This window comes from Eleutherodactylus coqui, chromosome 3 (genome assembly GCF_035609145.1).
Source record: "Eleutherodactylus coqui strain aEleCoq1 chromosome 3, aEleCoq1.hap1, whole genome shotgun sequence".
Classification (NCBI taxonomy): domain Eukaryota; kingdom Metazoa; phylum Chordata; class Amphibia; order Anura; family Eleutherodactylidae; genus Eleutherodactylus; species Eleutherodactylus coqui.
The window spans coordinates 220,428,094-220,500,182 of NC_089839.1; the positions used below are offsets into that span (position 1 = coordinate 220,428,094).

Consider the following 72,089-nt stretch of genomic DNA (forward strand, 5'->3'; position numbering starts at 1 on the left):
TTCCACCGTGTGGGCACGTCGCACGGCAGTCGGTGCACTGGCAGATTAAACCGATGTAGCAGGGTGCGCAGGGTGGCAGCGTCCGTGTTGGCCTTGCTGAAATGTGCGCTGACCCGGCGCACCTTGCCGAGGAGGTCTGACAAGTGTGGGTAGCCTTTCAGAAACCGTTGAACCACCAAATTAAAGACGTGGGCCAGGCATGGCACATGCGTGAGGCTGCCGAGCTGCAGAGCCGCCACCAGGTTACGGCCTTTGTCACACACGACCGTGCAACAGTTCGTGGGCCATGTGCCTCTTCTCTCCTAAGCTGAGTAGTTTCAGCGCGGCCTGCTGACGCTTGCCCACCGCTGTGCTGCCGCGCCGCGCGACACCGACTGCTGGCGACAAGTCTTGATTGCGAGGTAGAGGTTGCGTTGGAGGAGGAGGAGGAGGAGGAGGAGGAAGGGTTAGTGGAGGTGGCATACACCGCCGCAGATACCAGCACCGATCTGGGGCCCGCAATTCTGGGTGTGGGTAGTACATGAGCGGTCCCAGGCTCTGACTCGGTCCCAGCCTCCACTAAATTCACCCAATGTGCTGTCAGGGAGATATTGTGGCCCTGCCCGCCTGTGCTTGTCCACGTGTCTGTTGTTAAGTGGACCTTGGCAGTAACCGCGTTGGTGAGGGCGCGTACGATGTTGCGTGAGACGTGGTCATGCAGGGCTGAGACGGCACACCGTGAAAAATAGTGGCGACTGGGGACAGAGTAGCGCGGGGCTGCCGCCGCCATCATGTTTTTGAATGCCTCAGTTTCCACCAGCCTGTAGGGGAGCATCTCCAGGCTGATCAATTTGGCTATGTGGACATTTAAAGCTTGAGTGTGCGGGTGCGTGGCGGCGTATTTGCGCTTTCGCTCCAACGATTCTCTTAGCGACAGCTGGACGCTGCGTTGAGAGACATTGCTGGATGGGGCCAAGGACAGCGGAGGTGAGGGTGTGGGTGCAGGCCAGAAGACGGTCGTGCCTGTGTCATGAGAGGGGGTTGGATCTCAGTGGCAGGTTGGGGCCCAGGGGGAGAGGCAGTGGCGCAAGGTGGAGGCGGTGAACGGCCTTCGTCCCACCTTGTGGGGTGCTTGGCCATCATATGCCTGTGCATGCTGGTGGTGGTGGCTCCCCGGCTGATCTTGGCGCGACAAAGGTTGCACACCACTGTTCGTCGGTCGTCCGCTGTCGCAGTGAAAAACTGCCACACCTTAGAGCACCTTGGCCTCTGCACGGTGGCTTGGCGCGAGGGGGTGCTTTGGGAAACAGCTGGTGGGTTATTCGCTCTTGCCCTGCCTCTACCCCTGGCCACCCCACTGCCTCTTCCAACCTGTCCTGCGGCTGCAATTGCCTCCCCCTCTGAAGACCTGTCCTCAGTTGGCTTATCACACCAGGTGGGGTCAGTCACCTCATCATCCAGCGGCCCTTCCTCCGAATCCTCTGTGCGCTCCTCCCTCGGACTTACTGCCCTCACTACTACCTCACTGATAGACAACTGTGTCTCATCGTCATCGTCCTCCTCACCCACTAAAAGCTCTTGAGACAGTTGCCAGAAGTCCCCAGCCTCATCCCCCGGACCCCTGGGAACTTTCCAAAGGTTGGGCATCGGTCACGACAAACTCCTCCGGTGGGAGAGGAACCATTGCTGCCCAATCTGGGCAGGGGCCCAAGAACAGTTCCTGGGAGTCTGCCTGCTCCTCAGAATGTGTCATTTTCATGGAGTGAGGAGGCTGGGAGGAAGCAGGAGCAGCGGCCAGAGGATTCAGAGTTGCAGCAGTGGACGGTGTAGAAGACTGGGTGGTCGATAGATTGCTGGATGCACTTTCTGCCATCCACAACAGGACCTGCTCACACTGCTCATTTTTTAATAAAGGTCTACGACGTGGACCCAAAAATTGCGATATGAAGCTGGGGACCCCAGAAACTGTCCTCTATCCTACTCCCGCAGCAGCCGGCTGCGATTCACCTGGACCTGGAACTCGTCCAATGCCCACACCCTCACTTGGGACTCCGCATCCTCGACCACGTCCACGTCCTCTGCCCCTACCCCTACCCCTCAGCATGCTGGATTAAGAATCGAGCAGAGACAGAGAGGTGTAAAAATGTTTGTGAATTATTGCCGCGCAGTTGGTGGCTGCCAGCGGTAATATAACACTAAATGAAGCCAGAGATAAATTATAAGGAAGGCTGCACGCAAGCTAGGCTGTGAACTATGCAGTTTGGATGGGCGTGAAGTACCACAGGCCACGCAGGCAAATGCACTGGGTAAGCGTTAGCCGTAAAAAGGAATTTTTTAAAAAATCTCTCTATTTTAATCTGCAATGCAGGCTGAGGCTAGGCAGTGTGTATTGCACTTTCAATCTATGGGCGTCGGGCAGACCGTGAACTTCTGAGACAACACGTATAATAGAGCGTTGTAGAAAATGTGTGGTTTCTTGGCGTACACTTAGAGGCAGACTACAGTGAGGCTACGCGAAGTGCAGACAGAAATATGTTTAAATGAAGGCTGAACGCAGGCTAGGCTGTGAACTATGCAGTTTGGATGGGCGTGAAGTCCCACAGGCCACGCAGGCAAATGCACTGGGTAACCGTTAGCCGTAAAAAGGAATTTTTAAAAAATCTCCTTATTTTACTCTGCAATGCAGGCTGAGGCTAGGCAGTGTGTATTGCACTTTCAATCTATGGGCGGCGGGCAGACTGTGAACATCTGAGACAGCACACGTATAACAGAACGTTGTAGAAAATGTGTGGTTTCTTGGCGTACACTTCGAGGCACAGTGAACTGAGGCGACCCAAAGTGCGGACAGAAAAATGTTTAAACGAAGGCTGCATGCAGGCTAGGCTGTGCAATACAGAGGTACTACAACTCCCAGCAACCACGGAGTTAAATGCACACGGTCGCAGGTTGCCCTAAGAAGAACCGTTGGGGTTCTTGTAGACAGGATTCTACACTACCACTGTCCCTGCCTGACCAATACTGCCCCTATACTCAAGTACAGACTGCAGCCTGAGAATGCTACAGCCTGCACGCCCGATATACATAAATAAAAATTTGTGCAAAAGTGCTCACAGCAGCCACTACAGGTACTACAACTCCCAGCAACCACGGAGTTAAATGCACACGGTCGCAGGTTGCCCTAAGAAGAACCGTTGGGGTTCTTGTAGACAGGATTCTACTCTACCACTGTCCCTGCCTGACCAATGCTGCGCCTATACTCAAGTACAGACTGCAGCCTGAGAACGCTACAGCCTGCACGCCCGATATACATAAAAAAAAAGATTTGTGCAAAACTGCTCACAACAGTAATGCACTAGGTGAGCTGTGGCCCTAAAAAGGGCCGTTGTGGTTCTTGAAGACGCTAACACTGTCCCTATAGCAGCAGAAGCATAAGCAGCACTTTCCCTGATCTCTCTTAGCATATGTCTGTGGCGAGCCGCGGGCGGGGCAGATTTAAATACTCGGGGGTCACTTGATCTCGCCAGCCACTCACTGCAGGGGGGTGGGATAGGGCTGGAACGTCACAGGAAGAAGTTGTAATGCCTTCCCTGTGTTTCTATTGGCCAGAAAAGGGCGCAAATGTCTCAGGGATGGAAATGTAATGAAGTCGAGTGCCGCGTGGTGCTCGTCTCGAGTAACGAGCATCTCGAACACCCTAATGCTCGAACGAGCATCAAGCTCGGACAAGTGCGCTCGCTCATCTCTAATCATGAGTAATTTACAGTAGTGGACATAGATAACAGCACATACAGCATGCGAAAAAATATTCAACTTTTGTATGCAACAAATGCAGAAAGTGCTTGTTCTCTGTAATTGTATGTAATTCTTGCATACTAAACAAAGTAATACATGTAAAGCTACATGAGTCACTCAGCAGCCAGTATCTGTGTATGTACAAATATGAAGTGCATTAGTGTGCAGGGAGTATGGGGTGTACTGCTGGAATAATGTAGGGAATGTATCAACAAAGCAGCCAGATTAGGAAATGTGATAGGTCTGCCTTAAATTATGTCTTTTTTTTTAAAGGCACACTTAAAACTGTTGTTTTTTTATGTTTTACCAGATTGTCCAGGGTAACAAATTCCAGAAAAATGGTGCAGCTTAGGTAAAGTCTTGGAGGCAGAGGTGGAAGGTTGAAATCATGGCGGATGTTAGTCTGGAATCATTAGCAGAACGGGAAATCATTAACAGAACAGAGAGCATTGGTGGGGCAGTAGACAAAGATGAGGGAAGAGGTATAGGGCGACGTAGCACTGTGGAGAGCTTTACGGATCAGATTCATAAGTAGAGTGGATGAACAACCAGTGCATTCATTAGCACAAGGTGGAGGTAGTGCATTACAGTAGACAAGAAGAAAATGGTTCAGGGTAGCAAAAAGGGTTTTTGCTCTGTCCAGTTAAGAAAAGGGTGGATTCAGCAGATGTTTTTGAAGTGCAGGTGAAATGAATGTGCAAGGGTATTGAATATAGGGAATCACAGAAAAATTAGAGTTAAAATATGATCACAAAAAATAAGCATGCTGTTGTGGGGCTCTGGTAGAACCACACACTGAAACGGAAATATCAAGATTAAGTGGATTAATAAAATAGCAGAAACACAGGAAGTTCAGTTTCTGAAAGATAGAGAGAGGGCATGATGGTAGAGACAATGGAAACCATTGGTGTCTTGTAGTAGCGAGATGTCAGCATAGATATAGGAATGAAAAAGAAATCTACTGATAATTTGTCCAATAGGGCTGTGCAGATGGAAACAAGTGAGGACGTAGAATTAAACACTTATCAGGCTGTAAAAAGGTTATAAAACCATATCTAAATAGTTTGGACTCCACCAATCCACAGCCAGACAGATTCTGTACAAATGGCGGAAATTTTAGACCATTATTACCCTCCCCAGGACTGGTTGAGCAACAAAGATCACACCAAGGGCTTATAATAGTCTATGAGATTACAAAGAAACCCTAAGCAACCTCCAAATAACTAGAGGTCTTTGTCATATTAGCTAATGGTAATGTTCCCGACTGCACCATGAACAACAATGGTGTGCATGGCAGGACTGCAAGGAGAAAGCCGCTGCTCTCCAAGAAGAACATTGCTGCTTATCTGCAGTTTGCTAAAGATCACCTAGACAAGCCCGAAGGCTATTGGAACAATGTTTTGTGGACGAGAGGAAAGACAAACACTGCATTACAGCATAAATGCCTCATACCATCTGTGACACATGGTGGTGCTAATATCATGGTTTGGGCCTATTTTGCTGAATCTGGGCCAGGATGGCTAGTCATCACTGATGGAATAATGAATTCTGAATTATATCAGCAAATTCTAATGGAAAATATCAGGATATCAGTCCCTGAGCTAAGCCTTAAGAGAATAGGGGTCAGACATTAACCCAAAGCACACAAATCACTCTACAAAAGAATGGTTAAAGAAGAATAAACTTAACATTTTGGAATGGACCATAATCCTATAGAAAAGTTGTGGAATGACCTGAAGCAAGGAGTTCATGGAAGGAAACCACCAACACGACAGAGCGGAAGCAGTTTTGTACGGACAAATGGCTAAAGCTGATGTACAGGACTAATCAACAATTATTGGAAATATTGCTGTGCAAGAGGGTCACAGCAGATACTGAAAGCAAAGGTTCAACTAATTTTGCCAGTCAGAAACATGTGATATTGAATCATTGTCCTCAACAAATAAATGATCAAGTCTCATATTTCTGATTTACTTCTTTGCTTTGGTTTTCTTTATCAACTTTTAGGACTTGTGTAAAAACATAACTGTAGGTGTCCATTTCCTCTACTCTGTAGAACCTTTCTGTATGGGGGTGTAAAGAGTATAAACATCATAATATAGAAGCCATGATCAATGGGTTTCCAGGCAGTAGAACTCCATTTATAGACGGGCAAAAGCAAATGACAAAGGTATTTACATGCCCTGATTGGTATTCCGGGGGTCCGAAATGGCAACTCTCTGATGAGATTGCCAGTTGGCATGACAGCCTGGGGTCTTCTCAAGACTACCATGGCTGGTTGCCTATCAAGTTTTGCCTGTGGCATGTCTTGATAGACTTGATAGACTACCTGATAGAACATGGTTTAATAACTGGTATTGCATTATACTGCATGAGCAATTGCAAGTTCAAGTCCCTTATTGGGGACAAAACATAATGTAAAACTGAGAATTTTTTTTATTATTAAATAAATAAAAGGAAATAATAGTTAAAATAAACCCTTTCCCCATATTTATAATAAAAGATAAGAAAAAAATTAAGAAAAAGAAAAAAAGCTCTCCCGTGCTATGGGACTCAAGAAACTTACAATAGACCCAGTGGTCCGTAGGTTATATTAAACCAACTTTAATAATGCAACGCGTTTCTGCATTTTTTGTATGCCTTTCTCAAACATAAGATACATTTACAACATTCAAACACAGGTATATATACACACACAAATTAAAATACACTCACATTTGAGATGCTCATGACAGACGACGGTGCGGCGGAAGCGGCCACCTCACAAGATAGGAGGGGTTTTCCATTCAAGTGATCAGAGACTTCACCGATTTTTAGAGTGGAGAGCAATGTGCGTTCCACTTTCTCATTTCATTCATAAAAACTATAGAGCACAACCTGCGCTCCCATTGTGAAATGTAATGATGTCATCTTGTTCTTCTTACCGGATTCCGTACAGCTGTATACAGAAATTTTTTTATATAAATGGACATTTATATAGAAAATAAATATTGTCAATTTGTAAAGGTTATCCATAGCAACATTAAACTTCCTCTTCTGTGTATCCAAACCTGAGGAGGGTATATCACAGTGCATGTGCAAAATTTATAATAAAGTTATAATCATTTTCATCCTGTGAAGACTAGAGATGAGCGAACGTACTCGTCCGAGCTTGATGCTCGGGCGAATATTAGGGTGTTCGAGATGCTCGTTACTCGTAACGAGTACCACGCGATGTTCGAGTTACTTTCACTTTCATCTCTGAGACGTTAGCGCGCTTTTCTGGCCAATTGAAAGACAGGGAAGGCATTACAACTTCCCCCTGTGACATTCCAGCCCTATACCACCCCCCTGCTGTGAGTGGCTCGGGAGATCAGATGTCACCCGAGTATAAAAATCGGCCCCTCCCGCGGCTCGCCTCAGATGCGTTGTGAGTTAGCTGAGGGAAAGTGCTATTGTGTTGGAGCTGCTGTAGGGAGAGTGTTAGGAGTGAGTGTAGGCTTCAAGAACCCCAACGGTCCTTCTTAGAGCCACATCTATCCGTGTGCAGTAGTGTGGAGGCTGCTGTTAGCAGTGTTGCACATTTTTTTTTTCTTCAAAATCGGCCGTGCAGAGCATTGCGCCCTGCAGTAATACTACAGGGACAGAAGTGGTGGTTAGGCAGGGAGAGTGTTAGGAGTGAGTGTAGGCTTCAAGAACCCCAACGGTCCTTCTTAGGGCCACATTTAACCGTGTGCAGTACTGTGCAGGCTGCTGTTAGCAGTGTTGCACATTTTTTTTTTTCAAAATCGGCTGTGCAAAGCATTGCGCCCTGCAGTAATACTACAGGGACAGAATTGTGTAGGCAGAGCCAGAAGACATATATTATTGATTGAATATAGTCAGTGGGCCTTCCCTTTAAAAAAAAAAAAAAGGAAAAATTCTATTTTTCCTGCAGGCTTGCGCCAATTTATTTCCAGGCTGCGAAATCACCGCTCTGCTGCAGTTAATAACACTGCACTTCTGTGACACAAAGCAGGGCCACAGAACACATTTGTTAATTGATTGAATATAGTCAGTGGGCCTTTCCTTTTAAAAAAAAAGGGAAAAATTCTATTTGGCCTGCCTCTGACAGTCCTCAGCGTTCTGGGTACGTGTGTGGTGGGTGGAGAACGTAAAAAAATCATACGCAGCCAGCTAAGTTTAACAGCAGGTTTGCGCCAGTTTATTTCCTGGCTGGGAAATCACCGCTCTGCTGCAGTTAATATAACACTGCAGTTCTGTGACACACAGCAGGGCCACAGAACACACTTGTTAATTGATTGAATATAGTCAGTGGGCCTTTCCTTTTTAAAAAAAGGGAAAAATTCTATTTGGCCTGCAGGCTTGCGCCAATTTATTTCCAGGCTGCGAAATCACCGCTCTGCTGCAGTTAATAACACTGCACTTCTGTGACACACAGCAGGGCCACAGAACACATTAGTTACTTGATTGAATATAGTCAGTGGGCCTTTCCTTTTTAAAAAAAAGGGGGAAAAAATTCTATTTGGCCTGCCTCTGACAGTCCTCAGCGTTCTGGGTACGTGTGTGGTGGGTGGAGAACGTAAAAAAAATCATACGCAGCCAGCTAAGTTTAACAGCAGGCTTGCGCCAATTTATTTCCTGGCTGGGAAATCACCGCTCTGCTGCAGTTAATATAACACTGCAGTTCTGTGACACACAGCAGGGCCACAGAACACATTTGTTATTGATTGAATATAGTCAGTGGGCCTTTCCTTTAAAAAAAAAAGGGAAAAATTCTATTTGGCCTGCAGGCTTGCGCCAATTTATTTCCTGGCTGGGAAATCACTGGTAATACAGCATGCTGAGGGGTAGGGGTAGGCCTAGAGGACGTGGACGCGGCCGAGGACGCGTAGGCCCAAGTGAGGGTGTGGGCACAGGCCGAGCTCCTGATCCAGGTGTATCGCAGCCGACTGCTGCACGATTAGGAGAGAGGCACGTTTCTGGCGTCCCCACATTCATCGCCCAATTAATGGGTCCACGCGGGAGACCTTTATTAGAAAATGAGCAGTGTGAGCAGGTCCTGTCGTGGATGGCAGAAAGTGCTTCGAGCAAGCTATCATCCACCCACACTTCGGCGCCGTCCAGTGCTGCAAATCCGAATCCTCTGGCTGCTGCTCCTCCTTCCTCCCAGCCTCCTCACTCCACTACAATGACACATGCTGAGGAGCGGAAAGACTCCCAGGAACTGTTCTCGGGCCCCTGCTCAGATTGGGCAGCAGTGGTTCCTCTCCCACCAGAGGAGTTTATCGTCACTGATGCCCAACCATTGGAAAGTTCCCGGGGTCCGGGGAATGAGGCTGGGGACTTCCAGCAACTGTCTCAAGACCTTTCAGTGGGTGAGGAGGACGATGACGATGAGACACAGTTGTCTTGCAGTGAGGTAGTAGTAAGGGCAGTAAGTCCGAGGGAGGAGCGCACAGAGGATTCGGAGGAAGAGCAGCTGGACGATGAGGTGACTGACCCCACCTGGTGTGCAACGCCTACTCAGGACAGGTCTTCAGAGGGGGAGGCAAGGGCAGCAGCAGGGCAGGTTGCAAGAGGCAGTGCGGTGTCCAGGGGTAGAGGCAGGGCCAGACCGAATAATCCACCAACTGTTTCCCAAAGCGCACCCTCGCGCCATGCCACCCTGCAGAGGCCGAGGTGCTCTAAGGTCTGGCAGTTTTTCACAGAGACGCCTGACGACCGACGAACAGTGGTGTGCAACCTTTGTCGCGCCAAGATCAGCCGGGGAGCCACCACCAACAGCCTCACCACCACCAGCATGCGCAGACATATGATGGCCAAGCACCCCACAAGGTGGGACGAAGGCCGTTCACCGCCTCCGGTTTGCACCGCTGCCTCTCCCCCTGTGCCCCAACCTGCCACTGAGATCCAACCCCCCTCTCAGGACACAGGCACTACCGTCTCCTGGCCTGCACCCACACCCTCACCTCCGCTGTCCTTGGCCCCATCCACCAATGTCTCGCACCGCACCGTCCAGCCGTCGCTAGCGCAAGTGTTTGAGCGCAAGCGCAAATACGCCGCCACGCACCCGCACGCTCAAGCGTTAACCGTCCACATAGCCAAATTTATCAGCCTTGAGATGCTGCCGTATAGGGTTGTGGAAACGGAGTCCTTCAAAAGTATGATGGCGGCGGCGGCCCCGCGCTACTCAGTTCCCAGTCGCCACTACTTTTCCCGATGTGCCATCCCAGCCCTGCACGACCACGTCTCCCGCAACATTGTACGCGCCCTCACCAACGCGGTTACTGCCACGGTCCACTTAACAACGGACACGTGGACAAGCACAGGCGGGCAGGGCCACTACATCTCCCTGACGGCACATTGGGTGAATTTAGTGGAGGCTGGGACAGAGTCAGAGCCTGCGACCGCTCACGTCCTACCCACCCCCAGAATTGCGATTAATGGGTTTCACCTGCCATCTTGGTTGGGCATGGCCAATTTTTTCTGAGGTACATTAGTACTGTTGCTACACCAATTTTTTGGGGCCCTCACCTACAGTGTAATCATTGTAATTTCTATGTTCTTCGCCTGCACTTCGCCTACAGAAAGGTGTGTGGGGTTGGCCTACACTTTTGCTACATAAATGTAACTGGGGCCTTGTCTATACTGCAGCTACTGAAATGTGAAAGAGACTGTTATCTCCCTAAACTGCTGCAATGGGAATTGTTACTGGGACTTGTCTTGAGTGCTACTATTACTGAAATGGAACTAAGACTGCGCTCCTCCTATACTGCTGCTTCGGAATTGTTACTGGGGCCTGTCTTGAGTGCTACTATTACTGAAATGGAACTAAGACTGCGCTCCCCCTATACTGCTGCTAGTGATATGTTAGTGGGGCCTGTCCCTAATACTACCGCTGAAATGTTAATAATTCTGGGCTCTGCCTATACCGCAGCTAATGGTATGTCACTGGGGTGTGGAAACAGAGGCTTCACAAAGACATGATGGCGGCGAGGCCATTTCCTACCAACGCTGTTACTGTTAAGGTGCATATAACCACGGACACGTGGAGAGGACACATAGTGCCTCCAAAACATCCCCCTCCTCCTCCAACAATGAAAACATTCTTGGCAAATACCTTTGCATTGGTCCGTCTGGCGGCAGTCCAAGAATTTCACCTTTAACGACACAACAAGAGAGCACCACCACCATCCCCCCGCCACGGACCACTTAATCATGGCCACATTCCGAAAACCAACTACATAAAACCGCGCTACTAGGTCCGCAGTCACCACCACATTACCACCAACGAGGTTACTGTTAAGGTGCATATTACCAGTCTGACTGGGGCATGCAGTGTGGGCCAAAGCCCACCTGTATTGTATCTGACGTTAGCTCTGCTGAGTAGGGCACTGCAATGGGATATATTTATGTACCACCGGTGGGTTCCAGGGAGCCACCCATGCTGTAGGTGCACACGAAGTTTAACCTACATCTGTCCACTTGTAAAGAACCCCAGTCAGACTGGGGCATGCAGTGTGGGCCGAAGCCCACCTGTATTGTATCTGACGTTACCTCAGCTGTGTTGGGCAATGCAATAGGATATATTTATGTACCGCCGGTGGCTTCCTGTCACCCACCCATGCTGTAGGTGCACACGTAGTTTAACCTACATCTGTCCACTTGTAAAGAACCCCAGTCAGACTGGGGCATGCAGTGTGGGCCGAAGCCCACCTGCATTAAGCACGACATTACCTCAGCTGTGTTGGGCAATGAAATGGGATATATTTATGTACCGCCGGTGGCTTCCTGGCACCCACCCATGCTGTAGGTGCACACGGAGTTTAACCTACATCTGTCCACTTGTAAAGAACCCCAGTCAGACTGGGGCATGCAGTGTGGGCCGAAGCCCACCTGCATTAACCACGACATTACCTCAGCTGTGATGGGCAATGCAATGGGATACATTTATGTACAGCGGGTGGGTTCCAGGGAGCCACCCATGCTGTGGGTGCACACGGAATTCCCATTGCGGAGTTGTACCTGCCTGTGACTATTTATAAAAAACCGCGGTCTGACTGGGGCATGCAGACACCTTGACAGAATGAATAGTGTGTGGCACATAGGTTCCCCATTGCTATGCCCACGTGTGCAGCTCCAGATGGAGGTGGCACAGGATTGGATTTCTCATTGCTTCTGTACAGCATTGTGGACTATCGGCCCGCCCCTTTTATGGGGGGGGTCGCTGCCTAGCCATGCCAACCCTCTGCAGTGTGTGCCTGCTTTGCCTCTGGCAGACGCACTTATAAATAGACATGAGGGTGGCGTGGCATGAGGGCAGCTGAAGGCTGGGCAGGGACAGTTTGGTGTGCGCTGTGGACACTGGGTCGTGCGGGGGGGGGGGGGATTTGGCAGCATGTAACCCAGGAGAAGTGGCAGCGGAGTGTCATGCAGGCAGTGATTGTGCTTTGTTGGAGGTAGTGTGGTGCTTAGCTAAGGTATGCCATGCTAATGAGGGCTTTTCAGAAGTAAAAGTTGTTGGGGGGGGGGGGCACTCTTGCCGGTATTGTGGCTTAATAGTGGGACCTGTGAACTTGAGATGCAGCCCAACATGTAGCCCCTCGCCTGCCCTATCCGTTGCTGTGTCGTTCCCATCACTTTCTTGAATTGCCCAGATTTTCACACATGAAAACCTTAGCGAGCATCGGCGAAATACAAAAATGCTCCGGTCGCCCATTGACTTCAATGGGGTTCGTTACTCGAAACGAACCCTCGAGCATCGCGATAAATTCGTCCCGAGTAACGAGCACCCGAGCATTTTGGTGCTCGCTCATCTCTAGTGAAGACCCTATAGAATCTTTGACTTTTCTTTTGACATACCCCCAAAATCCTTTTTTTCTTTCATTTAGCCTGTCTTGCAAGCCTCAATTCATCATCAGGTTTAGCTATTCTGACACTTGCACTACAGTTTCTGCAGACCGCATTATATTCTTCTTTGGATATTTTTCCACCTTTCCATTTGATAAACATATTTTTCTTTTCTTTTAGCACTTATTTAAGTTCTGTGGAATTGTAAACCATTGGGCTTTGAGAAGCTCATTGCACAATATTTCTCAACCTTCTTGGACATTTCTGTCCTTAAAGGAGATGTCCCGAGGCAGCAAGTGGGTCTATACACTTCTGTATGGCCATAATAATGCACTTTGTAATGTACATTGTGCATTAATTATGAGCCATACAGAAGTTATAAAAAGTTTTATACTTACCTGCTCCGTTGCTGGCGTCCTCGTCTCCATGGTGCCGACTAATTTTCGCCCTCCGATGGCCAAATTAGCCGCGCTTGCGCAGTCCGGGTCTTCTCCTCTTCTCTATGGGGCTCCGTGTAGCTCCGTGTAGCTCCGCCCCGTCACGTGCCGATTCCAGCCAATCAGGAGGCTGGAATCGGCAATGGACCGCACAGAAGCCCTGCGGTCCATGAAGACAGAGGATCCCGGCGGCCATCTTCAGCAGGTGAGTATGAAGACGCCGGACCGCCGGGATTCAGGTAAGCGCTGTGCTGTTTGTTTTTTTAACCCCTGCATCGGGGTTGTCTCGCGCCGAACGGGGGGGGGGGTTTAAAAAAAAAAAAACCCGTTTCGGCGCGGGACATCTCCTTTAAGAACATTCAGCCATTGGATCCTACCTACCCTCTTTCTGAGTCCATTAAAATCTGCCTTTCTGGAATCCACTCTTTAAGTCTGAGTCTTCTCAGGTATTTTTTTCCTTGTTATCCAAAATTCAAGGATAGCATGATCACGTTCTCCCAAGGTCCCAGCCACCCTTACTTCCTCAGCCTTTTCCTTCATGTTGGTAAGAATTAGGTCCTTGTTTTCTCTTCTACCTTTTGGAAGATAAAGTTGTCAGCAAGAGCAGATAATAATTTGTTGGACCCATTACTTTAGCCTGAGATTCCAAACAAATGTCTGGATAGTTAAAATCTGCCATGATCACTTTGCGATTCTTTTTTGAGAACTTGGCCATCTGATGTAGAAAGAGTTCATCCATATCTTCTGCTTATCCAGGTGGCCTATAGTAAATGCCTACAATGGTGTCCTTTCCATAGTTCTCTCCTTGTATTCTTTCTTTCTGACTTTTTGTATTTGTTCTTCCTTTCTACTTCTAATAGCAATGTTCTCAAATGTCTTCATTAGCTGTATATTTTTGCATGGACTTTAACTTCCCTTCTCATATTGTAATTTAAAGCTCTCCTGATCAGTGTTAAGGCGCCTGACAAACATATGCTTTCCTCTCTTTGTAAGGTGCAACCCTTCTATAGGTAATTCACTGCAGAGTCTAGAAATCCATATATTTGCTGATGGCACCCTTGATGTAGCCAGTTGTTCACCTCTAGAATCCTGTTCCATTTCCTTATTCCATGGCCATCCACTGGGAGGTTGGATGAGAAGACTACCTGTGCTTCTATGTCCTTAACTTTCCTTCCTGCGTCTTCAAAGTCTCTGCAGATAATTGCAAGGTCCTTTTTTCAGTGTCACATCCCTACATGTATTAGTAGGAATGGGTAGTGGTCTGTATGACTGAAAAGTCTTGATAGCCTATTAAAAACATGTTTGATTTGTGCACCTGGAGGAGAACATATCTCTTGTAAAGTTATGTCAGGCCTACAGACAGTGGCCTCTGTTCCTTTCAATAGAGAATCCCAACAAACAGCAATCTCCTTTTTTTCTTCACAACACTTCTTTTTCTCCATCCAATAGCATTCTAAGTGCTTACTAGACTGTTCTTTGTAGGCAAAGTCATTTCTTGATGTACCTCTTCATTATTCTCCTACGTGAGAGCCTGGTATTGGTTCATCAGCAGTATGGGTGCTGGCTGACTCCTGACACTCTTGCTTCTTTGGGCACATTCTTTAATTCCTCCTTCTAAGATGGCCTCTGGATATCCTAGGGGCCGGCTTTTCTGGGTACCTGCAATGGAACCCGGTTATGAGCCGGGGAGCATGGATGTTGTTGGTTGACTCCCATGATTTCTCTTCTGGGCCATACCCCTTTCATTTTACTAGGTATTGCAATTTCCCTCTATGGAGTCTGGAGTCAAAAATTTTGTCTACCATGAACTCCTCCTCCCCTTCATAAAGAAGGTATCAGGAAATAAATTGGAACAACTCATAAATAAAAAAAAAGAAGATGAACTTACTTCTGAGGGAGGTCTCAGTGTCCCCGAGACCCCCCTAAAGAAATTTTGGGTCCAGTAGTAGTATAATAGATGCTTTTAATAAGTCCATAAATATAATAGAACAGTGGTAGGTACAACAAACAGGGTGACAAACTGGTAAGCAAAACGTTTTGGGACTTCAGTGCCTTTTTCTGAAGCATAATTGATTACACTGCAGTACGTAAGGCCCATTTACACAGGACAACTGTCATGCAAATGATGCCCGACACTCGCCCATGTGTTCCCACACTCCCGTGCTGTCACATGGGAGCTACCAGAGCTGGCTGGTTCATGAAGTGGCCAGCAGGGAGGCGGGCAGTGCAGGAGATTTTTCTCCTCTCGCTCCCCCACCCCTTTCCATTGAGATAACACAGCGGCCATTCACCACTGAATGGCCGCTGTTTAAACTGAACGATGAGTGATGAGCTTCATCGCTGATCTTTCATGCTGCATAAATGATGGATGATGAACTTCATTGCTCATCATTCAATTTAAACAGCGTCCGTTCAGTAGTGAACGGCCACTGTGTTATCTCAATGTAGAGGGGCGGGGGAGCAAGAGGAGAGAAATCTCCTGCACTGCTTTTGCTTATCATTTATACTCCAACAGGCCTCTAGGTAACAACACCCCAGGAATGGTCTTCCTCGGATGACATCATTAAACACCGACGGAGTAGCGGTGCCCTCCACCTGTGTTTCAAAGATGCCAAGACGTCCTCGGAGTGACATTAAAACATTAAAAACCCGCCCTCAGGGGTGGGGCATTCACTATATGCTATTGATTGTATAATATTCAGATTTACATCCAATTAATATTTGAAAACGGTATTGGAAAATGTATAAATATAAGGGAGGGTGAGGATAAAAAGACAAGGATAGGGAAAATAAAGAGGTAAAATACATTAAAAGCTTTTCCTCTCAAATTCATGTGGAAAAACCTATAATACTGCATATATATATATATATATATATATATATATATATATATATATATATACACAAATCATATTAAAATAGATATTAAAATGAAAAAAAAAAAAGAAAAAACTATTAATAGTATACATATTAAAAGGACGATAAGGACTCCTGCACACTGACGATTGTGATATCGCTGCATTTTTTTTTAACACAAATGTCAATGGGACTTTCTAATGTTAAAAATGCAAACTTGCGATTTTTGCGCAATGTGTTTTTAACATCAGAAAGTTCCACTGACATTTGTGTAAAAAAAACGCAGCGATATCGCTCTCGCTAGTGTGCAGGGGGCCTAACTCATATGAAGAAGAATCCAATAACCAATATATGTAAGCGCTGCGGAATAAGTTGGCGCTATACAAATAAAGATTATTATTATTATTTATTTATATATGTATGTTATAGTAAATATAGAAAAGTACAAAGACTAATATGTAGAGTAATACCAAAACATATTCTAAAAATACGTGATTTTGAATAAATCAATATTTATAAAACGGAAGCCAAAAAGATTTTTAGGTAATAGGGATATGCATAGTAGAATGTTCGTTTAAAAGACAAAGCATAATGTTGTAACAGCAAAGAGTTAACAGATATACCGGTATGTATAATATAAAAAAAAAAAATTTGAGCAGGGTGAACTAATAAATACAATATATTAAAATATATTATTTAAAAAATGCATGACACATAATATATAGATAATTATGAACTAAGTGCCCAAGAAAAAATATTTAAAATTACAGATACATAAAGGACATGGTAATATAAATATAGAGTGTAAAAAAAATAGGTGTAAAACATTGTTATCAAGCAAACTATAAAAGCCTGGCCCTGCCTCTGCCCTAGTGCAAGATTATTGGGCTTGCTGTCTTTAGTGTAGCTCCTGCTACTACTGCTCCTTTCGATACAATTGCAGAGACATACTGATACTGACCTCTGGCTTGCCTCCTGAAAATGATATCTGCCTCTACCATCTGTACTGCGAACTAAGACATATTCATTTCGACCTCTGGCTTTCCTCCTGACAATAATACCCACCTTGCCTTTTGTACTGTGAACCTGACACCCCCTATTGCTGACTCCTGGCTCTCCCCTGATTACTCTCTGTACCTGCACGGTTATTACACCCGCGGCTACAAACCCTGCACCGGAAACGCTGCACCCGCTATGTTGTAGTTTTCCTCAGGCATTATTACTTCCAGTTTGTCAACCTTACTGGTCAGACTTCTAGTATTACTCATCATAAAGTTTAGAGGTATTTGGGTATTTTTTTAAGGGTATCCCTATTTTATGTTCTGCCAGTTCCAACTGTACTAACTACTCCCTCCACTCCATCCCCACTGTCATTACTTAGTCCCAGGTAATTGTCTACACTATCTTCCCCTCTATCTCTCTGTATCACTGTATGCATCCTGTATATAGTGATATGTACCATGCTGGTGTAACCTGGAGATCTCCTGTATATAATTATATATGTGTAGCTGGTATAACTTATACCTCTCTTATATATATATATATTTATATACAGGAGATACACAGGTTACACCAGCATGGGACATACCACTATATACAGGGGGATATACATCCTGTATATAGTGATATGGACCATGCTGGTGTAACCTGGAGATCTCCTGTATATAATTATTTATGTACAGCTGGTATAGGTTATACCTCTCCTGTATATAATTATATATGTACAGCTGGTATAATCTGGGTATATACTGTATAGATAATCTGCACTAAAATAGAGCACGCCATGATTTTTCCTCCGTGAGTGGAAAACTGCAATTGCTTTCCGCTCGTGTAGAGAAAAAAAAAACGCTTTTCCATAGCATGCTATAGGCGGTACATGCTGTGGAATCTGTAGGCGGATGCCCGCTCCATATTCTGGAATGCAAATCCAGCCGTGTGCAGCCGGACTTAGGCTAAGTTCACACTAGTGAGTCTGATATTGGGACGTGAAACTATGCCCCATATCACACTCGCCAACGTGTGCTGTGCCCATGGATGTGAGGGGTTGTTGTGTTAAAACCAGCTCACATCACATCATCATATTCTCGTGCGATGCAGAGAAAAACAAAACAAAAAATCGCTCCTCTGTATGATCGCATTCAAAACAATGGGACTCATATTCATGTGCGATTTGTACGTCTTGCAACGCACAAATCTCGCACAATTTTTGCGGCCATGTGAAAGCAGCCTAAGACATTACCAACAGGTTTTTACGTAGTCAAGGAAAGGATTCCTGATGAGAAGGCTTACGCCAAGGGGCTCGATCATGTTTGTAAACTAGCACAGTATAAGTACGGGTACAGATGGAGGGGGGGGGGGGGAGCCCAGCTGAACTTTTGCACCTGGGCCCCTTAGCCTTTAGGTACGCCCCTGATCGCTGGCTCACATCGGGTAGGCTGGAGGAGATATCTCTCCTCGCTCTCACCTGCCTTTCTCCATTTACTTAACATAGCGGCATTCAGTAGTGAACGGCTGCGATTTACATTCAGTGATCAGCTCATTGTCCATCACTTATGCAGCATAAGCGATGGACGATGAGCTGATCGCTCAGTATAAATAGCAGCCGTTCAGTTCTGAATGGCCGCTATGTTAAGTCAATGGAGAGGGGCAGGTGAGAGCGAGGAGAGAAATCTCCTCCAGCCTCCCCGCTGTGAGCCAATGATACTACCGCTTATGGAAACACGGATTGGTTCAGAATCAAGAAAGGCAGACGGCAAGGCTACATTCTATCACCAGTCCTTATCAATCTGTATGCAGAAACGATCACGAGGCAATGCAATTGGGACAAATTAGAAATGGGAGTCAAAATCGGTGGCAGAAATGTCAACAACCTCCGATATACAGATGACACCACCCTGCTTGTGGAAGGTGAAAGGGACCTGGAATACCTTATCCAACGAGTGCAAAAGGAAAGCGAACGCATGGGACTGTACCTCAACAGCAAGAAAACGGAAGTCGTGACCGTGGTAGGCAACGGTACAGTGAGCATAAACATCAACAACGAAGAAGTTGAGTTGGTCCAAGTTTTCATCTTCCTTGGATCCAAAATCATTTACAATGGTCAATCTGGAACCGAGATCAAGAGGCGGATTACACTTGGTAGGATTGCAATGCAAGGAATGGAAAAGATCTGGAAAAGCAAGGATATTAGCATGGCAACAAAAACCAGACTGGTCAATGCAATCGTCTTTCCCATAACTACGTATGGTTGTGAATGTTGGATGCTCAGCAAAACAGACAGAAGGAGATGCGTTTGAACTCTGGTGCTGAAGGAGAATGCTACACAAAACTTGGACCACCATGACAGCAAACAAGGTAGTGTTAGACCGCGCCAAACCGAAAATATCACTAGAGGGCATAATCATCAAATAGCAGCTCTCTTTTTTTAGCCACATGATGCTCGCGAACTCCCTGGAAACAGTACTGATGCTTGGCAAGATCAGTAGGAAGAGAAGATCAGGACGACAAAGATGGCTGGCTACAATCAAGACACCACGAACATGTCAATCGCAGAACTGAGAGAAGCCGTGAAAGATAGAAATGCGTGGAGAACATTGTTCCATGGAGTGACCGAAGGTCAGAAATGACTGAACGGATAACCATCATCAAATGACTCCATTCAAAAGATTCTGTCCCGCAACGCACAAATCTTGCACAATTTGAAAGCGGCCTATTGATAAATCCCTCATGCAATAAATGTATATGATTTTCCCCTCTGTCCGCTGTCAGTGATTATTTCCTATTTGTTTTCTTGAGGTGGTCCTGGCATCATTCCCCGAAAGAAACACCTTCATGGCCATCAAGATCGTCAACAAAACAAGAAGCGAACAGCATATCTTAATGAGAGAGCAGCGGATACTCCTGAAGGCCCAAGACTGCCCTTTCATCTGTCACCTGTATGCCGCACAGCAGTCTGCAGACCGAGTCTACTTTATCACAGAGTATCTGCTTGGAGGAAGCCTAGGAGCAATGATTAAAATGTGCGGCAGCTTGAACATCAACCATGTGAGGTGAGTAAATGACTAATCAGGGGTTGGGGGGGGACTGAGGGTGACATGACAGATATGGAAGAGTGGAGGGCGTACAGGCTGCCATAAACAGCGCCTCTTCTCTTCTTGTGGTGACGGACACTTTGGGTGGGTAAGTAGCCCACACTACATACATGAAGGTTAGACACAAGTGTAGGCACAAACACATACATAGACACAAGTACACACACAGATAGGTGTAGATGTCGGCTTTGATCCTGGGACTTGCTCTGATCGCCATATTTGGGGTCAGGAAGGAATTTTTCCAACTTAAGGACAATTGGCTCATACCTCAAGGTGGTTTTTGCCTTCCTCTGGATCAACTCACAGCCTTAAATAGGGTTAGCTTTTATTTATAAGGAAACCGCCACATAAATAATATAATATAAACATAAAGAAACACAAACGTTAGCTGACATCTAGAGATGAGCGAGCACCAAAATGCTCGGGTGCTCGTTACTCGGGACGAAATTTTCGCGATGCTCGAGGGTTAGTTTCGAATAATGAACTCCATTGAAGTCAATGGGCAACCCGAGCATTTTTGTATATCGCCGATGCTCGCTAAGGTTTCCATTTGTGAAAATCTGGGCAATTCAAGAAAGTGATGGGAACGACACAGCAACGGATAGGGCAGGCGAGGGGCTACATGTTGGGCTGCATCTCAAGTTCCCAGGTCCCACTATTAAGCCACAATAGCGGCAAGAGTGGGCCACCCCCCTCCCAACAATTTTTACTTCTGAAAAGCCCTCATTAGCGATGCATACCTTAGCTAAGCAACACACTGCCTCCAACAAAGCACAATCACTGCCTGCATGATACTCCGCTGCCACTTCTCCTGGGTTACATGCTGCCCAAACCCCCCCCCCCCCGCACGACCCACGCACAGCAGAGCCAGGAAAGAATTTTGCACAAGCCTGCTGTAACACTTAGCTGGCTGCGTATGAATTAGGACAACTACCCCCAGCAGAGACGCAGTACACTCAGGACGGTCACAGGCAACCCAAATAGATTTTTTTCCCCAAATTTTTTTGGAAAAGCCCACTGCCTATATAGACTGTATATGTCTTCTGTCCCTGCCTCACCACTACTGGCCCTGGACTATGTAAAATTACTGCAGACTGAGGACGCAATGCTCTGCACGGCCGATATACAAAAAAAAAAGTGCAAAACTGCAAAAAGCAGCCTCAACAGTACTGCACATGGTCAGATGTGGCCCTAAGAAGGACCGTTGGGGTTCTTGAAGCCTAAAATCACTCCTAACGCTCTCCCTATAGCAGCTCCACCATCAGCAGCACTTTCCCTGAGCTATGTCAGAATGCATCTGTGGCGAGCCGCGGGAGGGGCCGATTTATATACTCGGGTGACACCTGATCTTGCCAGCCACTCACTGCAGGGGGGTGGTATAGGGCTTGAACGTCGCAGGGGGAAGTTGTAATGCCTTCCCTGTCTTTCTGTTGGCCAGAAAAGCGTGCTAACGTCTCAGAGATGAAAGTGAAAGTAACTCGAACATCGCGTGGTGCTCGTTTCGAATAACGAGCATCTTGAACACGCTAATACTCGAACGAGTATCAAGCTCGGAGGAGTACGTTCACTCATCTCTACTGACATCACATACACTAGGGAGGTGAGCTGCTGGCGTTTGATCCTGAGATTTATTCTGGTCGCCATATTTGGGATCAGGAAGGAATCAAGGTTCAGTTCAATACACTTTATATTTCACACAAACAATAAATGGTAAGAGATTGATTTAGATTCATGAAAACAATAATTCATTTTAAAAAGTCAGATAGGTCAGATGTCGGCTTTGATCCTGGGATTTGTTCCGATCGCCATATTTGGGGTCAGGAAGGAATTTTTCCCCTTTATACAAGGATAATTGGCTTTTTCCTAAAAGGGTTTTCGCCTTCCTCTGGATCAACTCAGCCTCAAAATTCTTTATAATAAAAAATCTACCATTTCCTACAACTAGTAATAAAATGTTTTTTCTCCATAAATCTTTCTGTCTGTGTCTTTATTTCCATTGAATGTCTTACATAATGTTCTTCCTATGTCACTGGGGATGGTATATCCAAGAAACATAGTGATGGGCGGACACCCATGTAGTTACGCGCTTGCCTTCAACCTTCAGGTCTGTCTTTTTGAGTTCTAAAGCTCCATTTAGACAGGACAAGTGTCGGGCAAACGATATCCGACACTTGTTCCCGCACATACTCGCTCTCGGTTGATGCTGCATCAACGATGGACGATGAGCTGATCGCTCAGTGTAAATAGCAGCCGTTCAGTATTTGAACGGCTGCTATGATAAGTCAATAGAGAGGGGCGGGGGAGCGCGAGGATAGAAATCTCCTCCAGCCTCCTCGCTATGAGCCAGCAATACTAGCTCCCATGCAGCAGGACAGGACAATGGGGGCAAAGGATACGCAGGGGCAAGTGTCAGGCATCATTTTCTGCTTGGGGTGGAAAAATTGCAGCCTGTTCTATTCTTGCTCAGAATCCGCGCAGACAGCTTCTATTGAAGTCAATGGTAGCCATCTGACTGGCAGCCTTTCCGCCATCTCATTACAGAAAGGTCGTGGATTCTGTGTCATCACTTTTTTTTTCAAAAAAAGTATATACTGCGCATGTGCGACATCTCGCCATGCGGACCATCCGCAGTACAGTAAGGGAGAACAAAAAGCAGATACGCGCAGATACTAGCTGGGTGCAGGGGCGGATCCAGCTGCAACCTTCTGCATGCGGAACCCGACCCGACCGTGTGCAGGCGGCCAAACTGCTCCCGTGTTCTCATAACATTACCCATTTGTATTATTCTGCTCTACAATAAATATCGCATATTCTTGTAACTCTGTGCTGCTTTGTACTCTGAATCTGCAACGCGATACTACCTCCCGTGACAACTAAACAGCAGCGATACTCCCCACCAACACGCAGGCAGAGAAATGCTGACTGCTGCCGGCACTTGGACTTGTCATAGTCACTGAACTGTTGCCGGCTGCTATCAGTGTAGCGGTATTAGTGTATCTTGACGCCACCAGAATTACAGGTGGAGCCAAGATACAAGGCTTTTGACAGGGGGTTGACACCCCCTATTACTGATTGGATGTCCTGCACTCCAAGTCCTCGCCCTCACAGGTCCTGTAGCCACTGTGACTTAAGAGCGGTGCTGGGCAGCGGACCAGGGTGTGGAGGAAGGTGAGACTGGTCGGTTTGCACTCTGCAGCACAGCTGCGCTGTCACTGCGCTCCTCCATTGTCGGCTGCCGTGCTGCTACCTCCCTCGCTGTGAGAGCCGACGTGCACAGTAGCAGCACTGGTAATACCGGCGAGGTCAGGACGGCAGCAGGAGAAGCCGCCGAACCAGCGGCATGCTACTAAGCTGCAAAACTGGCAGTGGGGAGCGACTAAGCAGGGCCACCAGCAATCACAGCTGCAGGGTGCGCGCGGCTGGGACACTGCCGCCGGCCACCAGCACAGCAGATGCGGCATAATTGCGGCAGCGATCATCGCAGCATGAGGCGGGAGACTGCAGCCAGGGAGAGGCACAGCAGGGCTGGCATCATATACTCCGGCTACAGTGGCTACAGGACCTGTGCGGCCAAAAATAGGGAACAAAAAAGGACAGCCAATCAGTAACAGGGGGCGTCAACCCCCTGTCAAACTCCTTGTATCTTGGCTCCACCTATACTTCTGGTGGCATCAAGATACACTAATACCCAGTGTAGCTCCACCTGCATTTACAGGGATATAATGCTGCAGTGTAATAGCAGCCTTAGGGCTTAAACAGATGGCGTACGTGCAACTATGCTTATCGCTACGGAGCGCAGTTGTACACAAACCAGTTTTTTTTCTTCAGACCAATTAAACATAAAGATAGTTCTTGTCTCATCTTTCTCATACGTAGTAGTAACGGGCGAAAATACCATCAGTGAAAACAAAACCATTGAAAAATACAGCCGCATAACAGGACAAAATCACGCCCATCTGGTTAAGCCCTTTGGCTACACTCACGCAGGTGGTCTGCGAGGCCCATGGAAATTATTGGGAGGATGGTACCACAATTAGCACGGTCGTTCAGGACGCTGCGGTAATCGTAGTAAAAGGTGGGCGTTGTGGGAGCGGCCTAAGGCTTCTCTCACACCAGTGTTTTTTTCACATGCGTATCAGCCGTGTGGGAGCCACAGCAAGTACACAATGAATGACATACTTGCCTCATACACTATCTTGGCGTGTACGTTTGCGTTATACACGCCAAGAGGAACATTTCTGTAAAGAATCCGCAGTGTTTTATGCCTATTTATGAATTGGATTTCAACTGATGAAATGCAAGGGCTAAAATCTGCAGTAGATCTGCAACAAAAACCATGGCCAAATCCGTACCATATGGGTGTGAATTTGGCCACTTTGGATTTCCAGCGTATTTCCTGTGAGTTTTCCTCTGTGGAAATCCACCAGCAGATCCGCTGTGTATAAAGTCTCCTTAAGGCCCCCTGTCCACGGCTGTTGCAGAATATCGCTAGCAATATTCCGCAGTGGGGGTATGATGGGGAAGAGCCCAGCCACTCCTTTGTCAGGGAAGAGCCGTCAGCCCTATTCACTCAATACATGTTCCTGCACAATGGGTGGCCGGGCTGCTGCTCTGCAAGGACAAACAGTGAAAGGGTACAGAGCTCAACTAGCGCTGCCTCCTCCTCCTTTACTCCTGTGGAACAGTGCGGGTCCCAGAAATCAGACCCCTACTGATCATAGAGATATGCGGTCCCTACGAGATGGGTATGACCCTTTAATACATCAGAGTTCAGCATGTAAGGAGGTGCACACTTGAAAGGGTAAAACCACACGGGCGCATGCGCTAATACGCCTGCCACTATGGATGGTATTAACGCATGAAACTGTTTTATCTTTTTTTTCGGACTATTCAAACCCTGCGCTAGTCTATAGCAATGATGTGTGGGAATCCCAATTATGGAAACAAAACCATTGAGATCCATGGTTTTGTTTCGTCCCATTATGCGGCCGTGATTTTCACATCTGCTTAACGGGACTAAAACACACCCATCTGTTTAAGCCCACGAAACACGGAGAACAGAACCCACTCATTTCATTGGCCTCATTCTCACTTCTTTTTGTTGTGCAAGAAAATAGCCCTGCTCTATCTTGTGTGTGTTTGCGCACCAAAGAGCCCAATGGAAGTCTATGGGAGGTGCGCAAACACAGACATCTGCACGCATGGGTATACGCTAAACGCTGCACATACCCGTGATTACCGGCACCACATTAGGCTAAGAAGCCATTTAAATTAAGGCAGGGCGATTATCCCGCTAATGTGAAGTATTTCTGCAGGTACAAGCACAAAATACACTTGTTCACTGTGGAGGAAAATTGCGCAGGAATGAGCGTATTGTGAAACACCCTCCTCTGTTTAGGCCCCTAGGCTGCGCTCACACGTGCGTAAGATTACTGCATATTACGCGTGCAATGTTTGCGTGTGTGATATGCGGTAAATCACAGGCAGTAAGATACATTGCCTTATGCTGTTTGTCTTACATTCGTGTGTAAGAATTGCGTAATATGTAAGCGCAAAGAAGAATTTAGCATGTTGTATTTTTCCGTGTAATATGTGCGAAAGAAACAAATGTTCTCTCTGGGCACGTTATCAATGTCGCCCATGTGCAATTACATAACGTATAGGTAGAATATATATGCGCGGGAAATTTAAACAAAACAAAAAAACACAGCAGACTGGGCAAGTCAGCGTCCGTGAAAAACACTGTCATACGCAGTACAATATCATAGCCATACACAGCGATAGGCCGGCTCACCGCCAGCACCACAGCGGTAAGACCCTGCATGAGTCACGCCAAGTTTTATGCATACGGTTGTGTGAGCCCAGCCTTAGGCCTTAGTCAGACGGGCGTTTTTTCGCGCGATTTGCGGATCGCATGACGGATGCGCATCCGCAAATCGCGTGACCGATGCGCGCAAGTCGCCCGCAAATCGCCCGAAAATCTGCTCCTAGCCGCGTTTCATTAGAAACGGGCCGGAGCTGTCCAGCGCATTGCATTCAATGGAGACGGCAATAGAGCCGCCTCCATTAAAAGCAATGCGCTGTGGGCGAGCCCGGGATGAATTGTCGATAAGGGCTTAAATATATAAGCCCTTCCCTGCAATTCATCCTAAAATGTGTTAAAATAAAAAAAAATTGTATACTCACCTTCTCCCGGCAGCCGGAGCTCCGCGCGGCCGTCCTGCAGTGGGTGTGAAGGGGGTGTGAGTCAGACTTGCCCCCTGATTGGCTCAGCACTGAGCCAATCAGAGGCATGCCTCACTCACACCCATTCATGAATTCGTGAATGGATGTGAGTCAGACCTGCCCCTGATTGGCTCAGCGCTGAGAGGCAGCAGTCACTCACCCATTCATGAATTCATGAATGGGTGTGTGAGTGAAACTTGCCTCTGATTGGTCAGGGCTGTGACCAATCAGAGGCAGATCATTCAGCAGGCGGGGATTTTAAAGCCCCGCCGGCTGATAGTGCCGAGAAGCAGTTCAGGAGAACTGACAGCGGCCGCGGCTGGACTCCGGCTGCAGCGGAAAGGTGAGTATACATTTTTTTTTAATTTTAACACATTTTAGGATGAATTGCAGGGAAGGGCTTATATATTTAAGCCCTTCCCGACAATTAACCCCGTGCACGCCGGCAGCCCATTGCTTTCAATGGGCAAACATCGTTCTTCTCTGTCACAGCTGTTACAGCTGTGGCAGAAAAAAAATGATTTGTCTTCTATATGTTCTCAATGGGGTCGGCGCTGCTGCCGCCTGCCCCATTGAGCGCATATAGAGAAGAGAACAGGAATCGCAGATCGCAGATAGGTGCGATTTGCGATTTTTTGTTCTAGAATTTATCGGACGAGCGCATAAAAAGCGCTCATGTGTCCGATACCATTGCAAAGCAATGGTTTTATAAAATTTCCGGACGCATGCGCATGCGCAAATCGCGGCTAAAAACGCCCGTCTGACTTAGGCCTTAGGGTATACAGTGTTCCCATGTCAGAGGTTTGTTGGAGACATTTCTCTGACTGTCCTGCTCATCCAGATAAGGTTTGCAGAAATCCAGACACAGGCTGCCGAAACAACCCCATTCGTATATACGGAACTGGTTTTCACCTGCCCTGTGTGAATATACCCTATTACTTCCTACGTCTCTCCTGACTTCAGCCCTTTTATTACTTTTTATGAGTTACTTGTCAAAGGTATAGCAGAAATCTGCCTCTTCCTAGTTCATTTCACAATTATTCATTTTCATTAGTTTTATAGCAATAAGCAGGAAATCTTCCTCTCCGGGATGCTTTATATATCCCCAAAGCTCTTCACAGACACGCCCCGCCCTACATTGCCTCCCTCATCTCATTCCACCACCTATTCTGAGCCCTCCACTCCACTAACAAAATCAGATTAAGTACCCCTTTAACTCGAACCTCCTATTCCCGCCTCTAAGACTTCTCCACAGCAGCACCAGTCTTCTGGAACGCGCTGCCCAAAACTATCCGGCCAATTCCTGACTCAAAAAACTTCAGGCATGCTCTAAAAAAAGCACATCTTCAGGGAAGCATACCATATCCCCTAAACCAAACCTCTCTGTACTCTGCCTAATAACATGCTCCCTGTCCTACTGACTGCAATCCCTGCTAGCCGTAATCAAACATTCCCTGCAGGACTTGACAAAGACCCGTGTAACTAGGGTTGAAACGTTGTTCGTGGGCACAATAAAGACATCTATTTGATATAATTCCCTGGAGTGCTGCTCTTCTCTTTTCCGTTTGGCTGTTATACCCCAGTATCTGTGGTATGTACGCTCCTTGGAGCAGGACCCTCACCCCTACTGTCTCCATCAACTGATTACTTCATGTAACCGTGGTTTTGCTTCTCTTCCCCCTGTCTTATAAGCGCTGTGGAATATGTTGGTGCTATATACACAGTAACATAGTATGTTAGGCTGAATGAAGACAATGTCCATCTAGTTCAACCTTTTTTCAACTCCCCCTTGTTGATCCTGAGGAACGCAAAAAAACCCAATGAGGCAGAAGCCAATTAGCCCATTCCATAATGGCAGTCTGAATAATCCCTGGATCAATCTTTGATAGTTCCTACCTGACTGTAAGACCCGGATCAACAACCCGCTGGTCACCTAATGTCTATATCCTGTAATATCATAGCGCTCTAGAAAGACATCTAGTCCCCTCTTAAACTCCTCTATGGATTCTGCCATCACCACGCCCTCAGGCAGAGAGTTCCACAGTCTCACTGCTCTTACAGTAAAGAACCCCCTTCTGTGTCAGTGATGAAACCTGCTTTCCTCTAGACGTAGAGGATGCCCTCTTGTTACTGTCACAGTCCTGGGTATAAACAGATCATGGGAGAGATCCTTGTATTGTCCCATAATGAATTTATACATAGTTATTGGTCGCCCCTTAGCCGTCTTTTTTTCAGGGTGAATAATCCCAATTTTGAAAGCCTCTCTGGGTATTCTAGTCCTCTCATTCCGTTTATTAATTTAGTTACCCTTCTTTGGACCCCCTCAAGCACTGCAACATCTTTCCTGAGCACCAGTGTCCAGAACTGTACACAGTATTCCATGTGAGGCCTGACAAGTGTCTTATATAGTGGAAGAATAATGTTCTCGCCCCTCGCCCCTATACCTCTTTTAATGCACCCCAAGACTTTATTTGCTTTTGCAGCAGCTGACTGACGGTTGTTCCAGTTAAATCTACAGTCCACTAGTACCCCCGGGTCTTTTTCCATATCACTTTTCCATAGCAGTACCCCATTTAGTGTATATTGGTGACATCAGTTTCTCCTGCTCATGTGCATAACCTTACATTAATTAACATTGAACTTCATTTACCATTTTTCTGCCCAAGCCCAAGGCTATCTAGGTCCTTTTGCAGCCGTGCATTGTCCTCCGTTGTATTAATTATCTTGTATAATTTCGTATCATCTGCAAATATTGGTATTTTACTGTGCAGCCCCTCTATCAGGTCATTGATAAATATATCGAACATGATGGGGCCGAATACTGAACCCTGTGGCACCCCACTAGCGACGGTGGCCCAATCAGAGTACAAACCATTTATTACCACCCTGTGCTTTCTATCTCTGAGCCAGTTCTTAACCCAGATACGCACGATTTTCATCCACATCGAACTGCCTCATTTTATATATCAACCTATTATGCAGCACAGTGTCAAATGCTTTAGAGAAATCCAGATATATGAGATCAATAAACTCTTCCAGGTCCAGTCTACAACTTACTTCATCGTAGAAGCTGATCAAATTGGTCTGACATGATCGACCCCTCATGAACCCATACTGATGAGGAGTTATGCCATTGTTCTCCTTGAGGTATTCTATGATGCTGTCTCTCAGAAACCCCTTGAATATTTTTCCTATTCTTGAAGTGAGACTTACCGGCCTGTAGTTACTAGGCTCCCTTTTGGACTCCTTTTTGCATATTGGAACGACATTGGCAATGCGCCAATCTAGTGTTACAACCCCGGTCTTGATAGTGTCCATAAATATAAGAAATAGCAGGCTAGCTATCAGGAGAGCTGATAGCATGGACCGCACACTGTGTTTCTCCATGGGAGTGCTGATAAGATTGTATTCAGCTGCAGTCCCGCGGGAGAACAAAGGACCTATATGCAGAGAGCAGTTTTGTATCATCTACAAATATTGATATTTTACTGAACCATCTCTCCACAATATCATTAATAAATATATAAAAAAGAATATCGCCCAGTACTTCCTCCTGTGGTACCCCACTAGTAATGGTGACCCAATAAGAGTATGTACCATTTATAACCACCCTCTGCTTTCGATCACTGAGCCAGTTTAACATATTCTTATCCAGACCAAGCATTCTCATTTTATATACTAACCTCTTATGCGGTACAGTATCAAACGTAGAGTTTATCATATGGGTGCTTTAGGATAACAGGATAGGTACTGCAGTGATAGATGGTGTAGGGGTGCGCTACAGAAGATGGCCTGTAGGGGGCAACAGGCAATCAGTCTGATGCCTGAAGTAAGAGGGAAAACACCCACAGGTGTGGTCAGTGCTTAAAAAAAGTGTTGTACCCTGCTGCAAGGGAGACAGTGTCTGGCTGAGAAAGCCAGAGAGAGAGTGCAGGGCTGCCAGGCCCAGTGTGACAGCTCAGTGGAGCTGCAGGGCTGCCAGGCCCTGTGTGTGGCTAAGAAGCCCAGAGGTGGACAGGGAGACGCCCCTCACCTCAACACCAGAGACAGTGTGACAGCTTAGTGGAACTGGGGCTGCCAGGCCCAGTGTGTGGCTAAGAAGACTAGAGGTGGACAGGGAGACGCCCTCACCTCCACACCTAGGAGAGGTGTGTGTATGTCTGGGAGATTCAGGCTGCAGTTAACCGGTGACTCCTGTTGTATGCAGTAGAGAGACATTATGGACCAGGAACTACATGGTTCCAGCAGGACCCCTGAAGTACGCCTGCCCTGCGACTAAGGGTCTAAAGGCACAACAGACTAAGGACCAGCTGCGATCTGGACATCCACAGGTCTGTGCCAATCAAGTGGACTTGTTGTTGCGGTTGCCTTCAATCCTGTGAAGGAGTGTACTGACGGGACTCTAAAAAGGACTGTGAAAGGATGTTTAAAAGAGACTTTTGTTGTTGCAATAATTTATTATTTATCTGGAGACCCAGTCGTTTATGTTGCTGTTAAAGATTGTGTTAATAAAGTGCAAGTAAAGAAGAAAAGTGACCATTTGGCGTGATATGTAACCCCTGTGTTGTCACAATGGGTAATGCCTAGCTGCAGTTAGTTATTATCAGAATTGCCTTTAATATAAATATTTACTACATAAATGTCATAGAGAAGGTAGGATAAATGCTGCAAAGTTGGTTAGTTGAAACATACTCGGAGGGAATAGTATACTGTGACGGTACTGTTGTATTATGTTGCCACCAAGAGTTAGGGATGGAGACATAATATAGCTATGTCGGCGCCCCCATTTTCTGAACACTGTTCTTCCCCATTGCTGTAGCGGCGAGAAAACCCTGCCGCCAACCACACTGTACTTCCCCTTGATTTATCCCTGAGATGCAGACGTTGACGGATAGTCCACTCCACTGGGAGTGTTACTCGCTGCCTGTTAAGCGTGTATGGGCTGTGGAGGAGGAGGATCCTGAAAGTCATCCTCCTAGTGAGGACAATGATGAGTAGCATACTGGGACCCTGGCACACATGGCTGACTTCATGTTAGGCTGCCTTTCCCATGACCCTCGCGTTAGACGCATTCTGGCCAACACGGATTACTGGGTGTACATCCTTCTAGACTCACTGTATAAGGAGAACCTTTCCCCTCTCATTCCTGAAGAGGAAAGGGGTACAAGTGTCATGCAATACCACAGGGCCTGGTGTAAAAAGTGATGCTAAAGTTCCCATCTGACAGCGCTAGCGGCAGAAGACGCAATTCCGAGGGCCAACTAGCAGGGGAGGCGCGGGGATCAGGCAGCATGTCCTGAATGCAGCTATCTTTTTCCAATCTCTTAGGCCCTATGCACACAGACGGATTTGCATTACGGAATCCAAAGCAGGCGTCCACCTACGGATTCTGCAGCAAATACCTGATATAAGCATGCAATGTAAAAGCCGGTTTTCATGTTCATGACCGGAAATCAATTGTGATTTTCCGCTTGTGGGGGGAAAATCTCACCATGCCCTATTCTGAGCCGCATCTTGGGCGGACATTTTCCATTGAAGTCAATGGAAGCCCTGCGACCCGGGGCCCTTCTGCAATCATCATGGGTTCTGCATCATCGCCTAGTGATGGTTTGGCATTATCTATACTGCGCATGTGTGCCAGCTGGCACATCCGCAGCACAAATTAAAAGAATCTAGACAGGTACGCTGGGGTCCCTGGCCCGGGCACAGGGTCTGATTTTGCTGCAGGATCCCAAATGCGGAATCCGACCGGGCCGTGTGCATTCGGCTTTAGGGATCCTTTATTGTTTTCACTACAGTGCTACTAATAAGAGAGACTGTGTCCTGGAATCGCGTACACTCTTTGTAATAAAACAATCCAGCCCTAGAAGTTGTTGTTTTGCTGCAAAATTCGAGACGCAGCTACATCTGGGGCAAATATGCAAATGATTTGAGTTGTGGTGATTAGATGAACAGTCCTGCCACCTGAGGCCTTGAAAGTGGTACCCACCTTGGCCTATAAAAAGGCTCTCGGAGGCTCCTTGTGTGCACTGACCGCTTCTTCTGCTTGTGTAGAGCTTGTTGATCACTAGACTCCTCTATGACGCAGAGAAGAGATTTCGTCCAGTTTACAGAATTTGAGAGGGGCACATTATTGGGATGTGAGAAGCTGGATGGTCATATCAATGAATTACCCGCTCCCTGGGCCGTGCTGACCAGACTGTTAGGAGGTGTTGGAATCAGTAGGTGTGTGATGGCATGCAAACAAGGTGACCGAGCCGAGAATGACCTTAACAGACCACCAGTAGTGAGGATTGTCTGACAAGCTCAAGCAGCTGCAACTGTTTCATTTTCCGCCATCCAGAAACAGGTGGCACCATTGTTACACCCCTGTGTCTGTCGGAACCATTTCCAGGCACTTGGCTGAAGGACATTTGGTCTCACGGCACCCATTACGTGTACGGCCTTTCATTCCCACCCACTGTTGTCGCCATTTGTAGTCGTGTCATGAACGACAAACTGGACTGCTACACAGTGGAACCGGGTCATCTTAAGCGAGAATCCAGGTTTAGTTTTAGCATGGACGACGGCCGTGTTCATGTCTGGAGACCTAGAGATGAGCGCCTCAATCCTACCTTTGCTGTGGAGCGGCACACTGCCCCCAGTGCTGGTGTGGTGGTCTGCGGGGCATCACATACGATAGTCGGTCCCCCCTAGTAGTGCTACAAGGGACAATGACAGCTCAGCAATATGTTCAGGACATCCTGCAGCCACATGTGTTCCTCTCATAGCAGGGCTTCTAAGAGGCATTGTCCAGCAGGATAATGCTCAACCGCACACAAAAGGGGGTCACAGGAATGTCCCCACAATATTGTCACACTTCCGTGGCTGCCCATTCGCCAAATTTATAGAGCATTTATGGGATGATCTGGGATGCCAACTTTGACAGCCTACAAGTTTGCACAATCCAGAGGCTCATTTACAGTAAATGTTGACTGATATGCAACAGGTGACGATAGAAAACTTACATGCCCCCATGTTCACCCGTAGCACATCTTGTATCCAAGCTAGAGGCGGTACAACAGTGTACTAGAGCCTCCATTCCTGCCTGTATCGCATGTTGTATCCAAGCTAGTGTCCAGCTTTATGTCACTTACGGCAATGTCCACTTTATGTCAAACACGGCTATGTCCACTTCATGTCAATCATGTCCATTTTATGTGAATCACGTCTATATCCACTTTATTTCAATCATGTCTATGTCCACTTTATGTCCGTTACGTTTATGTCCAGCTTTATGTCAATCACGGCTATGTCCATTTTATGTGAATCACGTCTATGTCCAGCTTTATCTCAATCATGTCTAACTATATATATAGCAATATGCAGCAGGTTAGATTAGATCCAGGGTGATATCCGATTGCCATATCTGGGGTCAAGAAAGAATTTTTCGCCCTTCAAGCAGTAACTCTCTGGGGGATTTTTCGCCTTCTTCTGGATCTTTGGGTCCAGTGGCTCTCACTTCAGGACAACGATGGACTGTTCATAATGATCGCAGCAAGTTCTGTGGTTTCCTCCGGCCTCACCTGAGAGGCATTGTGATCGTTGCTTATTTTACAAAGGGGCCGGTAATATTTAATTACTTCTTGCTTCTCCAATAAAGACAAATTCCTGAAAAATCCATTGCAGTGTTTGTTTTTTGTCTGGATTTCTTCTGTACAGTCACCATGATGAGAGCGATCGCTGCCACTCAATCCTTCAGAGCTAGAGCCGGGCTGAGCTGCTGGTTCTGTATATAATAAAGTGTATCATCTCCCACACACACGGCCACACCGGCTGGGAGACAGGAACTATAGGGGGTCCATATACAGAGAACATATGACTCCACCTATAGCGACATCAGCTTCTGTCTCAGGGCACATTACAAGTTCCTGGAATAAGCCCCGCCCCCATCCCGCCTCTCATTGAAAATAGTGCAGGGGGGTGGAGAGTGGGTGGAGAGGAGCCAGAGAGGGGGCAATACCCAGCCAATATACGGTCGTCTGAATGCACCCGTATATAGTATTTTTAGAAGAATACATTTTAGTCAGCTGCATTTTACATAAGGGGAAGGGAAGGGGAGGCAAAAGTTAGTAGCTCCATCCCATGTGCATAAAAACATAAGAAATAGCAGAAAAGCCAATAATATACCTTCACACGACCAGATGCGCTTTTACGTTCGCCCGTACGTTCCGTATAATAGCATGAAGATTTGTCGTGATTGAGTCCCTTGTGTATAGGCAAAAAAATAGGCATAAGCGTTGAAAACCAACGATCGGGAGAAATCCTTGGAATGACAATTAATGCTTAACTATGGCCAGAGTCTTTTCTTCCCAGCGTTGTACACAGAGTAACTCCCCCTCCCTTTTTTCCTGCTTCCATAGAAGTCTATGGGAGCTTGCTGCATATTTCAGCAAAAGATAGGGCAAGACCTGTTTTTTTTTACGTGGTGTATAAAACCAGTGACCGAACACGGTCGAGTATGTGCTGTTTTTCCCGATGCGATTATTTTATGCGTCAAAAAATTGTTCATCTGAATGTAGCAATTGAAAATGAACGAATCACATGGTCACGTTTTTTTCAGCAATTTTTTTTAAACAGCTAAATACCTGCATTAAAAGGGTTGTCTAATTAAGCCCTAAGGTTTATATTCCCAGTCACGTTACGAGGCTTGTTAAATGGTCTGACAGCGACTTGCAAAAATGCTGCCTTCTAATAGGTGGCGCTATAGAGACATTGTCGTATCCCCAGATTTGACACAATCCTAAAATATTTAAATTCTTATGGTTTATCAATATCCAAAAAGCAATGTTGTAGGGTCTGCGTCTGATGGAGCCAGTGTCATGGCTGCGAATAGTCTAAAGTTGCGGAATTACTGAAAGAAAAACTGAATCAAAATTCTAGTTCCAGCATAGCTAAACCAGCAATGGGATGGGGGCGGAGCTCTGCTCCATCCCGCCTCCTCCCATTGCTGGCTGTGGACAAAGGATGCAGAGGGGGTGGGAGCTTAGCTTCGCCCCTGTCCCGCCCCTCCCATTGCAAACAGCCGGAGGGCAGGAGAGAGGCAGAGAGGCAGTGAGGGAAGGGAGAGACAGATTAGCAGAGCTAAACTGTCTCTCTGCCCAACAGCATTACGGCCTTGGCGTATATGTGCCAGGTCCCTGCCGTCTGAATGGGCACACAAACATAAGGTTTATGCGCCTGTTCACACATTTTTACGGCGTCGGTGGGCACACATAAAAACGATTACGGTCACGTGATAGAGCCCTTAGGCTGCATTCCCACAAACGTATATCGGCTCGGTTTTCACGTCGAGCCGATATACGTTGTCCTCATCTGCAGGGGGGGGGGGGAGGATGGAAGAGCCAGGAGCAGGAACTGAGCTCCTGCCCCCTCTCCGCCTCCTCTCCGCCCCCCTGCACTATTTGCAATGAAAGGAGGTGGCAGTGGGGATAAGCTCTGAGAATTAGCCACGCCCTGTTCCGCCTCTCCCCATTGGAAATAGTGCAGAGGGGCGGAGAGGAGGCAGAGAGAGGGCGGGAGCTCAGTTCCTGCTCCTGGCTCTTCCATCCCCCCCCCCCTCCTTGCAGATAAGGACGACGTATATCGGCTCGGTTTGTAAACCAAGCCGATATACGTTCGTGGGAATGCAGCCTTAGGCCGACTTCACACAGACATAAGTGCCGTTACGCATGCATTTGCGCAATGGGTGTTGAGTATTTCTGCATACATGTAATTATTTTATTGTACTTTTTGTGCATGCAAATAGTGCGCATTTGCATATGCAAAAAAACATGCAACCATGCTCCCATTGGAGCAATTAGTGCAATTAGCTCAATATGAGTTCTTTCCCTGCACAAATACGCTGTAAAATAAAGCATGCTGGGTATATTTTTACACAAACAATATGTATGCACAAAATACGCTGATGTGAACGAACCCATTAAAATTAACAGGTTAGATTCACTGTGTATGCATATTACGCTGCGCAAATACATTTGTGTAAATCCAGATTCAGTCAAGCAGATTAATGAACTAGGTGATCTGGTAACAACAGTAATAAGGGATATAGGAGTGAATTGTATAGAATGACCTGTAGAGGGCGATAGACAGGCTTTCTGACATCTGAGTTGAGAGAAAACACCTAAGGGGTGTGGCAGGGGCTAAATAAAAGCTCAGTTGCTAACACCATCAGGCTTCATTCACACATGTGCGACGCTTTTCGGCCGGCCATGTCACGGCCACGGTGTGGCCGAAAATCACCTGAATGAGAGGTAGCCATATCCAAGTAATGGCTGCAACTCCTGTTTTAACACCCGTTCAGACGTCCGAGGCTGCGGCACATATCTGCCGCAGCTCCAGGATACATTCGGCTGGGAGGGGGTGGGAGTTTATCTCTGTGCAGATTGTCTTGTCACTAGTTATGTGTATTGCACAGCTGCAGCCTGGAAGAGGTTAATGGCTATGAATGTCTGGGATATGTCTGGAAGTGTAACAATTTATGCTATCACGTGAGCATGATTGATGTATGTGACTGCAAGGTGCAAATGGGGGGTCCATCTTCTCTGATCTGGTAGAGCAGCAGTTGGAGTATGAGTGCCAGCCACATGGGGGTACCTTCAACCCTCATGCAGTGAAGAATAGAAGCTGAAGAGAGGTACCCTGGAAGTCCATGCCTACCGCTACCCTAAAGAGAGTGGTGAGAAGTGGAGAGAGAGACCGCCGTGCAGTGTTCAAAGTCTTCAGTAACGAGTGAGTGTTCAGTGGAGAGTTCTTGTCCTCTTGTGGAGTGTGTGTATCTAGGAGCAGAGCCATACAGATAACTAGGACTGTAGGCTCGGTTTCATCCTGAGTTTTTCCTCCCTAACCTCCTCAATTGTTTTCCTGCACGCATATTAGCACTTTCTGCTTAGGTTAAGCAGCGCTGCTGATTAGAGCCACCTGATTGGCTCTTCGGCACCACGTGACTACACAGCGTGCACGCGGATTGCCTTCAGCAGCCGTGCACTACACACTACAGTTAAGCAGCACGGGGTTAGGTTTAGGGTTAGATTTAGGGTTAGCTAAACCTAACCCTAAACACTTACCCTACACCTAAACCTAACCCCGTGCTGCTTAAGTGTAATGTGTAGTGCACTTCTGCTTAACTGTAGTGTGTAGTACACGGCTGCTGAAGGCAATCCGCGTGCACGCTGTGTAGTCACATGGTGCCGAAGAGCCAATCAGGTGGCTCTAATCAGCAGCGCTGCTTAACCTAAGCAGAAAGTGCTAATATGCTTCCTGCACTGGCGTGTGAATTTATCTACCGACTGTAATCCCGTGTCAAAGTATCTTCTATAAGTAAAGTTCTGGTTGCTGACTGTACCCGGCAACTGAGCGTTTTCAAGTTATTCCATGTGTGTAGACTCTATCATTTCACGTCGCATACACCACGGAGTAAGAAACGGTGGCGTCACCCGTGACAAAAATCTGAAGTTGAGTTACTCAAGTTTATTCAGGTAACCGCTATACCAGTGTTACCTGTAGAGGCCTGTCAGTGCCTTGTCAAAGGGTTACCCGCATCCCTCAGGGGAGGAGATGGTAGTGCCACCATGACATCCCTAACAGCTACCCCGCCCTCTTCTCAATGGTGTGTCTTGTGTCTTGCGCCTCGGTCGCTGCAATTGTTCTTATCCCTCTACAAATCTCTCCAAAACACACTCCAGTTACTTTGCTCTAAAAAGCAGAACATACGATTTCTCACAAGGAGATGATGTTTGAATTTGCTTTACATTTTATCTTTTGTTTGTAGTTTTGTTGGGTGAAAAAAAAAGGTTCTACACTGAATGGCAAGTTTATTAGGACCCCCCCCCCCAATCCAGTTGCAATTGTACCTCATTTGGTCTTCAGAACTGCAGATATTGCAGGATATAAATATTAGGTGACCAGCCGGGTTGTTGTTCTGGTTCTTGAGGTTAGGTAGGAACTCAAATGTTGATCCAGGGATTATTATGACTGCCATATAGGGTCAGGAAGGATTTATTTTCTTCCAGATGAGAGCATTGGCTCGTTAGAGATTTTTTTTTGCCTTCCTCTGGACCCATGGGGGAGGGGGTTTGAAAGAGGCTGAACTTGAAGGACAATTTCTTCATTCAGCCTGACATACTATGTATCATGGCATAGATTTTACCAGGTTTTGAAATCGCTGTACAGGGATATTGGCCCATGCGGACAGGAAGCTTCTTGTAGTTGCTGCTTATTAAATTTGAATGAGTGGAGACATGGGTTAGCCTGGTTGAGTTGTAGGGGAGGGCTTGTTAATGCCCACACTAGCGCTCCCATCTCACCTGCCAAAGACGCTGCTGTCAGTGTCTGCTGCTGTCAATTCTGCTCCTCCACACCCCTCTCCCTGCCATCCTCCGATCACAGCCCCACTGTCACTGTGTCCCCCAAGCCGTGCCATGTGATAGAGCTGCACTCCTTCACTCTCCTCCGACGCTGTCCTCTCCTCCGTGCTTCCGGCTGCGCTGTCAGTGTCCTTCCCGGCTGCCTCCTCACTCTTCCCAGCGCTCTGTGCTTCTGTCTGCCGCCCACTCTCAGTCTCCTTGCCAGGCAGCTGCGATCCCTGACTCTCCCCCAGTACTCTGTACTCATGGCTGCCACCCGCTGTCAGTCTTCTCCCCGGCAACTGCGATAAGACAGAGAGCGGGGCCGCCATATTGCAGGGAGCCTGGCGGCAACACAATTACAGCTGGGACTATCGCAGGCTGGCCGAGAAGCCGCTTGACACAGAGACAGGAGGGTGTTGCATAGCCCAACCAATCAGCAGCTGTGGGCGTACCCTATACCTCCCACAGCAGAATCCCAGGTCTACAGCAATTTTTGTGGTGGAGACAAGATACCGCAGTACCCATATGTGGTTCTAGGGCTCTGTATTCTTCCAGCATCATGTTAAAAATCTGCTCTAAATTCTTGATAGCATTTCAGAAAGTAATAGAGCAAGAAATACAAGCCTGCATTATAAGCAGTCTGCAGGCCTAACCTGATCGAGGATATAGACTGATATTCTTCTACTTGCAGGAGAAAGGCTGCTTTATAGAGGGAATCATTTAAGGAGTGATAAGCGGCTTTCTGGGCTAAAGAATGCCAATTCTAGTCACAGCCTTGTCATCATTGTGTACTATTGGAGTCGTCATCCTCATTCTAGAGGTATACAGCGTATAACACCATATATTGCTTTCTGCACAGCTGTAGATACAGGGGGTGGACACAAATATGGAAACAATATACAAAATGCATAGGATTTTAATCATTAGCACTGAGCTGCCCTTTTGACCCCGGCTTGGCTGAGGGCTTTTTCCGCCAAATTTGTCATTACTCTACCTCTTGCCCTACTCTGGGTGGTTTTGGGAGCCAGATGGTAACAGAAGCTGAGTGGCTCAAACCCCTGACTAAGGCCCAATGTCCACATGCAGATTTTAATTACGAAATCCGCGCGGCAGATCCGCAGCTCCAGAAACTTATAGAAATGCAGTAGCATTCGCAGGGCAAATAAATGCGGATCGCACGCGAGAGGAAAAAAAATCGTAGCATGCGCCATTTTTCTGCGGATCTCCCACATGGACAGCTCCCGTGGCTTCCATTGAAGTCAATGGAAGCCGTCTGGATCCACGGTGCAACCACAGCTGTCATTGTGCTGTGCTGCGGATCCGCGGGAGAGCAGGAGATTTTTTTTTAAAAAGCGTGAGCGGCACACTGCTGGACAGAAGGATGAAGATCCGGCCGTGACGGAGGGGAGACCCGCAGGGTCCGGACAGGTGAGTATATAACAACATTTTTGGCCCTCATGGCCGCTGGCACAGGTGGAAACCGCTGCAGGATTTCACCATGCGTGCCCATGAACATGAAGCCCAATGGAACCCTATTGCCCAGCACCATCTGCGTCATATTACCTCCACTTAAAATCGGTGTCTACATGTCTTATTGAAATATGATTTATAATTCCATGTCACTTAAGGCATGCACTTTATACGGTGTTTCCATATTTTGTATATTGCAAATGTGAATCTTCATATCCAAGCTACAGGAGGTGCAGAGTTTGCATTTGGATTTGGCAGCAGGAGGGAAACCAAATGATCCCTTTATCCCATATGAGACCATTATGATAAATGACACAGCTGGGAGCCTTGTTACAGATTTTGCATTGGGGCCTAGAAGTTTTATGTTACGCATGCAAGGTGACCAGATTATCCCAGGGTCAAAGTGAGACAAGGGGGTGTGGCCAGGGGCGTGGATTATCACGATGTATGATTTTTTTTTTCACCTCCATCATTGTAAAAATTACAGGGCGATTTAAAAAGACAGGGAGCAAAATCTGCAGTATTTCTGCATTCAAAAAACAGTCAAAATCTGGAAATTAGCCACGTACCCGCAGCTAATTTTGTTCTATGCGGCACTCCCTCTTACTTCCTCCGAAGGCATCCCGCTGTCAGCTGTCTCCGGAGGTCAGGGGAGGCGGAGAAGAGGATCTTGGATGCACACGCTGCCATCAGTGTATGTATCTGGCAGTGGCACCAGTGAGGGATTACCAGCTGGGGAGCTGCAGCACCCTGGCTGCTAATCACTTTAATGGTGATCCCACTTCCCCTAAGTGGGAGAAATGACTCTCCCGCTTGGGACCCTGGTAAGGCAGGACAAAAGGTCCCAAAGCGGGACTATCCCACCTATATCAGGATGTCTGGTCACCTTATGCACTTAAACAGATGAGTCGGATACACGGGTTCATTATCACTGGGTCCATTACCACTTTTTTTGTGTTCATTTTTTTCAGCAGGTGCAAAACAATAGGACCGGCCATATCTTGTGCATGTTTGGGCACCAAAGAGCCCCATAGAGGTCTATGGGAGGTGCGGAAGCATGCACATCTGCCTGCGTGAAAATGCACGAAGCGCAGCGCATTCCTGCAATCACCGTCACCATGTTAGGCAAATTAGCCTTTTATATCAGGGCTCAGTGATTCCCCCGCTTGTGTGAACAAGTGGTGCCTGCGCAAATACGCTCTGTTTTTGCACAGACATGAGCGTTAAATACACTCATTCACTGGGCAGGAGTGAGCGTATTCCATTACACGCTCGTCTGTCGAGGCCCTAAACCTGGCGATATCCTGTACACAACCTCTCCTCCCAAACTGCAGATTGGACTCACAAACTTGTCTAATAAAATAGTCTTTATTGGCTCAGTCTAAATAAAGTCTTATAATGCCGTATGTACATTACTGCGCCAATTTACAGCCCCCAACAGTAACTCGCACCATGACTGCTTGTTTATAAGACCCCCCTAACATTTCTATATGACCCCTTTCTAACATTTCACACCTCACTGTAAACCCCCATTGTGGATGAATCCCTCTGTGACCTCCATAGAAGCATCTCCACCCGGTACACCCAGATCTGTGCTGGCGAGGGCGCTGCCCATTGTAACCTATGGCAATACACATCATGTATCTGGATGATGGACACTTATTGAATGCAACAGAAAATGACCCTCACAGGCTTTATTATTCCTGTCATTAGTACAATTTATGGGTTATTCCTCCTCCGGCTTCATTTCAATTTCAACGCAATTGCAAGTTTTCTAAAAGTCCAGAAGTTTCTGATGAACTATGGGCACCGCTGCCAACCCAGACATGAAGTGCCATCCCTGTCCCATTTACTAATAATGTGGCACTAGAAGAGCCAGCCATGAATTTCCCCATTTTTTGGGGCACTAAACCATCACTCATGGTGCCCACATCACTGTGTATATGGCAGAGCGGGGTAATGGCAAGCACATGCCAACATCACTGTGTATATGGCAGAGCAGGGTACTGGCAAGAATGGTGCTGGCAAGCAAAGTACTGGCAGCTTCCCTGACCTTTGACCTTCACTCGGCCAACTGCCATTTCCTTTCAACTGACAACGGCAGTGGTTGGATTGAAGACGACAAGATTGTGTAAAATGGCGTCCAATGGACACGGAGGAGAAAACGAAAAGAGAAAGAGAGATGATGACAGCGTGAGCGGACTCACGGAAATAAAGAAGAGGAGGAGTGGAGAGGATGAGCCTGAGGATGAGGGGCCAAGACCGGGCACCAGCCAGGACCTCGTACCACCACACCAAAGCTTTGACATCAGTCGCTTCACCGCCCTACAGATCTTGGGCAGAGGAAGCTTCAGCAAGGTGAGTTCTAAAACTTTATATTTTCGGGTTTGGGGTGCAGCGAGGGCTCCTTCACACAGAGGGGGGGGGGGGGGGGAGGGGATTTTTTTATTAGTATTATTTAAGCCAAAATGTAAATCTTTCCATTTTAGTTCCTCTCTGTACTTTCCACTTTTGCTAAGTATGACTACTGGGGGCAGTGTTGGGGGTGGGTGGTGTCACCATTACTACTGGGGGTAGTAGTGGGGGGGCGGGTGGTGTCACTATTACTACTGGTGCAACTATTGTGGGTCACTATCACTAGCTGAGCAAATATTGGGGGTCACTCTTACTGCTGAGGCAATTATTAAGGGGCACTTTCTCTGCTGGGACAATTAGTGGGGTCACTATCACTGCTGGGGCAATTATTGGGGGACACTATTACTCCAGAGGCAATTATTGGGGGTCACTATCATTGCTGGGACAATTAACGGGGTCACTGTCACTGCCGGAGCAATTATTGGGAGTTACTATCTCTGCTGGGGCAATTATTGGGGGTCACTATTACTTCTGGGGCAATTATTGGGGGTCACTATCACTGATGGGGAATTTATTGGGGGTCACTATTTTTGCTGGGGCAATTATTGGGGCACACTCTCACTGCTGGGGTAACTATTCGGGGTCACTATCACTGCTGGGGTAATTATTGGGGGTCACTATTACTGCTGGGGCTATTATAGGGGGTCACTATGTTTCCTGGGGCAACTATTGGGGGTCACTAGCACTGCTAAGGCAATTAGTGGGGGTCACTATCTCTGCTGGGGATATTATTGGGTGCCATTATCTCTGCTAGGGGCAACTATTGGGGGTCGTTATCACTGATGGGGCAAATATTAAAGGTCACTCTTACTGCTGGGGCAATTATTCGGGATCAGTATCTCTGCCTGGGGCACCTATTGGAGGTCACTATTACTGCTGGGGCAATTATTGGGGGTCACTATCTCTGCTGGGGCAATTTTTGGGGGTCACTATTTCTGCTGGGTCAAATATTGTGGGTCACTATATCTGCTGGGGCATTTATTGGGGTCACTCCTACTGCTGGGGCAATTATTTGGAGTCACTATCACTGATGGGGCAAATATTGGTGGTCGCTTTTACTGCTGGGGCAATTATTGCGGGTCACTATCACTGCTGGGACTATTAGTTGGGTCACTGTTACTGCTGGGGCACTTATTAGGGGTCACTATCTCTGCTGGGGCTATTATTGGGGGTCACTATTACTGCTGGGGCAATTATTGGGGGTCACTATATCTGCTGGGGCAATTATTGGAGGTCACTTACTGCTGGGGCAGTTATAGGGGGTCACTATCACTGATGGGGAATTTATTGGGGGTCACTATTATGGCTGAGGCAATTATTGGGGGACACTCTTACTGCTGGGGTAACTATTGGGGGTCACTATCACTGCTGGGGTAATTATTGGGGGTCACCATTCCTACTAAGGCAATTATTGGGGTCACTATCGCTCCTGGGGCACTTATTGGGAATCACTATCACTAATGGGCAAATATTAAAGGTCACTCTTACTGCTGGGGCAATTATTCGGGATCAGTATCTCTGCCTGGGGCACCTATTAGAGGTCACTGTTACTGCTGGGGCAATTATTGGGGGTCACTATCTCTGCTGGGGCAATTTTTTGGGGGTCACTATCTCTGCTGGGATAACTATTGGGGGTCACTTTTACTGATGGGGCAAATATTAATTGTCACTCTTAAAGCTGGGGCAATTATTGGTGGTCACTATCTCCACTGGGACAAATATTGGGGGTCACTCTTACTGCTGGGGCAAACATTTGGGGTCACTATCTCTGCTGGGGCATCTTTTCGGGGTCACTATTACTGCTGGGGCAATTATTGTGGGTCACTATTACTGCTTGGGCAATTATTTGAGGTCACTATCTCTGCTCGGGGCAACTATTGGGGTCACTCTTACTGCTGGTGCAACTATGGGGGGTCACTCTTATTGCTATGGCAATTATTGTGGGTCACTAGCTCTGCAAAGGCAACTATTGGTCGCTATCACTGCTGGGGCAATTATTGGAAACACTATCATTAACAATTTTTTGGCAAAAAATTTCTACATCGCTGCATTGAAAGTCATTTTCTATTTTTCTGTGGACGGAGCTCTGTGAGAGTTTTTTGTATGACGAGCTGTAGTTTTTGTTTGTACCATTTTGGGGTACACACTTTTTTGATCAATTTTATTGCGATTTTTGGGAGGCAAAATAAAGAAAATAAGCATTTTGCCTCAGTGTTTAATTTATTTATATTTTTTGGCTGTGCAGGATAAATAATGTATTCAATTTATTGTACGGGTTGTTACAGATGCAATGATACCAAATATGTAGGAGTTTCTTATTTTATTTTTTTACAAATAGGGAAAATAGTACAAAAAAAGGTTAGTTTTTTTTCTTTTACATTTTTTAAAAAATGTTTTCTTTTTTTTACACTTTTTACATCCCGGTAGGGGTCTTGTACCATAGCTGCTATGATAAAGCATTGCAGGACTTCTGTACTGCAATGCCTTATTGCTTGTAATAGCGGTCACAGCCAAGTGGCAAGCCGTGATACCAGTATCTGGAGTCCTGTTGCCCTGGCAACTGATCGGCCCTCCGCAATTATATCGAGGGGGTCTGATGACATCACAGAGGGAGCGCGCTTCCTCTGTAAACCCTTTACATGCCACAATGTATTTTGATCGCGGCATGCAATGGGTTAAAAGCAGAAATCAATGTTCTTATTTTTGCAGCAGGAGGCCAGCTATCGGTAACATCCGGCTGTTCGGTAATATCCGAGCTTGACAAGCTTTGGAAATGTCTGAAGCAAATGGGCGTCCCAGAACATATAGAGCAGCATGTAAGGTCGCTTTACAACAACCAAGAAGCAACAGTCTTCACTCAAAAGACTGTGGCTCTTATTTGTGTGTCTCACAACGCACAAATCTCGCACAATTTGAAAGCGGCCTATTGATAAATCCCTCATGCAATAAATGTATGTGATTTTCCCCTTTGGTCGTTGTCAGTGATTATTTCCTATTTGTTTTCTTGAGGTGGTCCTGGCATCATTCCCCGAAAGAAACACCTTCATGGCCATCAAGATAGTCAACAAAGCAAGAAGCGAACCACACATCTTAATGAGAGAGCAGCGGATACTTCTGAAGGCCCAAGACTGCCCCTTCATCTGTCACTTGTATGCCGCACAGCAGTCTGCAGACCGAGTCTACTTCGTCACGGAGTATCTGCTTGGAGGAAGCCTAGGAGCGATGATCAAAATGTGCGGCAGCTTGGACATCAACCATGTGAGGTGAGTAAATGACTAATCAGGGGTTGGGGGGGACTGAGGGTGACATGACAGATATAGAAGAGTGGAGGGCATACAGGCTGCCATAAACAGCGCCTCTTCTCTTCTGGTGGTGACCGACACTTTGATGGTGACATGATGTCAGCGGACTGATTTCATGTCATTGATACTACACTCTTCTCTCAGATTCTACACAGCGGAGATAGCATGCGGCCTCCAGTTCCTGCACCAACGCAGCATCGTCCATCGGTAAGCAGAAATTGTCCACATTTCTCTTTTTCCTTGCAATGGGTTCCAGATTTTCCCAGAGTCCTGAATTAGGACTGATTTTGCTGCGGTACATGCCTAAGACCTCTGTATCGCTGAACAGATTAACATCTCTCTTTTTTTCATTGTAGTGACATAAAGCCAGACAACATCATGCTGGACAGATCTGGACACATCCGCCTGATAGACCTGGGGCTGGCCCAAGACGGTGTCACCTCGTCTAACAAGATCAGTGGAGTGACGGGCACACTTCAATTCATGGCCCCGGAGGTTCTTCTTGAAGAGAACTACGACACAGCAGTTGACTGGTGGAGCCTGGGGATTGTCGTATCCTGGATGGCGGCAGGACAGTCCCCTTTCTATCATGGCTCCATCAGGAGAAAGGTCATCAAAGCCATCACCAGAAAGGAGCCAAAATTCCCACCTTGGCTTGATGCTGATGTGAAGCATCTTCTGGAGAGACTGCTACGTAAGAAGCCTGAGGAGAGGCTGGGTGTCTACAGGAACATCCGAGGTCACCATTTCTTCGACACCATAGATTGGGAGGTGCTGGAACTGAAAAAAGCACGGCCGCCGTTCAAACCATTCAGAGAGATTCTGGAAAATCGAGACATGCTGTGGCTGGAGGATAAGACACCCCTTCACCCAATGGACGGATTCTCGTACACTTCACCAAGCTGGACCCGGTAAGATCTTCCTTCTCTAGGGATGATGTTCTTCAGGCAGACTTCTGCGTTCATCATCATTGTTCCTCTGGTGTCAGACAGCACAGAAGTTCATATAATAACCCTGCTTCAGGTCACCATGTCTGGTCCGCAGTCTCCTCCCTCCTCGGCTACATTATTATTGCTTCTGTAATAACTATGTCTCTGCTTCTTAGGATGACGAGAAGAATCCGATTGTGAAGGAAGCCACAACCATCTGGTAAGTACCTTCTATACCCACCTACACATACATATCTCTACACCTATACACACAGGACACCGACCATTATAGTCATACACTGTAGCAGAACTTACATACTGTAAAAAGTCTAATATATAAAACATTTCCTCTAAAATAGAAAAAGTCTTTGGGGAAAATATATTAACACCAGCATTTATCTGTGCGCCTACACAGCCATGTGCACCAGGCCTGATCCGGCATAAATTTCTTCCTTGCACCAAATGTTTTGATTTTTTATGCCAGAATCTGGCATAAAATATTCTGTAATTTTCCCCCTTTGAGTCATCCCCTTCTGAGATTTTGAAATATTTTGTTGACAAGCAATATGGCCTCCATTATGGCTTCAACAATCACAGAACTGCTAATAACTTATAGTAAAGACATAGTTGCAGAAAATAACTTTTCTTGTGTATCAGATACAAATCCGATCCTGATACAAGTCGTCATGTTACAGTAGTTCACTTGTTTGTATCCACAACTGGTAAAACTAACAATTCTCTCTCTTATGTCTTGTAGGCTCAGCCCGTACCAACTGTCTCCTGAACCCGCGACTGCTGCTGTAGAAGAGCTCGGCTTATGAACAACATCCTCTCTCCACCATCTGTATCTTGCCTGCTACCATCAGCAACCTGAACCTTGACCACCTCCGGCTGACATCGGACATCATCCTCTCCTGAAGACCTTCTACACCCCCAGGAGCGGCCTGTGCTTGATTGGTAGCTGTCGAGTTCAGGAAAAATAGCCTGAGTGACTATTATCCCTGAACTCCTGGTTACTAGTAAGACCTCGGCACAGGCCGGGTAAGTAGAACACACCACATACATTAATATTAGACACAAGTGTAGGCACAAACACATACATAGACACAAGAACACACACAGATAGGTATAGATGTCAGCTTTGATCCTGGGACTTACTCTGATCGCCATATTTGGGGTCAGGAAGGAATTTTTCCAACTTGAGGACAATTGGCTCATACCTCAAGGAGGTTTTTGCCTTCCTCTGGATCTATTCACAGCCTTAAATAGGGTTAGCTTTTATTTATAAGGAAACCGCCACATAAATAATATAATATAAACATAAAGAAACACAAACTTTAGCTGACATCACATACACTAGGGAGGTGAGCTGCTGGCGTTTGATCCTGAGATTTATTCTGATCGCCATATTTGGGATCAGGAAGGAATTTCCCCCCCTTGAAACAGGATGATTGGCTCTTTCCTCAAGGGGGTTTTCGCCTTCCTCTTGATCAACACAGTCTATAAATAGGTTTAGGTCAATACACTTTATATTTCCCACAAAGAAATGGTAAGAGATTCATGAAAACAATAATATATTTTAAAAAGTCAGGTCAGTAGTTGGCTTTGATCCTGGGACTTGTTCTGATTGCCATATTTGGGGTCAGGAAGGAATTTTTCCCCTTTATACAAGGATAATTGGCTTTTTCCTAAAAGGGTTTTCGCCTTCCTTTGGATCAACTTAACCTCAAAATTCCCCATAATAAAATCTACCATTTCCTACAACTAGAAATAAAATGTTCTTTCTCTATAAATCTTTGTGTCTGTGTCTTTATTTCCATTGAATGTCTTACATAATGTTCTGTCAATGTCACTGGGGATGGTATATCCAAGAAATGTAGTGATGGGTGGGGGCTTTGTAGTTACACCCTTGCCTTCAACCTTTAGATCATGTCTTATTGAGTTCTAAAGCTCCATTTAGATGGGACGAATGTCGGGCAAATGATGCCCGACTCCCGTCCCCACACATACTAGCTCCTACATACCTGCACGAGAGCTAGTATCACTGGCACTGGTGTACGGTGGGGGGAAGCAGGGGTCGCAACGGCGACCCGGCCCTTGAGCTGAGGGGGCCCAGGGGACCGGCGCTGTCGGCCGCATGATGGCTGAGAAGGGAGAGGGGAGGAGGGAGGGGAGAGGAGAGAGACCGGAGGCAGCGCCGCAGGTCGGCAAGAGCAGAGGGAAGGGCTGTTAGACGTGGAGTCGGCAGCCAATTACAGGCTGCAGACTCTCACGGCGCGGCCCTCCAACTGATAGACTGCAGCTGTGACCAATCACAGATGCAGCCTATCAGTCTCTGCCGGCCAGCGATTACCAGGGGGAGGGGCTAGTGTGGCTCTACTCACCTCTGGAGCGCTGGATGCACAGGACCTGGGAGAGGACCTGTGGCTGCAGATCACATGACCAGGCTCTGGTCATGTGATCAAACAACGGGGGACTTTCCATTACAGGCTGCCCAGAGACTGCTACAGAGGTGAGTAGAGAAGGAATTGTAATTATATATATTTATAGCTGGTATAAGTTATACCAGCTGTATATATAAAATTATATACAGGAGATACACAGGTTACACCAGCATGGGACATACCACTATATACAGGGATATAGGGGGATATACATCCTGTATATAGTGATATGTACCATGCTGGTGTAACCTGGAGATCTCCTGTATATAATTATGTATGTGTAGCTGGTATAACTTATACCTCTCCTATATATAGATATATAATTATATGCAGGAGATACACAGGTTACACCAGCATGGGACATACCACTATATACAGGGGGATATACATCCTGTATATAGTGATATGGACCATGCTGGTGTAACCTGGAGATCTCCTGTATATAATTATTTATGTACAGCTGGTATAGGTTATACCTCTCCTGTATATAATTATATATGTACAGCTGGTATAACCTGGGTATATACTGTATACAGAATCTGCACTAAAATAGAGCATGCCATGATTTTTCCTCCGTGAGTGGAAAACTGCAATTGCTTTCCGCTCGTGTAGAGAAAGAAAAACGCTTTTCCATAGCATGCTATAGGCGGTACATGCTGTGGAATCTGTAGGCGGATGCCCGCTCCATATTCTGGAATGCAAATCCAGCCGTGTGCAGCCGGCCTTAGGCTAAATTCACACTAGTGAGTCTGATATTGGGACGTGAAACTATGCCCCATATCACACTCGCCAACGTGTGCTGTGCCCATGGATGTGAGGGGTTGTTGTGTTAAAACCAGCTCGCATCACATCATCATATTCTCGTGCGATGCAGAGAAAAACAAAAAAAACATCGCTCCTGTGTATGATCGCATTCAAAACAATGGGGCTCATATTCATGTGCGATTTGTACGTTTTGCAACGCACAAATCTCACACAATTTTTGCGGCCATGTGAAAGCAGCCTAAGACATTACCAACAGGTTTGTACGTAGTCAAGGAAAGGATTCCTGATGAGAAGGCTTACGCCAAGGGGCTCGATCATGTTTGTAAACTAGCACAGTATAGGTATGGGTACAGATGGAGGGGGGGGGGGGGGCAGCTGAACTTTTGCACCCGGGCCCCTTAGCCTTTAGGTACGCCCCTGATCGCTGGCTCACATCGGGGAGGCTGGAGGAGATATCTCTCCTCGCTCTCACCTGCCCTTCTCCATTTACTTAACATAGCGGCATTCAGTAGTGAACGGCTGCGATTTACATTCAGTGATCAGCTCATTGTCCATCACTTATGCAGCATAAGCGATGGACGATGAGCTGATCGCTCAGTATAAATAGCAGCTGTTCAGTTCTGAATGACCGCTATGTTAAGTCAATGGAGAGGGGCAGGTGAGAGCGAGGAGAGAAATCTCCTCCAGCCTCCCCGATGTGAGCCAGTGATACTACCGCTTATGGAAACACGGATTGGTTCAGAATCAAGAAAGGCAGACAGCAAGGCTACATTCTATCACCAGTCCTTATCAATCTGTATGCAGAAACGATCACGAGGTGATGCAATTGGGACAAATTAGAAATGGGAGTCAAAATCGGTGGCAGAAATGTCAACAACCTCTGATATACAGATGACACCACCCTGCTTGTGGAAGGTGAAAGGGACCTGGAATACCTTATCCAACGATTGCAAAAGGAAAGCGAACGCATGGGACTGTACCTCAACAGCAAGAAAACGGAAGTCGTGACCGCGGTAGCCAACGGTACAGTGAACAACGAAGAAGTTGAGTCGGTCCAAGTTTTCATCTTCCTTGGATCCAAAATCGATTACAATGGCCAATCTGGACCCGAGATCAAGAGGCGGATTACACTTGGTAGGATTGCAATGCAAGGAATGGAAAAGATCTGGAAAAGCAAGGATATTAGCATGGCAACAAAAACCAGACTGGTCAATGCAATCGTCTTTCCCATAACTACGTATGGTTGTGAATGTTGGATGCTCAGCAAAACAGACAGAAGGAGATGCGTTTGAACTCTGGTGCTGAAGGAGAATGCTACACATAACTTGGACCACCATGACAGCAAACAAGGTAGTGTTAGACCGCGCCAAACCGAAAATATCACTAGAGGGCATAATCATGAAACAGCAGCTCTCTTTTTTTAGCCACATGATGCTCGCGAACTCCCTGGAAACAGTACTGATGCTTGGCAAGATCAGTAGGAAGAGAAGATCAGGACGACAAAGAACAAGATGGCTGGCTACAATCAAGACACCATGAACATGTCAATCGCAGAACTGAGAGAAGCCGTGAAAGATAGAAATGCGTGGAGAACATTGTTCCATGGAGTGACCGAAGGTCAGAAATGACTGAACGGATAACCATCATCAAATGACTCCATTCAAAAGACTCTGTCCCGCAACGCACAAATCTTGCACAATTTGAAAGTGGCCTATTGATAAATCCCTCATGCAATAAATGTATATGATTTTCCCCTTTGGCCGCTGTTAGTGATTATTTCCTATTTGTTTTCTTGAGGTGGTCCTGGCATCATTCCCCGAAAAAAACACCTTCATGGCCATCAAGATCGTCAACAAAACAAGAAGCGAACAGCATATCTTAATGAGAGAGCAGCGGATACTCCTGAAGGCCCAAGACTGCCCTTTCATCTGTCACCTGTATGCCGCACAGCAGTCTGCAGACCGAGTCCACTTTATCACAGAGTATCTGCTTGGAGGAAGCCTAGGAGCAATGATCAAAATGTGCGGCAGCTTGAACATCAACCATGTGAGGTGAGTAAATGACTAATCAGGGGTTGGGGGGGACTGAGGGTGACATGACAGATATGGAAGAGTGGAGGGTGTACAGGCTGCCATAAACAGCGCCTCTTCTCTTTTGGTGGTGACGGACACTTTGGGTGGGTAAGTAGCCAACACTACATACATGAAGGTTAGACACAAGTGTAGGCAGAAACACATACATAGACACAAGAACACACACAGATAGGTGTAGATGTCACTGTGGATGGTATATCCAAGAAATGTAGTGATGTAGTGCAGCAGGTCAGGACAACGGGGGCAAAGGATACGCAGGGGCAAGTGTCAGGCATCATTTTCTGCTTGCGGTGGAAAAATTGCAGCCTGTTCTATTCTTGCTCAGAATCCGCGCGGACAGCTTCTATTGAAGTCAATGGTAGCCATCTGACTGGCGGCCTTTCCGCCATCTCATTACAGAAAGGTCGTGGATTCTGTGTCATCGCTACACGATGATGCAGGGAAAGCAGAGCTTTTTTTTTTTTCAAAAAAAGTATATGCTGCGCATGTGCGACGTCTCGCCATGCGGACCATCTGCAGTACAGTAAGGGAGAACAAAAAGCAGATACGCGCAGATACCAGCTGGGTGCAGGGTCGGATTCAGCTACAAGCTTCTGCAGGCCGTGTGCAGGCGGCCAAACTGCTCCCGTGTTCTCATAACATTACCCATTTGTATTATTCTGCTCTACAATAAATATCGCATATTCTTATAACTCTGTGCTGCTTTGTACTCTGAATCTGCAACGCGATACTACCTCCCGTGACAACTAAACAGCGGCGATACTCCCCACCAACACGCAGGCAGAGAAATGCTGACTGCTGCCGGCACTTAGACTTGTCATAGTCACTGAACTGTTGCCGGCTGCTATCAGTGTAGCGGTATTAGTGTATCTTGACGCCACCAGAATTACAGGTGGAGCCAAGATACAAGGATTTTGACAGGGGGTTGACACCCCCTATTACTGATTGGCTGTCCTGCATTCCAAGTCCTCGCTCTCACAGGTCCTGTAGCCACCGTGACTTAAGAGCGGTGCTGGGCATCGGACCAGGGTGTGGAGGAAGGTGAGACTGGTCAGTCTGCACTCTGCAGCACAGCTGCGCTGTCACTGTGCTCCTCCATTGTCGGCTGCCGTGCTGCTACCTCCCTCGCTGTGAAAGCCGACGTGCACAGTAGCAGCACTAGTAACACCGGCGAGGTCAGGATGGCAGCGGGAGGAGCCGCCGAACCAGCGGCATGCTACTAAGCTGCAAAACTGGCAGTGGGGAGAGACTAAGCAGGGCCGCCAGCAATCACAGCTGCAGGGTGCGCGCAGCTGGGACACTGCCGCCGGCCACTGGCACAGCAGATGCGGCCAAAAACAGGGAACAAAAAAGGACAGCCAATCAGTAACAGGGGCGTCAACCCCCTGTCAAACTCCTTGTATCTTGGCTCCACCTATACTTCTGGTGGCGTCAAGATACACTAATACCCAGTGTAGCTCCACCTGCGTTTACAGGGATATAATGCTGCAGTGTAATAGCAGCCTTAGGGCTTAAACAGATGGCGTATGCGCAACTATGCTCACCGCTACGGAGCGCAGTTGTACACAAACCAGTTTTTTTTCTTCAGACCAATTAAACTCCGCGCTGGTGCATGCGAGTTTGATAAGAAAAAAACATGAAGATAGTTCTTGCCTCATCTTTCTCATACGTAGTAGTAACGGGCGAAAATACCGTCAGTGAAAACAAAACCATTGAAAAATACAGCCGCATAACAGGACAAAATCACGCCCATCTGGTTAAGCCCTTCGGCTACACTCACGCAGGTGAGTGTAATATTGCGGCGAGATACCCGGCCTGATAGCCTGCTTGTCAACACGTGTTTTACCTATGGAAGTGAGGCATTTTTCATGCAAAAGCGTGGCGCATCACTCCTGCAAAATTGCGATCCTCCGGTGCCTGTATCACCCGCGTCAGAGTATCGGTAAGTACCTCCCATTGATTTCACTGGAAACATGACATTGCACTTGTGTGCACATCGCACAGCATTCCATGTGTTTGACTGTCCCATTGAGAACAATGGGTGATGCGTTCCGAGGGACATGCAGACATTTATTTACCTTGCAGCATCGAACATGGTGTTATTATATGAGCAAGTTTTGTGCATCTAACAATGCACAAAACGCATGTGAGTGTGAATGTAGCCTGATAGCTTGTGTCACGCCGGCCATAGGATCAGTTCAGGGTTCCTGCCTCTCTCCCTTGTTTTTGGAGAGAAACTGAAACGAAACTGAAATAATGGATCCGTTTTCTTTCCTTTAATTTCAATGGGGTTTAAAAAAATGGAAAGCAAACAGAAAGCCTCCCGCTCGCTTCCATTCCGTCAGGTTTCCGTACCTTTTGGCGAAAAACTAGCGCAGTCTGCAGTGAATCTGCGATGTGTGGACATAACCGCACTTAGATTGTTCCAGACACTATTTTTATTGAAAACCAGACTGCTTTAGTAAATACTTGTGTTCCCCATAAAGAGTTTTCCTCTGTGGAAATCCACCAGCAGATCCGCTGTGTATAAAGTCTCCTTAAGGCCCCCTGTCCACGGCTGTTGCAGAATATCGCTAGCAATATTCCGCAGTGGGGGTAAGATGGGGGAGAGCCGTCAGTTCTCTGCGGTGAGCCTATCTGACAGATAGGCTCACAGCGGAGAATCACGGCAAATCATGGCATGCCGCGATTTGAATCCCGCGAGCAGAGAATCACTATGATTCTTCACTCATGGACTGGGGGCAGCGATTTCCATAGCAACGCTATGGAAAGTGTGCACTGTGTTGCTCGTGGCCAGATTATCGCTGCGAGTAACGCAATGCAATATTGCCCGTGGACAGGCAGCCTAAGACTCCTCCTACAATGCTGCCCAGCCACTCCTTTGTCAGGGAAGAGCAGTGTTTTATGCCTATTTATGAATTGGATTTCAACCGATGAAATGCTAGGGCTAAAATCTGCAGTAGATCTGCAACAAAAACCGTGGCCAAATCCGTACCATATGGGTGTGAATTTGGCCACTTTGGATTTCCAGCGTATTTCCTGTGAGTTTTCCTCTGTGGAAATCCACCAGCAGATCCGCTGTGTATAAAGTCTCCTTAAGGCCCCCTGTCCACGGCTGTTGCAGAATATCGCTAGCAATATTCCGCAGTGGGGGTATGATGGGGAAGAGCCCAGCCACTCCTTTGTCAGGGAAGAGCCGTCAGCCTTATTCACTCAATACATGTTCCTGCACAATGGGTGGCCGGGCTGCTGCTCTGCAAGGACAAACAGTGAAAGGGTACAGAGCTCAACTAGCGCTGCCTCCTCCTCCTTTACTCCTGTGGAACAGTGCGGGTCCCAGAAATCAGACCCCTACTGATCATAGAGATATGCGGTCCCTACGAGATGGGTATGACCCTTTAATACATCAGAGTTCAGCATGTAAGGAGGTGCACACTTGAAAGGGTAAAACCACACGGGCGCATGCGCTAATACGCCTGCCACTATGGATGGTATTAACGCATGAAACTGTTTTATCTTTTTTTTCGGACTATTCAAACCCTGCGCTAGTCTATAGCAATGATGTGTGGGAATCCCAATTATGGAAACAAAACCATTGAGATCCATGGTTTTGTTTCGTCCCATTATGCGGCCGTGATTTTCACATCTGCTTAACGGGACTAAAACACACCCATCTGTTTAAGCCCACGAAACACGGAGAATAGAACCCACTCATTTCATTGGCCTCATTCTCACTTCTTTTTGTTGTGCCCTGCTCTATCTTGTGTGTGTTTGCGCACCAAAGAGCCCAATGGAAGTCTATGGGAGGTGCACAAACACAGACATCTGCACGCATGGGTATGCGCTAAACGCTGCACATACCCGTGATTACCGGCACCACATTAGGCTAAGAAGTAGAGATGAGCGAACACCAAAATGTTCGGGTGTTCGTTATTCGTAACGAACTTCCCGTGATGCTCGAGGGTTCGTTTCGAACAACGAACCCCATTGAAGTCAATGGGCGACCAGAACATTTTTGTATTTCGCCGATGCTCGCTAAGGTTTTCATGTGTGAAAATCTGGGCAATTCAGGAAAGTGATGGGAATGACACAGTGACGGATAGGGCAGGCGAGGGGCTACATGTTGGGCTGCATCTCAAGTTCCCAGGTCCCACTATTAAGCCACAATACCGGCAAGAGTGGGCCCCCCCCCTCCCAACAACTTTTACTTCTGAAAAGCCCTCATTAGCATGGCATACCTTTGCTAAGCACCACACTACCTCCAACAAAGCACAATCACTGCCTGCATGACACTCCACTGACACTTCTCCTGGGTTACATGCTGCCCAACCGCCCCCCCTCCCCCCCACAGCGCACACCAAAGTGTCCCTGCGCAGCCTTCAGCTGCCCTCATGCCACACCTCGCTCATGTCTATTTAGAATTGCGTCTGCCATGACGAGGGACCGCAGGCACACACTGCAGAGGTTGGCACGGCTAGGCAGCGACCCTCTTTAAAAGTGGCGGAGCGATAGCCCACAATGCTGTACAGAAGCAATGAGAAATAGAATCCTGTGCCACCGCCATCAGGAGCTGCACACGTGGGCATAGCAATGGGGAACCTATGTGCCACACACTATTCATTCTGTCAAGGTGTCTGCATGCCCCAGTCAGACCGGGCTTTTTAATTCATAGACACAGGCAGGTACAACTCCCTATTGTGAAGTCCCTGTCGACCCACAGCATGGGTGGCTCCCTGGAACCCACCGGCGGTACACAGAAATATCCCATTGCATTGCCCAACACAGCTGAGGTAGTAATGTCGTGCTTAATGCAGGTGGGCTTCGGCCCACACTGCATGCCCCAGTCTGACTGGGGTTCTTTATAAGTGTACAGATGTAGTAAAAACTCTGTGTGCACCTACAGCATGGGTGGGTGCCAGGAAGCCACCGGCGGTACATAGAAATATCCCATTGCATTGCCCAACACAGCTGAGGTAGTAATGTTGTGCTTAACCCTTTCCAATCCAATTTGTATATGGTTTTCCTAGGGGGCTTACTCTTTTTCTGCTGTTATACAACGGCGCTATATGCTGGCTAAAGCCAGTACTGCATGAGCTGACACGTAGGATAGGCTCCGACAGCAGAGAGGCTGGCAATATACAGTAAGAGAACCCCGACGGACGTCTACCAACAACGGAGCTGTACAGCCTTAAACCCTAATGTCTTCACAGGTCACACAGTGGACTGGAAAGGGTTAATGCAGGTGGGTTTCGGCCCACACTGCATGCCCCAGTCAGACTGGGGTTCTTTACAAGTGGACACATGTAGGTTTAACTCCCTGTGGACCCACTGCCTGGGTGGGTGCCAGGAAGCCACCGGCGGTACATAGAAATATCCCATTGCATTGCCCAACACAGCTGAGGTAGTAATGTCGTGCGTAATACAGGTGGGCTTCGGCCCACACTGCATGCCCCAGTCAGACGGGTTCTTTAGAAGTGTACAGATGTATTAAAAACTCAGTGTGCACCTACAGCATGGGTGGCTCCCTGGAACCCACCGGCGGTACACAAAAATATCCCATTGCATTGCCCAACACAGCTGAGGTAGTAATGTCGTGCGTAATACAGGTGGGCTTCGGCCCACACTGCATGCCCCAGTCAGACTGGGGTTCTTTACAAGTGGACACATGTAGGTTTAACTCCCTGTGGACCCACTGCCTGGGTGGGTGCCAGGAAGCCACCGGCGGTACATAGAAATATCCCATTGCATTGCCCAACACAGCTGAGGTAGTAATGTCGTGCGTAATACAGGTGGGCTTCGGCCCACACTGCATGCCCCAGTCAGACGGGTTCTTTAGAAGTGTACAGATGTATTAAAAACTCAGTGTGCACCTACAGCATGGGTGGCTCCCTGGAACCCACCGGCGGTACACAAAAATATCCCATTGCATTGCCCAACACAGCTGAGGTAGTAATGTCGTGCGTAATACAGGTGGGCTTCGGCCCACACTGCATGCCCCAGTCAGACTGGGGTTCTTTACAAGTGGACACATGTAGGTTTAACTCCCTGTGGACCCACTGCCTGGGTGGGTGCCAGGAAGCCACCGGCGGTACATAGAAATATCCCATTGCATTGCCCAACACAGCTGAGGTAACGTCAGCTGTAATGCAGGTGGGCTAAAAATTAATTTGATTACACTGTAGGCGAGGGCCCACAAAAATTGCTGTATCAACAGTACTAATGTACATCCCAAAAATTGGCCATGGCCAGCCAAGAGGGCAGGTGAAACCCATTAATCGCTTTGGTTAATGTGGCTTAAGTGGTAACTAGGCCTGGAGGCAGCCCAGTGTAACGAAAAATTGGTTCAAGTTAAAGTTCCAATGCTTTTAAGCGCATTGAAACTTATAAAAATTGTTCTGAAAAATTATTTGAGTGAGCCTTGTGGCCCTAAGAAAAATTGCCCGTTCAGCGTGATTACGTGAGGTTTCAGGAGGAGGAGCAGGAGGAGGAGGAGGAGGAATATTAGACACAGATTGATGAAGCAGAAATGTCCCCGTTTTGGATGGTGAGAGAGAACGTAGCTTCCATCCGCGGGTGCAGCCTACGTATTGCTTACGTATCGCTGCTGTCCGCTGGTGGAGAACAGAAGTCTGGGGAAATCCAGCCTTTGTTCATCTTGATGAGTGTTAGCCTGTCGGCACTGTCGGTTGACAAGCAGCTACGCTTATCTGTGATGATTCCCCCAGCCGCACTAAACACCCTCTCCGACAACACGCTAGCCGCAGGACAAGCAAGCACCTCAAGGGCATACAGGGCTAGTTCAGGCCACGTGTCCAGCTTCGACACCCAGTAGTTGTAGGGGGCAGAGGCGTCACCAAGGATGGTCGTGCGATCCGCTACGTACTCCCTCACCATCCTTTTGCAGTGCTCCCGCCGACTCAGCCGTGACTGGGGAGCGGTGACACAGTCTTGGTGGGGAGCCATAAAGCTGGCCAGGCCCTTAAAGACTGTTGCACTGCCTGGGATGTACATGCTGCTCGATCTACGCACATCCCCTGCAACATGGCCCTCGGAACTGCGCCTTCTGCCACTAGCGCTGTCGGCTGGGAATTTTACCATCAGCTTGTCCGCAAGGGTCCTGTGGTATAGCAACACTCTCGAACCCCTTTCCTCTTCGGGAATCAGAGTGGGCAGGTTCTCCTTATACCGTGGATCGAGCAGTGTGTACACCCAGTAATCCGTAGTGGCCAGAATGCGTGCAACGCGAGGGTCACGAGAAAGGCATCCTAACATGAAGTCAGCCATGTGTGCCAGGGTACCTGTACGCAACACATGGCTGTCTTCACTAGGAAGATCACTTTCAGGATCCTCCTCCTCCTCCTCCTCCTCCTCCTCCTCCTCAGGCCATACACGCTGAAAGGATGACAGGCAATCAGCCGGTGTACCGTCAGCAGCGGCCCAAGCTGTCTCTTCCCCCTCCTCCTCATCCTCCTCATGCTCCTCCTCCTCCTCCTGTACGCGCTGAGAAATAGACAGGAGGGTGCCCTGACTATCCAGCGGCATACTGTCTTCCCCCGCCCCCGTTTCCGAGCGCAAAGCAGCTGCCTTTATGGTTTGCAGGGAATTTCTCAAGATGCATAGCAGAGGAATGGTGACGCTAATGATTGTAGCATCGCCGCTCACCACCTGGGTAGACTCCTCAAAATTACCAAGGACATGGCAGATGTCTGCCAACCAGGCCCACTCTTCTGAAAGGAATTGAGGAGGCTGACTCCCACTGCGCCGCCCATGTTGGAGTTGGTATTCGACTATAGCTCTACGCTGTTCATAGAGCCTGGCCAACATGTGGAGCGTAGAGTTCCACCGTGTGGGCACGTCGCACAGCAGTCGGTGCACTGGCAGCTTAAAGTGATGTTGCAGGGTGCGCAGGGTGGCAGCGTCCGTGTGGGACTTGCGGAAATGTGCGCAGAGCCGGCGCGCCTTTACGAGCAGGTCTGACAAGCGTGGGTAGCTTTTCAGAAAGCGCTGAACCACCAAATTAAAGACGTGGGCCAGGCATGGCACGTGCGTGAGGCTGCCGAGCTGCAGAGCCGCCACCAGGTTACGGCCGTTGTCACACACGACCATGCCCGGTTGGAGGCTCAGCGGCGCAAGCCAGCGGTCGGTCTGCTGTGTCAGACCCTGCAGCAGTTCGTGGGCCGTGTGCCTCTTATCGCCTAAGCTGAGTAGTTTCAGCACGGCCTGCTGACGCTTGCCCACCGCTGTGCTGCCACACCGCGCGACACCGACTGCTGGCGACATGCTGCTGCTAACACATCTTGATTGTGAGACAGAGGAGGAGGAGGAGGAGGAGGGTGCTTTAGTGGAGGAAGCATACACCTCCGCAGATACCAGCACCGAGCTGGGGCCCGCAATTCTGGGGGTGGGTAGGACGTGAGCGGTCCCAGGCTCTGACTCTGTCCCAGCCTCCACTAAATTCACCCAATGTGCCGTCAGGGAGATGTAGTGGCCCTGCCCGCCTGTGCTTGTCCACGTGTCCGTAGTTAAGTGGACCGTGGCAGTAACCGCGTTGGTGAGGGCGCGCACAATGTTGCGGGAGACGTGGTCGTGCAGGGCTGGGACGGCACATCGGGAAAAGTAGTGGCGACTGGGAACTAAGTAGCGCGGGGCCGCCGCCTCCATGATACTTTTGAAGGACTCCGTTTCCACAACCCTATACGGCAGCATCTCAAGGCTGATGAATTTTGCGATGCGGACGGTTAACGTTTGAGCGTGCGGGTGCGTGGCGGCGTACTTGCGCTTGCGCTCGAACACTTGCGCAAGCGACGGCTGAACGGTGCGCTGAACTACACTGCTGGATGGGGCCGAGGACAGCGGAGATGAGGGTGTGGGTGCAGGCCATGAGGCGGTAGTGCCTGTGTCCTGAGAGGGGGGTTGCATCTCAGTGGCAGGTTGGGGCACAGGGGGAGAGGCAGGGGTGCAAACCGGAGGCGGTGAACGGCCTTTGTCCCACCTTGCGGGGTGCTTGGCCATCATATGTCTGCGCATGGTGGTGGTGGTGAGGCTGTTGGTGTTGGCTCCCCGGCTGAGCTTTGCGCGACAAAGGTTGCACACCACTGTTCGTCGGTCGTCAGGCGTCTCTGTGAAAAACTGCCAGACCTTAGAGCACCTCGGCCTCCGCAGGGTGGCATGGCGCGAGGGGGCGCTTTGGGAAACACTTGGTGGATTATTCGGTCTGGCCCTGCCTCTACCCCTGGCCCTGGACACCGCACTGCCTCTTGCAACCTGCCCTGCTGATGCCCTTGACTCCCCCTCTGAAGACCTGTCCTCCTGAGTAAGCGTTGCACACCAGGTGGGGTCAGTCACCTCATCGTCCTGCTGCTCTTCCTCCGAATCCTCTGTGCGCTGCTCCCTGGGACTTACTGCCCTTACTACTACCTCACTGCAAGACAACTGTGTCTGATCGTCATCGTCCTCCTGACCCACAGAAAGTTGTTGAGACAGTTGGCGGAAGTCCCCAGCCTCTTCCCCCGGACCCCGGGAACTTTCGAATGGTTGGGCATCAGTGACGATAAACTCCTCTGGTGGGAGAGGAACCGCTGCTGCCCAATCTAAGCAGGGGCCCGAGAACAGTTCCTGGGAGTGCTCCCGCTCCTGAGCAGGTGTTATTGTAGTGGAGTGAGGAGGCTGGGAGGAAGGAGGAGCAGCAGACAGAGGATTCGGATTGGCAGCAGTGGACGGCGCAGAACTGCGGGTAGACGATAGGTTGCTCGAAGCACTTTCTGCCATCCAGGACAGGACCTGCTCACACTGCTCATTTTCTAATAACCGTCTCCCGCGTGGACCCATTAATTGGGCGATGAATGTGGGGACGCCAGAAACGTGCCTCTCTCCTAATCGCGCAGCAGTCGGCTGCGACACACCTGGATCAGGAGCTTGGCCTGTGCCCACACCCTGACTTGGCCCTCCGCGTCCTCGGCCGCGTCCACGTCCTCTAGGCCTACCCCTACCCCTCAGCATGCTGTATTACCAGTGATTTGATTTCACAGGCAGGAAATAAATTGGCGCAAGACTGCAGGCCAAATATAATTTTTGCCCTTTTTGGAAAACGAAAGGCCCCACTGCCTCTAGTGAATGAATTATCTAAGTTTAATAACTGTGCTGTGTCCCTGCTTATGTGTCACAGAACGTGAGGGTAGCAGAGTTATTATAACTCTTGGAGAGCAGGTATTTTTTTCCCAATTAAGGAAAGCAAATGGCGAAGCCAGCAGTAAAGCGTAGCTGGGTGCGTATGATTTAGCACTGTTCTTCACGCAGCTCACACGTCTCCACCGCCCGTAAGGACGGACAGAGGCTGGACAAATAGATTTGTTTTCAGTTTTTTCCCACCAACAGGCAGCACTGCGTATATTCAATGAACATGAGAAGTTTAATAACTGTGCTGTGTCCCTGCTTATGTGTCACAGAACGTGAGGGTAGCAGAGTTATTATAACTCTGGCAGAGCAGGTATTTTTTTCCCAATTAAGGAAAGCAAATGGCGAAGCCAGCAGTAAAGCGTAGCTGGGTGCGTATGATTTAGCAATGTTTTTCACGCAGCTCACACGTCTCCACAGGCGTAAGGACGGACAGAGGCTGGACAAATAGATTTGTTTTCAGTTTTTTCCCACCAACAGGCAGCACTGCGTATATTCAATGAACATGAGAAGTTTAATAACTGTGCTGTGTCCCTGCTTATGTGTCACAGAACGTGAGGGTAGCAGAGTTATTATAACTCTGGCAGAGCAGGTATTTTTTTCCCAATTAAGGAAAGCAAATGGCGAAGCCAGCAGTAAAGCGTAGCTGGGTGCGTATGATTTAGCAATGTTTTTCACGCAGCTCACACGTCTCCACAGGCGTAAGGACGGACAGAGGCTGGACAAATAGATTTGTTTTCAGTTTTTTCCCACCAACAGGCAGCACTGCGTATATTCAATGAACATGAGAAGTTTAATAACTGTGCTGTGTCCCTGCTTATGTGTCACAGAACGTGAGGGTAGCAGAGTTATTATAACTCTGGCAGAGCAGGTATTTTTTTCCCAATTAAGGAAAGCAAATGGCGAAGCCAGCAGTAAAGCGTAGCTGGGTGCGTATGATTTAGCACTGTTCTTCACACAGCTCACACGTCTCCACCGCCCGTAAGGACGGACAGAGGCTGGACAAATAGATTTGTTTTCAGTTTTTTCCCACCAACAGGCAGCACTGCGTATATTCAATGAACATGAGAAGTTTAATAACTGTGCTGTGTCCCTGCTTATGTGTCACAGAACGTGAGGGTAGCAGACTTATTATAACTCTTGGAGAGCAGGTATTTTTTTCCCAATTAAGGAAAGCAAATGGCGAAGCCAGCAGTAAAGCGTAGCTGGGTGCGTATGATTTAGCACTGTTCTTCACGCAGCTCACACGTCTCCACCGCCCGTAAGGACGGACAGAGGCTGGACAAATAGATTTGTTTTCAGTTTTTTCCCACCAACAGGCAGCACTGCGTATATTCAATGAACATGAGAAGTTTAATAACTGTGCTGTGTCCCTGCTTATGTGTCACAGAACGTGAGGGTAGCAGAGTTATTATAACTCTGGCAGAGCAGGTATTTTTTTCCCAATTAAGGAAAGCAAATGGCGAAGCCAGCAGTAAAGCGTAGCTGGGTGCGTATGATTTAGCAATGTTTTTCACGCAGCTCACACGTGTCCACAGGCGTAAGGACGGACAGAGGCTGGACAAATAGATTTGTTTTCAGTTTTTTCCCACCAACAGGCAGCACTGCGTATATTCAATGAACATGAGAAGTTTAATAACTGTGCTGTGTCCCTGCTTATGTGTCACAGAACGTGAGGGTAGCAGAGTTATTATAACTCTGGCAGAGCAGGTATTTTTTTCCCAATTAAGGAAAGCAAATGGCGAAGCCAGCAGTAAAGCGTAGCTGGGTGCGTATGATTTAGCAATGTTTTTCACGCAGCTCACACGTGTCCACCGCCCGTAAGGACGGACAGAGGCTGGACAAATAGATTTGTTTTCAGTTTTTTCCCACCAACAGGCAGCACTGCGTATATTCAATGAACATGAGAAGTTTAATAACTGTGCTGTGTCCCTGCTTATGTGTCACAGAACGTGAGGGTAGCAGAGTTATTATAACTCTGGCAGAGCAGGTATTTTTTTCCCAATTAAGGAAAGCAAATGGCGAAGCCAGCAGTAAAGCGTAGCTGGGTGCGTATGATTTAGCAATGTTTTTCACGCAGCTCACACGTCTCCACAGGCGTAAGGACGGACAGAGGCTGGACAAATAGATTTGTTTTCAGTTTTTTCCCACCAACAGGCAGCACTGCGTATATTCAATGAACATGAGAAGTTTAATAACTGTGCTGTGTCCCTGCTTATGTGTCACAGAACGTGAAGGTAGCAGAGTTATTATAACTCTGGCAGAGCAGGTATTTTTTTCCCAATTAAGGAAAGCAAATGGCGAAGCCAGCAGTAAAGCGTAGCTGGGTGCGTATGATTTAGCACTGTTCTTCACGCAGCTCACACGTCTCCACCGCCTGTAAGGACGGACAGAGGCTGGACAAATAGATTTGTTTTCAGTTTTTTCCCACCAACAGGCAGCACTGCGTATATTCAATGAACATGAGAAGTTTAATAACTGTGCTGTGTCCCTGCTTATGTGTCACAGAACGTGAGGGTAGCAGAGTTATTATAACTCTGGCAGAGCAGGTATTTTTTTCCCAATTAAGGAAAGCAAATGGCGAAGCCAGCAGTAAAGCGTAGCTGGGTGCGTATGATTTAGCAATGTTTTTCACGCAGCTCACACGTGTCCACCGCCCGTAAGGACGGACAGAGGCTGGACAAATAGATTTGTTTTCAGTTTTTTCCCACCAACAGGCAGCACTGCGTATATTCAATGAACATGAGAAGTTTAATAACTGTGCTGTGTCCCTGCTTATGTGTCACAGAACGTGAGGGTAGCAGAGTTATTATAACTCTGGCAGAGCAGGTATTTTTCTCCCAATTAAGGAAAGCAAATGGCGAAGCCAGCAGTAAAGCGTAGCTGGGTGCGTATGATTTAGCAATGTTTTTCACGCAGCTCACACGTCTCCACAGGCGTAAGGACGGACAGAGGCTGGACAAATAGATTTGTTTTCAGTTTTTTCCCACCAACAGGCAGCACTGCGTATATTCAATGAACATGAGAAGTTTAATAACTGTGCTGTGTCCCTGCTTATGTGTCACAGAACGTGAGGGTAGCAGAGTTATTATAACTCTGGCAGAGCAGGTATTTTTTTCCCAATTAAGGAAAGCAAATGGCGAAGCCAGCAGTAAAGCGTAGCTGGGTGCGTATGATTTAGCACTGTTCTTCACGCAGCTCACACGTCTCCACCGCCCGTAAGGACGGACAGAGGCTGGACAAATAGATTTGTTTTCAGTTTTTTCCCACCAACAGGCAGCACTGCGTATATTCAATGAACATGAGAAGTTTAATAACTGTGCTGTGTCCCTGCTTATGTGTCACAGAACGTGAGGGTAGCAGAGTTATTATAACTCTGGCAGAGCAGGTATTTTTTTCCCAATTAAGGAAAGCAAATGGCGAAGCCAGCAGTAAAGCGTAGCTGGGTGCGTATGATTTAGCACTGTTCTTCACGCAGCTCACACGTCTCCACCGCCCGTAAGGACGGACAGAGGCTGGACAAATAGATTTGTTTTCAGTTTTTTCCCACCAACAGGCAGCACTGCGTATATTCAATGAACATGAGAAGTTTAATAACTGTGCTGTGTCCCTGCTTATGTGTCACAGAACGTGAGGGTAGCAGAGTTATTATAACTCTGGCAGAGCAGGTATTTTTTTCCCAATTAAGGAAAGCAAATGGCGAAGCCAGCAGTAAAGCGTAGCTGGGTGCGTATGATTTAGCAATGTTTTTCACGCAGCTCACACGTGTCCACCGCCCGTAAGGACGGACAGAGGCTGGACAAATAGATTTGTTTTCAGTTTTTTCCCACCAACAGGCAGCACTGCGTATATTCAATGAACATGAGAAGTTTAATAACTGTGCTGTGTCCCTGCTTATGTGTCACAGAACGTGAGGGTAGCAGAGTTATTATAACTCTGGCAGAGCAGGTATTTTTTTCCCAATTAAGGAAAGCAAATGGCGAAGCCAGCAGTAAAGCGTAGCTGGGTGCGTATGATTTAGCAATGTTTTTCACGCAGCTCACACGTGTCCACCGCCCGTAAGGACGGACAGAGGCTGGACAAATAGATTTGTTTTCAGTTTTTTCCCACCAACAGGCAGCACTGCGTATATTCAATGAACATGAGAAGTTTAATAACTGTGCTGTGTCCCTGCTTATGTGTCACAGAACGTGAGGGTAGCAGAGTTATTATAACTCTGGCAGAGCAGGTATTTTTTTCCCAATTAAGGAAAGCAAATGGCGAAGCCAGCAGTAAAGCGTAGCTGGGTGCGTATGATTTAGCAATGTTTTTCACGCAGCTCACACGTGTCCACCGCCCGTAAGGACGGACAGAGGCTGGACAAATAGATTTGTTTTCAGTTTTTTCCCACCAACAGGCAGCACTGCGTATATTCAATGAACATGAGAAGTTTAATAACTGTGCTGTGTCCCTGCTTATGTGTCACAGAACGTGAGGGTAGCAGAGTTATTATAACTCTGGCAGAGCAGGTATTTTTCTCCCAATTAAGGAAAGCAAATGGCGAAGCCAGCAGTAAAGCGTAGCTGGGTGCGTATGATTTAGCAATGTTTTTCACGCAGCTCACACGTCTCCACAGGCGTAAGGACGGACAGAGGCTGGACAAATAGATTTGTTTTCAGTTTTTTCCCACCAACAGGCAGCACTGCGTATATTCAATGAACATGAGAAGTTTAATAACTGTGCTGTGTCCCTGCTTATGTGTCACAGAACGTGAGGGTAGCAGAGTTATTATAACTCTGGCAGAGCAGGTATTTTTTTCCCAATTAAGGAAAGCAAATGGCGAAGCCAGCAGTAAAGCGTAGCTGGGTGCGTATGATTTAGCACTGTTCTTCACGCAGCTCACACGTCTCCACCGCCCGTAAGGACGGACAGAGGCTGGACAAATAGATTTGTTTTCAGTTTTTTCCCACCAACAGGCAGCACTGCGTATATTCAATGAACATGAGAAGTTTAATAACTGTGCTGTGTCCCTGCTTATGTGTCACAGAACGTGAGGGTAGCAGAGTTATTATAACTCTGGCAGAGCAGGTATTTTTTTCCCAATTAAGGAAAGCAAATGGCGAAGCCAGCAGTAAAGCGTAGCTGGGTGCGTATGATTTAGCACTGTTCTTCACGCAGCTCACACGTCTCCACCGCCCGTAAGGACGGACAGAGGCTGGACAAATAGATTTGTTTTCAGTTTTTTCCCACCAACAGGCAGCACTGCGTATATTCAATGAACATGAGAAGTTTAATAACTGTGCTGTGTCCCTGCTTATGTGTCACAGAACGTGAGGGTAGCAGAGTTATTATAACTCTGGCAGAGCAGGTATTTTTTTCCCAATTAAGGAAAGCAAATGGCGAAGCCAGCAGTAAAGCGTAGCTGGGTGCGTATGATTTAGCAATGTTTTTCACGCAGCTCACACGTGTCCACCGCCCGTAAGGACGGACAGAGGCTGGACAAATAGATTTGTTTTCAGTTTTTTCCCACCAACAGGCAGCACTGCGTATATTCAATGAACATGAGAAGTTTAATAACTGTGCTGTGTCCCTGCTTATGTGTCACAGAACGTGAGGGTAGCAGAGTTATTATAACTCTGGCAGAGCAGGTATTTTTTTCCCAATTAAGGAAAGCAAATGGCGAAGCCAGCAGTAAAGCGTAGCTGGGTGCGTATGATTTAGCAATGTTTTTCACGCAGCTCACACGTGTCCACCGCCCGTAAGGACGGACAGAGGCTGGACAAATAGATTTGTTTTCAGTTTTTTCCCACCAACAGGCAGCACTGCGTATATTCAATGAACATGAGAAGTTTAATAACTGTGCTGTGTCCCTGCTTATGTGTCACAGAACGTGAGGGTAGCAGAGTTATTATAACTCTGGCAGAGCAGGTATTTTTTTCCCAATTAAGGAAAGCAAATGGCGAAGCCAGCAGTAAAGCGTAGCTGGGTGCGTATGATTTAGCAATGTTTTTCACGCAGCTCACACGTGTCCACCGCCCGTAAGGACGGACAGAGGCTGGACAAATAGATTTGTTTTCAGTTTTTTCCCACCAACAGGCAGCACTGCGTATATTCTATGAATAATAACTGTGTTGTGGCCCTGCCTATACAATTCTTTCCCTGCAGTATCAATGGAGGGTGGAATGCTCTGCAGAGGCGATTTTGAGAAGCCCAAAAAAAATGCAGCACAGCTAACAGCAGCCTGGACAGTACTGCACACGGATAAATATGGCCCTAGAAAGGACCGTTGAGGTTCTTGAAGGCTACACTCACTCCTAACACTCTCCCTGCCTATGCAGCACTTCTGTCCCTAATGCCAGGTGCAACGGTCTGCAGAGGCGATTTTGAGAAAAAAAAAATCCCACTGCTAACAGCAGCCAACACACAGCTATCAGTGGCCCTAATAAGGACCTTTGGGGGGTCTTGAAGCCTACACTAACTACCAATTCTTTCCCTACAGCAGCTCCGGTATAAACAGCACTGTCCCTCATCTAACTCACACCGCATCTGAGGCGAGCCGCGGGAGGGGCCGACTTTTATATTAGGCGAACACCTGATCTCGCCAGCCACTCACAGCAGGGGGGTGGTATAGGGCTTAAACGTTGCAGGGGGAAGTTGTAATGCCTTCCCTGTCTTTCAATTGGCCAGAAAAGCGCGCTAACGTCTCAGGGAAGGAAGTGAAAGTAACCAGAACACCGCATGGTGTTCGTTACGAATAACGAACATCCCGAACACCCTAATATTCGCACGAATATCAAGCTCGGACGAACGCGTTCGCTCATCTCTACTAAGAAGCCATTTAAATTAAGGCAGGGCGATTCCCCCGCTAATGTGAAGTATTTCTGCAGGTACAAGCACAAAATACACCTGTTCACTGTGAAGGAAAATTGCGCAGGAACGAGCGTATTGTGAAACACCCTCCTCTGTTTAGGCCCCTAGGCTGCGCTCACACATGCGTAAGATTACCGCATATTACGCGTGCAATGTCTGCGTGTGTGATACGCGGTAAATCACAGGCAGTAAGATACATTGCCTTATGCTGTTTGGTTTACATTCGTGTGTAAGAATTGCGTAATATGTAAGCGCAAAGAAGAATTTAGCATGTTGTATTTTTCCGTGTAATATGTGCGAAAGAAACAAATGTTCTCTCTGGGCGCGTTATCAATGTCGCCCATGTGCAATTACATAACGTATAGGTAGAATATATATGCGCGGAAAATTTAAACAAAACAAAAATACACAGGAGACTAAGCAAGTCAGCGTCCGTGAAAAACACTGTCATACGCAGTACAATATCGTAGCCATACACAGCAAGGACTTGACAAACACCCATGTAACTAGGGTTGAAACGTTGTTCGTGGGCACAATAAAGACATCTATTTCTTATACACAGATCCATAAGATGGAACCCTATTAATGTTCGTAAAGACCCGGAGGGTAGATCAATATTTGTGTATGCAGAAATAGACTCCAAACCATATGTCATCTTATGTATTTATAATCCACCACACAATAACCTCTCCCTCCTTCAGACGGCTGTGTCCTTCGCACACCAATACCCCTCAGTAGGAGTACTTTGTATGGGAGACTTTAATCTAGTAATGGACCCGACCAAAGACAAATTCTATGCCCTAGCTAACACAAATACAAGCACTAACTCCTCCCTCCGGCAGATAACCGAGAGCGTGGGTTGGGTCGACCTCTGGCGGCTACATCATCCTGACACCCTGGAATATACTTGCCACTTCCCCGGCCAGAACTCCCTCTCGAGAATTGACTATATATTCAGCTCCGCGGAAGTGGCGGTGTATCTTTCAGACGTAGCACATTGTCCGCGGGGAATATCGGACCACAGTCCGATACTCCTAACACTGAAATTTCCCCAACTCAAAATTTTGCCTACCTGGAAACTACACCCGTTTTGGCTTAAACTGTTGGGCCCAGACGACCAAACTCCGTTCCATATATCCCTCTTCTTAGATGCCCATAATAACAATACCCACCCGGCCCTGAGATGGGATACCCTTAAAGCATACCTTCGGGGGTTCCTTAAATCAGCCATTACATATATCAAACAAACGACAGCCCAGGCGGACAGAGAGATAGAAAGCAAGACACTTGAGGCAGAAAAGACCTACACTGATAACCCCACGGACTCTAATAAAGAAGCATGGCTCAGTTGTTCCCGCCTCTACAAACACCAAGTTCACGCTAAGGCCAAACGTAAATTATTCTTTGCGAAGCAATATTACTTCGAACTAGGTAACCAATCCAGCCATTTGTTAGCCAATCTGATTAAACACGAGAAACACCTAAACACAATCCTTAAGATAAAAGATCAAAATGGTGCGGAGCTGACTGACGCCCCAGCCATCACAAATCGTTTTAAAGAATACTACGCTAACCTATATAGCTCACCCACAAATTTTACAAAGGCAGATATCCTAGACTACCTGAGTGACCTGACCTTTCCAACACTGTCCGAAGAACAGGTAGAGTTCCTGGAGGCCCCAATCACCCTAGACGAAATACGGCAGACAATCCGAGACATGGCACCTAATAAAGCTCCAGGCCCGGACGGCCTCCCGATCGAAATGTACCGGAAATATGACGAACAACTGGCCCCGCTGCTATTAGAAACATTACAACAGGCCCAATTAGACCAATCCCTTCCGCCCTCGTTCTACGGAGCATCTATTATAGTCATTTTGAAACCAGACAAAGACCCCACAGACTGTAGCTCATACCGACCCATATTCCTGGTAAATGTCGATTACAAAATCCTAACAAAACTCCTGGCCACAAGACTAAATCAAGTAATCCTATCTATTATACACCCTGACCAGACCGGCTTTATGCCAGGAAAGTCCACAACAATCAACATACGGAGAGTACAGACAGCAATTCAACTGGGCAAACAGTTTAACATGCCCTGGGCACTGGTCTCATTAGACATAATGAAGGCCTTCGATTCGCTGGAGTGGACTTTCCTTGAGGCCTGCCTGGTTCGCTTTGGGTTTGGCCCCCAATTCTTACAATGGGTTAAAACCATTTACAAATCGCCAAGCGCCAACGTAATAGTAAACGGCATCCCATCCACCGAGTTCCGCCTCGCAAGAGGCACCCGTCAGGGCTGCCCGCTGTCCCCGGCACTATTTGCCATGGCCATTGAAGCCATGGCAATCCGGTTGAGAAGCACCCCTGAAGTAACCGGCATTAAATGGGCGGGCCTTGAAAGTAAAGTGGGCTTATATGCGGATGATACAATCCTATTTTTGTCAGACCCTATAACCTCCTTCTCCCACGCTATGACCCAAATTGACAAATTTTCCCACTTATCGGGTCTACATGTCAACTGGCCCAAGTCCACAATTCTATATACAAATCCCGACCCAATAATAGACCCTTGTGTCGCCGGATATAACCTAGCCGTGGTTTCCACTTTCAAATACTTGGGAATATATATGTCCCGAAATCCAAACAACTCCATAAAAGACAATATCGACCCACTGCTCGGGAATGTCAAAAATAAACTAGAGCGATGGGCCAAATTACCGCTTTCGGTAGCTGGCCGTATAAACCTGATAAAGATGGCGATTCAACCTAAATGCCTGTATATACTACAACATATGCCAATAATTGTACCCAAACGCATCTTTCAAGCCCTCAATTCCTTCACTACATCTTTCATTTGGAACTCCACACGATCCAAGCTTAGTCTTTCGACCCTACAAAGACCGAAGGAGCGAGCTGGAATGGCGCTCCCAGACCTGCACGTATATTACCTAGCCGGACAGCTACGCAACGTCCGGAGCTGGTTCCTAGAGCGGGAAATGCCCATCGCTGACCAATACCTGGCAAAACAAGTAAAGGGTAACAACC

At 47.4% G+C, this 72,089-nt stretch overlaps 1 protein-coding gene across 1 annotated transcript; it reads left to right on the forward strand.

Moving 5' to 3' along the window:
* The first annotated feature begins 42,204 nt into the window (after positions 1-42,204).
* On the forward strand, positions 42,205-47,535 carry LOC136620258 (protein kinase C theta type-like). Its single transcript, XM_066594963.1, has 6 exons — positions 42,205-42,426; positions 45,493-45,746; positions 45,930-45,992; positions 46,142-46,337; positions 46,891-46,934; positions 47,472-47,535. Exons 1-6 carry the CDS (start codon positions 42,205-42,207, stop codon positions 47,533-47,535), a joined length of 843 nt encoding a protein of 280 aa, XP_066451060.1.
* The last annotated feature ends 24,554 nt before the right edge of the window (positions 47,536-72,089 follow it).

Bases quoted from the DNA above. Each gene is read 5' to 3' on its own strand.
- LOC136620258 (XM_066594963.1), top strand. From the start codon at position 42,205: ATGGCGTCCAATGGACACGGAGGAGAAAACGAAAAGAGAAAGAGAGAT. The intron at 45,747-45,929 runs GTGAGTAAATGA...CTCTTCTCTCAG, and splicing joins TTGGACATCAACCATGTGAG to ATTCTACACAGCGGAGATAG. The intron at 46,338-46,890 runs GTATCCTGGATG...TCTGCTTCTTAG, and splicing joins GGTGGAGCCTGGGGATTGTC to GATGACGAGAAGAATCCGAT.